Source organism: Pelodiscus sinensis, chromosome 1 (assembly GCF_052426305.1).
Source record: "Pelodiscus sinensis isolate ZL-2025 chromosome 1, ASM5242630v1, whole genome shotgun sequence".
NCBI classification, from domain to species: domain Eukaryota; kingdom Metazoa; phylum Chordata; order Testudines; family Trionychidae; genus Pelodiscus; species Pelodiscus sinensis.
In genome coordinates this window covers 345488619-345560707 of record NC_143052.1, presented here as the reverse complement: position 1 = coordinate 345560707, position 72089 = coordinate 345488619, and the positions used below count along the sequence as shown (strand labels likewise).

Sequence of the window (72089 nt, the reverse complement as noted above, 5' to 3'; positions counted from 1 at the left end):
TCCACACTCCTGCACTCCTGCGCAAGAGGGCTTACACCTGTTAAAAAAGAGCGTAGCTCTTGCGCAAGATGCCCTTTCTTACCACACCTTACTGTAAATTTCCTTGCACAAGAGCAGGCCAGCAGTGAGTGTGGACGCTCTGCGGATTCTTGCACAAGAACGGCCCTACTTGCGCAAGAAGCCGCGAGTGCAGACATAGCCCCGCTGTGCTAGCTCTGGCAATGTTGCTGTTCCCTTTCTTAGTCTGCTCATGTCTCCTCTCACTCCACTTCCCTTTTCCCCCACTCACCCACCCAGGAGGGCTTCCTTTTAAAGGCTCCATGGCAGCCTCAGGTGAGATCAGCTGGCCCTGATTAATTAACTGCAGCCCTATCTCCTTTGCTCCTGATTGACCAGGGCTCTTTCTGCCTTAGAGCTCTTATAGCCCTCCAGCCTGACCCTGTCATACAGGGGCAGCCTGTGGCTATAGATGGACTCGGCCGCCGCCTAAGGTGCTGTAGCCAGACAGCCCCCCCCCCATCTCATCCATCTTATTTTGCTTCTCTGAGATTCCTGAAGCATACAGGACAGAGAAGGAGCAATAAAATCAGCATAGTCTATGCTGGCTCATCTGATCCTGAGAAGCTGAAAACATAGATATGAGGAAAGAACAATTAAGGCAATAAGATGGCCTCGAGGCTGCGAGAAGTACCCGGCTGGCACCCATGTTGATACGAACATACAGTCCCTGGAAGAGGAATTTCCCACTGAGAAAAGAATGCCCAGTACTTCCAATTTAGTTATCTCTCTTACAAGTGTAAATTAAGTTCACAACTCCCTTGTAAGAACTGGTCTCACAAAAGACAGACCAGCCCCATTTGGCATGACAGATAAGAAAGAGAAATACATGACCCCATGGGTATAAAGATGGGTCCAGCAGCACACTCACTTTTGAGTGTCATTCTACCCTCTACCTGCTGGTCGGGTTAGGTGTTTGACCTCCCGAGGTTCTATGGGGACGCCCACCTCGTATTTTCGTCTTTCCTAGGAATTCAGTGACCGGCCCTGGCCTGACACGCTGGAGTCGAGAGGCACAGAAAGGGGTAAAAATTGTACCTGGATGTGGTCCTCTGTCTTAAGTGTACACATAGAAAGAGTAAGCTGTTACTTGGTACCATTATTTCTATTTTTTCCTATCTTTATCTTCTTTGTAACCATTTTTAAGATCTATATTTTGCTAGCAGTTCAGAAATAGAGCAATAGCCATTGCACCCATATGATTTATAAGCTTCCTCAATAAACCTGTAACTGTTTAAGCTTTAACCTGACTCCTTCAGTTGCTGTAACAGAACCAGGCACAATTTAAAAGAACTTCAGCCGGTCTTAAGGGACAGATATAGGGAGAGCTTGGGCGTTTGGATTTGTGTCACTCCCAGGTGGCAGATCCGTTGGGGCACTTCTCAGCCTCCCCCAGGCTGCCCGCTGCGAAGGAATCACAGATTCTAGCAGCTAAAATCTGAAGTGTAATAAGCTCTCCCTGCAAACTTATTGGGGTGCTCGTCAACCTCCTCCAGGTTGCCCGCTGCAAGGGACTCCGGTCTCAGCAGTTGAAGTCTCGGGTGTATAGCACACACACACACCACTCACTGCCCTGACCGTCGGCTGACAGGCGCCGCTGCCCAGGGCTCCTGATGATGATGTCACGGGGATGCACGGGGCGCATGCCGATGACGTCAGTCCATTGACGGCCCTGCAGGTGGGGACACCAATCGTGCACTCCACCTGGGGCGCTAGCTTCCGTAGCCGGCCTCAGGCTGCTCCTGCTGTCATACCAGCTTATGAGAGAGGGAACTATCATGAGGAAAAGGCCCAGAAGAGGAGTCCCTGCCTTTTAATCATCGTTATTAAAGCCTTGCGGTTGGACCCCTTGGAGAAGGTAGTCAGGACTCCTTTTTCCTTAGTGTTACCTTTCAGAAAAAAACAGGAAATAGATCCTGAAGTTTGCCATCAGTTCAGCAATAGACTCAGAGCATGACATAAAACAAACTACTCCCATTGAAACATGGGGAAAGGAAAAGTCTGCTTCTGAGTTTTAGCAAGGGATGCTGAGAATGGGAGGAGCCAGGTACATTATGCAGGCTTTTCTACCTGCAAGGTAATACAAGCGAAAGCAGCAGAGAGAGTATGGTGATACGCCCTGGGGTAGTGGAATTTTCTGCCTTTTTTTTAGGGGAGTTAATTATATAGACTCCAAAGCTACAAGGGGCCATTGTGGTCATCAAACCTGACAGCCTAGAGAACTTTCTCAAGGGGATTCTTAGAGCAGATTTTTTAGATGGACATACAATCTTGATTTAAAAGTTGTGAGTGGTGGACTATCCACCATGATGCTTGGTAAATTATTCCAATAGTTAGTTACTATCACGGTTACAAATTTATACCTGATTTCTAGTCTAAACTCATGTAGCTTCATCTTCCAGGCACTGGATTGTGTTATACTTTTTCTGCTAGATTGAAGAGCCCTTTATTTGATATTTGATCTCTGTGTAGATACTTATATATTAATCAAGTCACTGCTTAATCTTCTCTTTAGGTAGAACTAGAATGAGAATCTTAAGTCTATGCATGAAGACCTATTTTCTAAGCCTTTAATCATTCTGGTAGTTCTTCTCTGTACTCTCTTCAATTTATCAACATTCTTCTTGAATTGTGGGCAACAGAACTAGTCAGTACAGATTGAACCTCTCTAGTCCAGCACCCTTGAGACCTTACCGGTGCCGAAACAGATAATTTGCCAAACCACAGGAGGTCAGTATGATCTGGTAGCATTGCCAACACATCCATGGCTTACTGGGTTCTTAGAAGACATTTAGAGGTAAATTACAGCTAAATAACAGCACAGAACACTGGGACCTAGGACTGGTGGCTAAACAAACTTTATGGGACTGCGGGAAATGTGGCCTCACCCATGATAAGTGGACATCTGGCTAACAAAAATCATGTCGGACCATGGATGTTGCTGGACCTGAGCGTGCTGGACTAAAGAGATTCATCCCGTATTCCAATAGTGATTGCACCAGTGCCAATCACAGAGGTAAAATAACTTCTCTGCTCCTACCCAAAATTTCCCCACCTATGTCTCGCAGGATCACATTAGCTCCATTGTGACTTGCAAATCTTTTTCAGAGCCCCTGCTCCCCAGGCTAGAGTCTGTATGTTAGGCATTCTTTATTCCTGGAGAGACAGGTTACATTTAGCCATATTAAAAACACATCTTGTTTGCTTGCACCCAATTTATCAAGCAATTCAAATTGCTCTGTATCAGTGACCTGTTGTCTTCATTATTTACCACTCCCCCAATTTTGGGTTCTTCTGAAAACTTTGCGAGTGATGATTTTATGTTTCCTTTCATGTCTCAATGACATAAAATGTTAAGTAGCATATGGCTAAGACCCAATCGATCCTGTGGGACCCCGCTAGAAACACACCAACTTGATGACGATTCCTCGTTTATAATTACATTTGGAGATCTATCGGCCAGTTCTGGAACCCTTTAATGTGTGCCACGTTAATTTTATATCATTCTAGTTTTTTAATAAAAACGTCATTAAGCACCTTTGTGGGACAGGATGCTGTATGGCTTTGTGTTTCTGCTGGAGTAATAGACATTTGTAATTAAAGAATGACTCCACCTCTACCCTCCCATATTCTTGATGGCAGGAAAGGCCCCCCGACTCGCTGTGTGGACAGTTTCAGCTGGGGATTAGCCATAGACTTGGAATCAGTTTTCATTTATTAGCAGTTACTTCATTTGGTAGGTTAGTACTGGTGTAGACATTATTGTTAGCATCTGTAGCACACTAAGCTCTTCTGTATGTAAACGATTTCAGAAGGCAATGCTGACAGAACACCAACATGCTGGATGATAAAAACGCATGCACCAGCTAGCATCAATGCATTATTCAACAAACGAAAGGGTTATTGAGAATCTGGGGAAGCATTAATGGAGAGCAGTTAAAGTGCAGGAACTAGTCCCTCCATGAGGAAAAAGGAAAGGCCCATGAGGGGACAGCGTCTTGTGCAAACACGTCTTCTGAGGAGTGGAACTGGAGGAATGAGGGTTAGGTTTCAGGAGGGAAGTAGTCTGGTGTGGCACCCGGGATTCCGCAGTGTAATATACAGTAAGACTGATCGAACATAAGTCCCTCAGCATATGTGATAAAATTCTGTTCCAGGCAGCTTGACAACCTACATATCTCCACTTGGAGGGTCTTTGATCAGCAAGGGCTGTTGACCAAGAAGGCCCTGTCCTAGCCTGCGGCTGACTGATGCTAGGAACTGAGAGCAAGTGTCCTGGCTGCCTCTACATGGGTTCTGAGAGCAGAGATTGAAAACCGGAGCGTATGTACTATAAGAAACCTACTGATTCTTCTACATTAAGCAGTAACAAAATACTCAGTCCTATGCAAATCAGAGGAAGCCGTAGCTACTACCTCAAGGAGTTTATTGTCTAAAGACCTTGTCCTGCTTTTGCTGATGAGGAACCATGTTGCCAAAAGTCTTGTGATATTTAGTGGTTTTCTTAAAGCCCCAGCTCCAAAAGTCCAATGGTTCCGTGAGGATTTCAGCTTTCCTTGTTTTAGAAGCAGGGTAGGTGACTAGTTCTTAAGGGGATGGAGAAAATTGTGTGAACATGACTCCAGCAGAACCTAGAGGCTCAGAAACCAAAGGAAAAAAACCCTCCAGATGTCTTAAATAGAGAAAGAAAAAAAAGCTCTCCTAATTCTTAAGCCATTCTCATGATTTTTTGAGGCCTGACTCATGACATTTGAACGTGTGGGCTTGGCAGGGGGCTGGATGAATATGATGCCCTATCTCCCTCCTGCTCCCCCCCCCCAGCACTTCAAGCCTCCGCCCTCTTGAGGGATCTGAAGCCGGGTCTCGGGCATAAACATACGGCAGCTGGGCCCGCCAGACAGATAGAGCTGTAGATAGAACAGCGATCCCTCAGCCAAGAGTGGAGCTGCAATTAAGTCATAGACAGAAGCTGTGTGATTAGACTCTGCCAGCCTGCGAGATGCAGAACTGAAAGCCTCCTGCTGCAGCCTGACAGACTCCTTCCCCCCCAATGCGACAGGCCAACTTGGGGAGAAGCCATTTCTTCTCCGTGGGTGGTAGATCCTGGCAGCAGCCCAGGGACTCAAAAGCGCCCATATTGATGTGTTCCCATCGTCTGCCGGTCCCAGCTTGTATTTCCTGATGGAAAATGTAATTCACCAGCGTGAAAAAACAAGGCCGATTGTACTAAGAGGTGCTGCTGCGCTGTCTTGCATGCTTAATGCAGCTGCCGCAGGGCTCTGCCATATGCCTCTCCTAGGGCAGTGGTAGGGGATGGGACAGCAGGCGGTCCCGTCTAGCCTCAGCTTCACTACAGTAAGGCTTTGTCTGTATTGCCTTATGCTTCTCCTTTTCTTGCTGCACCTTTCATGGAAACCAGAGTCCCTTAACAGAAAGCATGGTCTTTTAACCTGATGTTTTGCATACGTGGTTTCTAGGGTTCCTTGGAGCCATGCAAAAGACACCTGGGTTTTGCAGACGGCTATAGTTGGCACAAAGGCCCAAGGTGTGCTGCAGCACGATGATTAATAAACAGAGGAATGTCTCCCTGCTGTTTAAGGCATGGCTCTGTGTTTGTGTCCTCACACTACCTGGCGTCAGCAGGGAGTGAATTGCTCTCGTTAAAGGAGAAGCAGAGGAAGGCAGAGAGACCCCCCTCAGCCTGCCAGAGGAAGAAAGTAGCAAATCGGGGAGAAGACCCAGGAAAGCTGCAACAGGAAGGAGCAGAGAGCCCTGTCTCGGAGTATGTTTACACTAGAGTTTTTCCTGAAAAAACAGCCATTTTTCTGGAAAAACTATACTTACATCCATACTGCTATTGCATTCTTTCCACAGAAAGTCGAAATAACGGATGGATTTTTCCGATGATGGTAAATCTCATTCTATGAGGAAGAAGCCTTTTTCCAAAAAAGCTTTTTCGGAAACAGGCATGTGTGGACGCAGAAGAGAGTGTTTTTTCGAAAGAAGAGGCCTCCAGGAAAAAGCACAGGTGCCTTGGTGGCCACTCCGTCCACAGTAATCACAACTTAAATGCAAGATAGTGTCCAATCAATGTGGATTCTATCTTTCGAAAAAGCAGATCGCTTTTTCGTTGCGCTTTTGCTGTGTGGACGCTCTCTTTCTAAAGAAGATTTTCTGGAGGATCTCCTCCGGAAACGCTTCTTCCAAAAGAAGCCTGCAGTCTAGACGTAGCCTCCGCTAGATAAGTTTTATTTTGGCAACAGCTGCCCTTGTTGGATCTAGAGAATTGAGAGATCATGGGTGACTTCTGGGTTAACAGAAAAGGCCCTCATTAAAGCCCTGATATTTGCCATGTTTAGTGCTGCTATCCTGTGTGCTCCACGCCTCTCTGAGGAGTCTACACGAAAATGAAGGCGGCCTTCAATGCCCATTTCAAAGCAGACAGAACGCTGTATATGAAATGACCTCAGTTTCCCTCTGAAAGATTTCTAGCACTTGCTTGATTGTGAACATTGTACTAGCAGTCCAGGTTACTAGAACAACCAGGCAGTGCAGAGAGCAGGGCAAACTTGAAAAAGACTTCTTCCAAACTCAATAAATGCATATAAAGCTCTCGGGATACATCTGTCAATGCTGCTTGTGTCTGTAACTATCTCCAGAAGAACTTTTGTTGTGTGGGTGGAGTTGCCTATGAAGGGGGCTCATTTCCTGGCCTGCCAATCTCAGATCTTCCTTTGGTGGTGTTCAGAAGCACCAAACCTAGTTCTTCCAGAGAAGTCCCTATGGCGTAGTCACAGATAAGAGCTGGATGTGTCTGGCGAGTTCAGAACCATTCCAAATGGCTGGTGAGTTTTTGCGTAAACTTTGTTCCTGGTCTCAGTTCGGGTAGTGCATTTGCTGCATGTCGATGTCACAGACCCTAGTGAATGTGCCTTCCTGGCCACCCACTAGGACTGCTGTGAAGAGAATCCACGCCTCTGTTCTGGGACCCAAGGGTGTTCCAATCAGAATCCAACCACTGCCTCAGTGTCAGGGTGCCTAGGCAGCTCCTCAGGCCACAGACCTTCCATCCCCTCCCGAGTGTTAGCACCTCTGCACGTGGTGCCGACCTTTCAGCCTCTCCAGAATTTAAATCCCCCCCTCTTCCACCCAATTACAGCTGACTCTCTTGAGGCACACAGAACTGTGAAGCAGTCAACACACAGAGTTTGCACCAGCTAACAGCTTCTTTGATTTAATCATGTAAAGCACAGATCATAGAAACAAGTAAAGCAGCCTAACCACCATGTCCCTTACTAGCTCCCTTGGGAGTCTGTGTTGCAACAGGCAGGCAAGGTCCTCTGTCCCCTTGCAGCACCTCCTTCCCATTGAGGTTGGAAGTTAGAGTAGCTCAGGAACAGGACCCAAAATGGAGTCACCAAATGTCTCAAAGGGTTGCATGGGATTGTTTCTGAGTCATGGCGTATGAGGCCAGAAGGGACCATTTGACACCCTCGCCTATTTCACTCAGTTACCCTGGCAACAAGCCAAATAACTTGTGCCTGACTAAAGCATCTCTTGCAGAAAGACAGACAATCCTGCTCTGACGCCATCATTCCAACACTTAATCCAGCATCCCAATCCTTTCTGTGGCTCTTTTTTCTGCCTCCTCTCCAGTTTTTCAACAGCCTTTTGAAAACGGGGATGCCACGGAGTGCAGTGTCCCCTCAGCAGTCTCACCAATGCGGTTCGCCTCCCTGCTCCTAATCACGTTGCTCACCCACTCTGAGTCCTACACGTTGCTCACCCACTCTGGCTCCATTACACGGCTCCCGTTCTGCAGGTACAGCCAGAATTCCTTCCTCCTCCAATCTGGCTGTATGAAAACGCATTTTGTTTGACGGGCCCCAGCTTACCAAGAGATCCTGACTGCTCCAGCCTCAATACCATTTACCACTCTGCGTATCTTCCTGTCATCTTCAAATTGTATTAGTAGCTCATTTACATTTATTTTCAGACCGTTGATGAAAGAATAGCATCAGGTCTAGCAGGGATCCCGGCATAACTCTTCTGAAAATGCGCCTATTCAGTGAGGATTCCCCACTGAGAACTGTCACAGCGCCACTCCGTGATCCATTTTGTATGTGCACTATTAGTATTATACAGCACTAATTTTTAATTAGAGTATCATAACACCTAACAAAAACTTAAGTATGTTGTATCTATGCAGTTTATCAACAAAGCTTGGGATCTCAATGAACGAAATCAGTTTAATGAGACAAGACCAATTTTCTATAAAACTGGGTTGATTGGCATTAATTATAGTCCTATCCTTTAATTATTTCTGTTGAATCCTGTATCAACTTTTCTATTATTTTGCCTGAAGTTCAGGTCAAGCTCACTGGCCTAGTTACTTACCAGGTTTACCTCCTGGCCTTTTTTAATATGGGCATAAGATCAGCATTCTTCTAGTCTTCTGGAATTTACCCAGAACTCCAAGATACATTAAAATTTAACATCATCAGGCCAGAGGTCTTTTCACCTATATTTTTTCTTAGGACTCTTGAGCCTGCTAATTTTAAAATATTTCTTCCTTGGAGGATATTAGATGAAATCTTCTCAGTTATTAAAGAACTGGAAGGTATTTTGTCACCATCAAATGGCACGAGTACAGCATCTGGCTTCTTTCCAAATACATAACAGAAATATTTAATGAATATTTCTGCCTTTTCTGCATCACTATTAACAATTTTGCTATCTCCATTGAGCAATCATTGTGTTCTGAATACATTTTAAATACTACTTATTGTCCCTAGTCCTTCAGTAAAGAGATTCCCCCCCTCCCCGATGTCTTTAGCTTACGTTATCAGTTTTCTGCATTTTATAACTGCTAATTTATGTTGATTGCTATTCTCCTTTTTTCCATTTTTAGGTAGCTTTATTTCTAATTGCTGCTTTCACATCACAACATGAATCACAATGGGTTTCCAGCCAAAGTTGTTTTATTTCTTGATTGTGGAATCATGGCTTTTTGGCCTTATAATAAAGTCTTAAACTAAAAGTCCAGTTTTCATTGACATTTTTCTGTCTACATTTCCCCTCACAGTGAATTTTGCTCATCGTTTTCCTCAGCTTTGGGAAGACAGTTATCTCTGAGCAACAAAAATATATAGTTTTGCTTGGGACTGTTTTCTGTTTGTCCATGGTGAATGCAATTGGATCATGAGCATTGGTCCCAAGGAAACCTTTTTATCCAGCATAAAGAGGTCCACTACCCTTTATGATGAAAGCAATAAAGGAATACTTTGGGTGCAACTCATTGAGTTAGAAAATTGTCATCTCTAATTTTTAGAAACGCTAATGATGTTTTACTCTGGGCCGCATGAGACCTCCAGCATTTCTCTCTCCAAACTGCAGTCCCCCATGACACAGTTTTTCTTTCCATGCATTTACAGAAAGACATGTTCTCTGGTCTGAGACAGTGGGCTCCAACAGACCCCCCCCCCCCCATCAACCCCTCCCAGCCCCCAGATCTGTTTTTAGCATAGTGATCCAAAGCATTCAAGAGCCTGTGGCTCTGAGTTATTGGCAGCTCTAACGTAGGTATTGTGCATGTATGCTGTCTATCCAGTTCTTGGTATCACTGTACCCTGATCTCAGCAGGCACCCTATACTGTAATACAGATAATGAATGATAATGGGATGAAGGCGTAGGCCGTTCTATGCCACCAGCAAGTTATCAGGCAGATTGGGCCTCCTTCCTTGCACCACCACCTCCAACCCGCTGCCTCGCTATAATATTTTCTTCCTTCCTCTTGATGTCAGATCTGACTTCTCTGGGATGAAACCCACCTGGCCACCGTGCTCTGAGCTCCGCTGTGGGGCCTGCATCCCCTCAGGCTGCGAGGAAGCCTGGAGCAGCCCCAACACCACTTGCAGAGCAAAGCACACTGAATGGCCAGGCAGAGAATAGCAGCAAACTGGAAGCCAAAGGGAAAGCAGCCAGCCAAAGCCAGGACCATAGGAATTACCATGCTCGACCAATTTCCATGGGACTATCCACAGAGGGCTGGAGCTCAATTTGTTCAGACAACTTCCTGTTTCCTCCTCTGGCTTAAATAGGAGCTATTGCCCAGATCTCCCAATGAGAGTAGCGGGGTGGGACTTGTGCCCTACTTGGGTTTCATGGATCCCAGTCCCAGGAGCGGTCTATAGACAGCTGGAGAATTGGAGTGTGCTGCATTCCCACAGACCTTGGTTCAAGATGGTGTCCCAGGCCTCTGTTTGCCAGAAGCTGGGAATGGGCGACAGGGAAGGGATCACATGAGGATTCCCTGCTCTGTTCAAACCCTCTGGGGCATCTGGCATTGCCACTGTCTGCAGACAGGACACTGGGCTAGATGGACCTTTGGTCTGACCCAACATGGCCATTCTTATGTTCCATCTGGCCCAGTGTCCCACCTCCAAAAAGCACCAGTATCAGCTGCTTTTAAGGAAGAGGCAAGAACGCAAACCTGCCCCCAGGGAAAATGACCCTTGGCTTGAGCCATTCCTGCGCCCCAGGCAGCGGGTGCACGACGCATGCACGGCCCTGCCGCCCCCCCCCCCAGCACGCTGTGCCCGTTACAGCTGCCATCAGGCACCCCCCATAGGTTGGCGTCCCAGGCACCTGCCCAGGTAGCCCCCCCCTTAATCCAGCCCTGCCTGCCTTACCAGGACACTGATTTACCACCTTTCCTGCTCAGTATTTATATGGGGTTCTTACCACAATATCTCAGTGCCATGAGGCGCTCCCACCTACTGAGTCATCACTTCCCACCACAGTCTTAAATCCTCCTTAGAGGTCCCCCGTTCTCACATTAACTTGCTGCTGCCTAGCTGGGGAGAGCTGACCACAGTACATTTCCGTGTGCTATCGTTAAAGGCTAGGTCATTGCTGGATACGTCTGCGTGGCTTGTTTAGTTTGGAAAAAAGAAGATTAAGGGGGGACATGATAGCGGTTTTCAAATATCTAAAAGGGTGTCACAAGGAGGAAGGAGAAAATTTGTTCCTCTTGGTTACTGAGGACAGGACAAGGAGTAATGGGCTTAAAGTGCAGCAGGGGAGGTTTAGATTGGACATTAGGAAAAAATTCCTAACTGTCAGGGTGGTCAAATATTGGAATAAATTGCCAAGGGAGGTGGTGGAATCTCCCTCTCTGGAGATATTTAAGAACAGGTTAGATAGACATCTGTCAGGGATGGTGTAGACGGAGCTTGGTCCTGCCTTGAGGGCGGGGGGCTGGACTCGATGACCTCTCGAGGTCCCTTCCAGTCCTATTATTCTATGATTCTATGACTGCTAATTGAATCACATCTACTTCCATTCAGCAGGGAAACCTCTGTCTGGATCTAAAGAGCCCCATTTATCTGAATCATATTGGTCTGATCGCTTTAGCTATATTAACAAACCTTCAGTGCGTAAGTACAATGGGACACGCCAGCACCTGCCAACCCACTGCCTCTCTCCAACTTGGCTCCATAGAAGGCAATGTAATTAATGTCCATTGATGTAGAGAATGTTTTAACATCCTTAACTCTAATGACGTCTAACGACTTCCCAATTAGAAACATCAGAGCCTTTTCTGCCCTGTTGCGTGAGATGATATCAGCCCTCTCTTTCTCTGGACTGAAGTTATTAGTGAATTAGAGGGGAAATGTTAGACCAGGGGGGCTGAAGACAAATGCTGAGGCAATGCTTTGCACCAGAAATAGGAGAATGGCGGGTACCACTGGTCTGCTCTCACTTCTCAATAACTCTCATTTCTTTTTCTGAGCTAATAAACCTTTAGTTAGTTTGCAAAAAAAAATTAGCTGCCAGTGCCATCTTTGGTGGCCGATCCAGAGTATCCAGTGACCTGAGGTCAACGACTGACACTTTGGGGTTGGGAATCACCTGATGTGATGTGATTTTTGGTTTTAACAGCCTTTTATCACAAAGTTCAGTTTGTCAGGTGGCGAGAAAGGCTGGAGGATTCTAAGGGGACTGTCTGACTCCAGGGTAAGACTTTCCGGTGATCCAGAGGCAGGTATTTGTTAATGGCTGGGTGAAATCTAATTACAGAATATGCCACGAGTTTGGGGTGCCACCCCTATTTTCTGACCATCTGACCTGAAACTGGCACTGATAGTTGCGAGACACTCCAGGGAGCATGACCACTTATCATCTCTGTTAAAAGTGTGGGGGTTACCATGGTGAGGGCCGGACTAAAGGGTGGGCGAGCCGGGCAGCTGCCTTGGGCGCCAACCAATGGGGGGCGTCTGATGGCAGCTGTAAGGGGTGCGTGACGTCCTTTACAGCTGCCATCAGGCGCCGCATACCCGGCTCCTGCAGCGCCAGCCGCCCCCATCCCCACAGCACCAGCCAGCAGTGCCCTTCCCCTCACGGCCACAGGGCCCTGCACGGCCTGCCCTGGGCTGCGCACCAACAGCGGTGGCCAGGCCGGGCTGGGCAGCGCATGCACCGTGCGCCCTGGAGGCAAACCCGTGTACCCTTGGGGGGGCGGGGCCCATGCCCCAGGGGCAGGCCTGCGCATGCGCCATGCTCCTGGGAGTGGCACTGCGCTCCCGGGCCCGGGGAGCCAAAATGGCTCGGGCCGGCCCTGACCATGATCTTCATGGCCTTGGCACATACACAGTTCCGCCCAGAGAAGATTGCTCTGAGTCGGAATACACTTGACTGTGCAGTGACCCTCTATTGATATCAGCACAGATAAGCCTTCAGAGAAGTGCAGATGCCACTGGGCTGTTGAAGCAGTTTGTCATCCTCATGTTTCCATTCCTGTTGCCACGGTGAGCCAAGAACTGGTTTCTGTACGTGCAAAGACACCCAAATCATTGTTTACCACGATGCTATTTTGACATGCTCTTCAAAACTGTCCTCGCAGTGACTTGTCCTTTGTGAGGGCTAGACTGAGGTACAAGCAATTCAGGTCTCTGTGGGTTTTCTTTCCCTTTCACACAGAACCGCTACCAACCTCCTTGCTGCAGAAACTGTGGTTTGTCTTTTCCTCTCTCCCAATTTGGCAAGATCACGGAAGCAGTAAAGTTCCCTTTGTTTTGGCAATGTTAACACACAGATTTTTTTCCCCCTCCCCCATATGACACAGAGTCACTTCCTGTTCCTGCAGGTACCGCAGGAAGTCAGTCACGGAAGACAAGAGTGAATACGTCACAAATGGTCTGCACCAACATGAAGCAGAGCTTGTCACTTGTGCTGGTAATGGGGCCTGTACAGCAAGGACCAAAACCACTTTCATGTTTGTTTTTGTTTCGCAGCCAGAACAATAAAGCTACCACAGCAGATGTGTGTGTGTGTCCATCAGCTCCCTCTGTATCTGTCTGTCTGTCTCTTTCGCTGTTGCCTCCAGAAAAATAACATTTGTCTACATGGCTCTTATAGCTCATGAGTGCGGGTGCTCCCGATGTCTGAACAAGAAGAAAACAAACGAATAATATTCTGACAAAAGGGGTTAAGTTCACCTTGAGGCACTAAGCACCACAATGTTGTTTTTGCTTTGCAGACAATGTCAGCCAGCCAGCTAGTGAGGGAAAAGTAGGCAAATAAAGATGAAACAGAGGATAACAGAACTTGCAATAACTGCCAGAACTGTTCAAATAGAGACGCAGTGAGTGGGAAGCAAGTAGCCATCTTCACTGGACTCTGGTTGCAAGATGGCAGAGAAACAGCCTTCACCGACCCCACTGAAGATCTGTTGCCAGTAGAGGGAGTCCAAGTACAGGCAAAGAAATGTGTAAGCACACAGTCACCAGAGGGGTGATAGAAATGTAGCCGTGTTAGTCTGGGGTAGTTGAAGCACAGCTTTGTCCACATATTCATTCTGCTGATACCATTATTGGACCTAACCAAGTGAGTTATAAGATCAAGAACACATATTCCTGCGCATCCAGAAATATAATCTATGCTATCATGTGCCGAAAGTGTCCGTCTGCTATGTACATTGGACAAACATCTCAGACACTTCGCCAAAGGATTAATGCCCACAAAACAGATATCAGACAAGATCACAAAGAGAAAACAGTTTCTTGCCACTTTAACCAGAAAGGACACTCTCTAAATGACTTAGCCACCTGCATTCTGCTACAAAGACCTTTTACATCTGCACTTGAAAGGGAATCCTCTGAACTGTCATTCATGTTAAAATTCGACACTTGCCAACAAGGACTTACCAAGAATTTGAACTATCTCACCCATTACCAAGACAGTTTCCCCAATTATCACCTGTAATACCATTAACTCACAAACATCCCACTCTCCCTACCTTTAATATCATCAATTCACAGACACTTACCTTCCTTCCTCCCCCTCCGTCCCCCCCTTCTGTTCTGCAATGTGATTTGTCCTTTTCATATTTGTTCATTTTTTTAATTGTATCCTTTGGTATATATGGTTGTGACTACTTTCTTCCACTATTTGATCTGAGGAAGTGGGTCTGGCCCACGAAAGCTCATCATCTAATAAACCATCTTGTTAGTCTTTAAAGTGCTACATTGTCCTGCATTTTGCTTCAGTCACCAGAGGGTGATCAAATGCAGATGGTCCAACAATACAAAATAAAGGAAAAAGAATTTCCCTGAGGAAAAGGAGTCCCAGAGGTGTGAAGTCCAGCAGAAGAGCAGAGAAATGGCACCTTTTCTAGGCAATGCTGATGAGTTTGATAAAAACCACAAACATTTTGCACTGCAAACATTTTGAGCAATTTGTTACCTGCAACGCCAGTCCGTATGGATGACAAGTTTCAACCTTGATGACACTGACAAGTCTGAAGGCATACAGACTGCTGCACAACCTGTGGTCATCAACTGTCCCTGGAGCAGCCATTTAAGTACCATTCGCCTGCCCCATCCATGACAGCAGAATGATGTGCATTTCATCCATGGAGAGTCAGTAGCACAATGTATTGCTGCTTTAAGGAAGTTGTCAGAGTTCTGACCACTCAGGATAACATTAAGTGGTGCCCTGCATGACTAATTAGTCTCTTGGGAATGTAATGACCAGGTCCAGAAGAAGTTACCAACTGTATCAGCACTTATATTCAAGCAGGACCCAGAGAAGAATTCTTCAGTATTAACTGAGAATTTCGCCTCCTGCATTGGTGAGACAGAAGACCATGGAACTGTAAGGAATTTCTGTGCGGACATCATGTACTAATGATGCACGCCAAAAAGGATTACTGTACACAGCAGGCTGTTTGCAGAAAGTACCAGAAGGAAAGACCAACCACATAGTTAAATGATCAGCCATACAGAGTACATTTAAGAAGACACCGATGAAGACCGAACCTCAGAAAGGATCTAAGTCAGGAATTCATACGTGGAAGAAGACAAGAACTTGCATTACACATGTTACTGGAAGCTGGAGTCAGAGATGGCACCTGGGTCACACCCTTGATTGAAGGAGTTCCTACAAGAATGGATCTTGGTACTGGAGCTGTTGTTCCATGAATTTCTGCATCTGCCTATCACCAGACTTTCCAACTAATTTCCCTGGAAGAAACCGCCAAACTTTTGAAGACTTATACTGGAAAAAAGTTATTCCTAAAAGGGATGTTCCAGGTGAAAGTTCAGCTAGATGGACAATCAGTTGTTATCCTTTTATGTGATTTGAAGTAAAGTACCCACCCTTATTTGGCAGATCTTGGCTTGAGAAGCTCACGGTGAACTGGACCAAGATCAAGGTGATCATAAAAGCACCATTGTGATGAATGGGAGGAGTACTGCCTATAAAGGGTTAAACTCAGAGACTCAGAGAAAAAATCCAGGAAGTATTGGCAGGGAGCTAGAAGAACCAATGGGAAGAAAATGTTAGGATTTGAACCAAAAGGGAATCTGCCTGCTTTCTTTCTTTTTGGGGAGGAGTTTTCAAACCAGGAGCTGGGGGAACAAGCTGAATTGCACCAGGCAGGAATACCATGCCTAGAAAAGAATAGTGTGCCTAGAATTAGACTGGACCTTGGAAGTACAGATATATGAGTAGATAGGGCATATTTTTAGCTAGATGTGATCAGGTTATTTTCTTTGTTTTGTTGCTTGGTTACACTCTGTCCCGAGTCCATGTGCCCCCCTCCCCCCCCCGCTTACACTGTTACTAAAGCTGAATCCCAAGGAAGCAATTATCTGTGCTTTAATCTGTTTTTCTCGGTTGCTCTCTAACACTTAGCAACCAAGTATATCTTTTTGTTTTGTTATTAAAACCACTTTTTTAAAGTCTGTGATCTGATTATTGTGTCCTGAAAGGTCGTAGGAGGTCTGTGCATGCATGCCTTAGATGGAGCGGTCAGCTATCAAGAGATTACAGTTTGTATTCTTTCTTTTTTTCCCAAGCTCTCTTGTGGTAAAAGAGTTTGGGGTACCCCTCTGGAAGAAGTTCCAAAGTGATTTCTCCCTGGGTTCAAGAAGAAAGGATTTTCTTGAGTGGTGGCAGCCTATCTCCCAAGGTCAGGGAATCTGTGATTTTGGGGAGTTTTTAAGTAGAAGCCTATAGAGGCACAGTATTTTTAAGATCTCTTGTGGGCCCCCACCTTCTGCACTCGAGGTACCAGAGTGGAGCACAACCTGGGTAACCTTGAAACCTTCAAGAAATTTGGGACAGACACTTCAAAGTGTTTGAAAAAGATCTTGGGCAGTTGAGCAATGTATCAGTGAAGCTCGCTGTTAAGTCTGACCACCGGCCAAAATATTGCAAGCCCAGAGTTGTGCCCTGTGCTCCGAAGGCTCCGGCTGATTTGGACTGTTTGCTGAGCATTGGAATCTTATCATTGGTTGCACACAGTGAGTGGAGTACACCCAGCATGCCAGTGATTTAGGAGGGTGGCTCAGTCTGAATCTGTGGAGATTTCAAAGTGCTACGGAATCCGGTTTTTGATGCAGATCACTGTCTTCATCCTGCGCGTACTGCAGATTTGATTGTTACTCAATGTTTCAGTAAATTGGATTTGCTGAATATATGCCTACCAATCAGGAATGGCCCTACCATGAGGTGAACTGAGGTGGCCGCCTCAAGTGCCAGACTAGGGCGAGGGGGGGGGGGCACTAGGACCCAGAGAATTGAGACCTTTCAAAGTTTTGGCCCAAGTGAGGGGGCATAGGGGTGTCATTTGAGCTCCCTGCCTCAGGTGCCAAAATGTTGTGAGCCAGCCCTGCTCCTAATGGAGACTGGCACGGCAGTTTGCAAGTATCTTTCAAATCAACACACAAAAGGGGCTTATTTCATTACACTAGTTTGGCCTTTCAGATTTACAGTGTTCCAGAACGTCATGGATGAGCTTCTGAAGGGACTGAATGGAGTTCAGTGCTATTTGGATGGTATTCTTCTGACAGGAAAAGATTGAGAGGATCATCTTTGACATTTGGATACTGCCTCGCCACAACTGGAAGACCAAGGACTGGGAGTAAGTCAAGACAAATGTGGGTTTTTCAACTCATCGGTTGAATATCTTGGATATGTAATTGGTGCCATTGACTTAAAGAAATATCAAAAGAGAGAGAAGGAGTTTCTTGAAACCCCATCAACAGAGAATGTGTCTGTAATGGACAGGAGTCCTCTTGGCAAGCACCTAATGACAAAGGGCTTAAACTCAGGTAGCTAGCAAAGGTGTTGGTCAGGGGGCCGGGAGAACCAATCAAGATAGAGGTATACCAAACTAGAATGCAGCTCCCTCTTCTCCTAACTTAAAGCAAGGTCAGGTTTTGGTCATGCCAGGAAAACAGAGCGTGCCTGGAATGAGATTGTTCTCCATAACAGGGAAAGGGAGGGGGTTGATCAGAGAACAGTGATATTGCAGAGTGACCAATGAGGCACCATGAGAGTGCCCAGCTGGGGTAGGGGCTTTCTGTCTTGTCAGCCATTGGACCAGGTAAGTGGCCCCTCTGCCCCAAGCACTGAAGCAGGGAGGCAGGAATGGATAAAGCCCCCCATGGGGAGTGAGAGAAAAGGCCCCTGCCAGACAGCGAGGGAAAGACAAGCCCCCGCCGGATGTGGGGGGGAGAAAAGGCCTCACTGGACAGAAGGGGAGAGAAAATCCCGCCGCATGGGGGGAGAAAGTGGATGGGAAGGAGAAAAGGCACATGCCAGATGAAGGAGGAAGGGGGAAAAAACCCGCTAGATGCGGGGTGAAGGAGAGAGAAAAAGCCCCACCAGATGGGGGGGGGAGGAGAAGGCCCCTGCCAGATGGAGGTAGAAAGCTCAGAGGAGCCACAGCCCGCCCCCCACAGCACTGCTGGGCCGCTGATGTGCACCTCCCCGCCAGCCTGTACAGCCTCCCTCCACTCCAAACTGGGACCTGGCTCGGCCCCCTGGGGACAAGTTAACAGGCAGGGCACGTCCTCCCCCCCACCACCACCACCACTTTGGGCTGTCCCCAGGGAGAAGTTGGTGGCTGCCACCACCCCCTACCATGAGCTCCCCTCCCCTGAGTTCCTGCTCCCCTGAGCTTCCCCTCCTCTCAATCCTCTGCCCTGATTCCTGCACTCCCACCCCCTGCCTTGAGCCCCTCCTTACCCCCTACTCTGACTCCTGCACCCCCACATCTCTAGTTCAAAGGGAATGAACAGAACAGTCAGTTATCCAACCCCTGTCTTCCATTCCCAGCTTCTGGCAGAGATTGAAGACACCATTCCTACCCATCTTAGCTAATAGTCATTGATGTGCCTATTTATCTAGCTCTTTTTTGAACCCTGTTAAACGCCTGGCCTTCACAACATCCTCTGGCAAGGAGTTCCACAGGTTGACTGTGCACTGCATGAAGAAAAACTTCTCTGAAGGTGCGTCTACACTGCACCCTTACATTAAAATTTGCTATGCAAATTCACTCTATGCAAATTATATAGCTTATTTTGAGGCCATTTCAAAATAGCTTATTTTGAAATTTGGCACTGTCTACACAGCACCAAATTTTGAAATAAAATGCTATTCCAACAAGTCCCTTAATCTTTGTGAACAAGAGTTACAGGGAAGCCAGAATAGCACGCCCATTGTTTTGAAATACAGACAGTCCCCGGGTTACATACAAGATAGGGACTGTAAGTTTGTTCTTAAGTTGAATCTGTATGTAAGTCGGAACTGGCGTCCAGATTCAGCCGCTGCTGAAACAGCGGCTGAATCTGGATGCCAATTCTGACTTACATACAGATTCAACTTAAGAACCCCAAGCGTCCCCAAGTCAGCTGCTGCTGAAACTGATCAGCGGCTGATTCCAGGAAGCCGGGGGCAGAGCAACTCTGCCTCGGGCTTACTTTAGTCAGCCGCTGGTCAGTTTCAGCAGCGGCTGACTTGGGGACACCTGGGGCAGAGCAGCTGGGGTGCTGCCAGGTTGGTCCAGTAGCGCCAAGGAGCAGCGCTGCGGGACCAACCCAGCAGCGCCCCAGCTGCTCTACCCCAGGCATCATGGGCAGAAAAGCCTAGCTGTGCCCCCCCCCCCCCCAGCAGATCAGGGAGACGCGGAGCAAAGCCGCAGAGGATGCCCGCAGCGGGACAGCCGCGGAGCGCCTGGGCTGTCCCGCTGCGGGCGTCCTCCGAGGCTTTGCTCCGCGTCTCCCTAGTCTGACCAGCAGACCAAGGAGACGGGGAGCAGCTTTTCTCGCCCCGGAGAACGCGGGCGGCGGGACCGCGGCTCATCTGGGCGTCCCGCCGCTCCCATCCTCCGGGGCGAGAAAAGCCCCGTTCGTAACTCGGGGACTGCCTGTATATTTCAAAATAACGGGTGCATTTAAAGACACAGAATTGCTATTTTGGGATACTTCCAGTATCCCGAAATAGCACCGCTGTCTAGACATAGCCTGAGTGGCCATAGTCATAGTCTTCAGGTTTTGTTCCCTGCTGCATTCTGTCTTGCTGAGGCACCTTGAGAAATTCACACGAGCCCAGATCCTCAGCAGTATGCAGTTCAAGGGAAATTAGGAGCCAAAATACCTCAGAGGATCTGGCCTTTCCTCTCTGGGACCCCATTTCCCCAGTTGTATTTCAGGGCGCCAGGAACCTGAACTCATTAGAATGAGCGATGTGCTCAGAGGAAGGTGATGCAGTACTTAGGGGGTGAGCCCTTGACTTTCAAGGCATGTGTTCAACACCTGGCACTGCTAGAGGCTTCCTGCATGACCATGGGCAAGTAAGTGGGCCCAGACCCACAAAGATAGTTAGCCTCCTGACTTCCACTGAAACCAAGGTTTTGCGGAGGGCCTGCGCAGCTCTGTTCTCCACCAGCACATGGAGGAACAGAACTTTCCCCGTTCAGCACTCCTGGGAACTGTGCAGTGCTTAGAGATGGAAGCCGCACAGCATGATGGTCTGTATTCCATTCCCTACACCCAATGCTTTAACCTCAGGGCTGCAGCTAAAATGGATCTAAATTCTGTGAAGACATCTCTGACAGGGCAAAGAACAGAAGTGACCACCCGCCTCTCCCTGTGTTTGGGATAGAATCTGTCCCCATACGCTTTCCAGCCACAATCCAATGTCGTCTCCTTCCCTGGGAGCTACCTGACCCGTCAGCTGAAAAGCTGCCCTCTACTGGAGGCAATAATGCTTTGCCATTTCCCCTCCTCCCCTAAAGGCTCCGTCACAGAAGGCTGGCCAGATGGACCAGCTTTGAGCTGGGAGCGTGATGCGTGCGGTGGATTGCAGCCCACCAGAATTTGAGCCGACGTGAGATCATAAAATTAATTCCCCGGGAGACCCGTCACTGCCATCTGATCTGTGTAAAATGTCTGTCACTCTGCTCAGCGCTAGATGCAAGCTGGGGTTCTGGCTGTGACCGAGCAGTGACTAATGCACTGAGCTAACTTGCTTTGAACTGCACAATCCTCCTTTCTGTGGGAAAAATCACAGGCCGGGTAGGGGAGATGGGGGGCGAGAGGAGACACTCAGCTCGTGTGCACGCCCCTTGTCAGCTACCAAAAAGCACTGGGAAACTCAGACCTGCAGCAGGGAAAACATGAGAGTGCTCGCTGGGCCCACAGCATCGTTACCTTCCACCCTCTTTATACAGCTGTACAGTGGCCATAAGGCAGACCTTGAATCCAGCTTTTAGCTGCCCTTAGCTCTTTCAAGGGAGCTTTTATAGGGTCCAAGGCTAGATGGAATCATGACTATTCTAGTTTAACCTGGTAGAGATTCCAGCACATTGGTAGGTATGTCATTCCAAAGGCAAATGACTGTGTTAAAAGTATGCACCTTACTATTTCTAGTCTGTGACCAACTACAGCAGGGGTGGGGAACCTTTTTTGGGCCAGGGGCTGCTGACCCACAGAAAAATCAGTCAGGGTCCACACACAAGTGAGAAGAAAAAAAACCCCTCAAAGACAAAAGTCCCTCACTGATTTTGCTCCTGACTGAGAAGGAGAAAGACACAGTAAAGCCTGGGGGGCCCAGGCTAATAGATTTTGTGTGCCCCAGCCCCACGGGCTCCCCAAAGGGGCCAGACCCAGGCAAGCCGGGGGCTGGCTCCCCACCCTGAGCTACAGCATCAGGGCTTGGGTATGTATGTACCTCCCTGGGTCGAGGTCTAAGCTTTTCAGGGAAGGAACTGTTTCCTGGCCTAGGGAAAGGGTCTGGGAGTGACTTGCAAACAGTGTGTCACTGGCCAGAAGAGCAAATGTGAGGCTCTCTACTGAACAAGATGGAAAATACTGAATGTATTAAACAGTCATTCTAGAGAGGAGTCAAGCTAACCTGGGGAACTCATCGCCTCATGATAACACCAAGAGCAAGAGCCTAGTAGAATTAAAAAAAAATCTGACATTCATCTGAATGAACTGTCTTCGTTATAACAGAAAGGATAAAAGAAATATAAAGCTTTGTAAGTTGTTGGCTTCTCCCTCAATAAACTACTGACTGTTAGGAAGAAGCTTCCCTATTGGCAGGTTATTCCATAATTGCCCACAAATAGTTCTTGCATCTTCCTCTAAAGCTGTATGTAATGGCATGTAGGCTGCTTTCCGTCTCCTTCTGCCCCCATCGCAGGCTGGTGCAAGAAGGCCAAAGCATAGTGAACTACTGTCCTCCTAGTTTGGGTAAGAGATTTTTATAGCAACAGAGGCGTAGCATTGTCACTAACTTCCTGTACTGGTTTAAATAAGTCATTAAATCACAGTGTTCCTCAGTTTCCCCATCCATAAAATGGGAGTAATAATACTGACCTACAGGACATTCTGTCCCCATTAGTATGTTCGTGCTTTATGCAGGTAAATGGAATGATAGTTTGGCTGTTGGACCGACTGTGACAATACAAAAGGCCATGATCCATAAACTGACTTCTTGTTTCATAACTTTTTAAATGTTCCTCACAGTAACTAGGATTAACCTTGGATTTGTCTCCCCTGTCAATAAGTCTAGTCTCTTTGTGCTGTGTAGATGTACTCATAGAGTTTAAGGCCAGACAGGGTTATCTGATGATCTAGTCTGAGCTGTATCTCACTGGACACTAAGCCGCATTAAGTTTGTAAGACTGTGCAAAATAAAACATCTCTTAAAATGCAAAAATCTCATGTTCGTTTCTCATCTCCACTACACTGTTAGGCAGGACATCCAAGAATATAGAGTTTCCAACCCAAGATTAACTCAGCTGTGATGCACGTCCATACACATTGAGAGCATGTCTTCATTACCTGTTGGATCCATGGGCAGTGATCAATCCAGCAGGTGTCGCTTTATTGTGTCTAGTATAGACACGGTAAATCCAGCACCGAGCACTGTCCCGTCGATTCTAATAATCCACCAAAATTAGAAGAATAAGTGGAATCAATGGGAGAGCATCAGCTGTCAACTTATCGCTATGAAGATACCATGGTTGGATTTAGGTACATTGACTTCAGCTACGTTATTCACAGAGCTGACGTTGCATAAATTAGGTTGATGGCCTGCAGTAGTATAGACAAGGCCTGAGAGATCCTCCATAGAAACTGCTATGTATATGCAGTGTGGGCAAAGGGATAATGCATTAGAAAGCAGGGGGTCGCCTTCTGATCTTACTTAAACTTTGTTTTCAAGTAAGATACCACAGTGTAAATCAGGGGTATGTCAAATCAAAACTAGCCACTTAGCCTTTTAGATTTCCCACCTGTGTATGCCCAGTTTCTCTTACCCCTACTAGTATCAGAGGGGTAGCCGTGTTAAGTCTGAATCTGCAAAAGCGGCGAGGAGTCCTGTGGCACCTTATAGACTAACTGAAGTGTTGGAGCATAAGCTTTCATGGGCAAAGACCCGCTTCGTCTACTAGTTCATTCGATTTTTTTTTTCCACAAAGATAAAGGAAGAGAGCTGTAAAGGCCCTGAGAAGATGAGCTTGTTGTTGCAGGTCAGATCATTAGGTATTCTGTATACAAGAGTGGTCTGCACCAGCCACTTCAGAGAAAGTACAAGTAACCCCGTTGTGGTTATGGAGTAAACTGCCTTTCAGGAAAGTTCCTTCCTGACCCCTATAGCAGGAGATTGGTTCATGCCCTGAAGTATGGGGGTTTATATCCTTTCAAATGATGATACTGTGGGTTCACATTTTTGCAAATATGCCCAGTGCAATGGACGGATGCTTAAAACAAATAAAAGAAAGATACTTTGGATCAATTTGTACTTCAAAGTCTGCCCTTTTTTGATTTCCCACCCATTGCCACGTGCACATATTGAGTGAATTCTCTTTGGATCTGATCTAACTCTTCATGAAGTTGATAGAAGGAATCCTATTGGTTTCAGTGGGCTTTGGATCCTGCCCATTGGATAGGCTTTGACCATTTCTGCTGCTACTGAAATTTTCTCCCTCATCCAGAAACTAAAAGTTAAACACCTTTGTTTCAAATGTTGTGTGCTCCCCCTACTGGCCCTGCAGTAGCAGCAGCCACAAGTCTAACAACAGAAGCTGTGCTGGCCAATTCTAGTGGACAAAGAAGAATGTTTTTCTGGCATCAGGGCCATCTAAGTGGAAGTTGATGTTAAAATACACGGCAGCTCAGCCAATTTCCCATCCATTTCCAACTTGGGAAAACAAGCAACAGCTGCCCAGTGAGAGAGGACAGGATGGGTAAAAAGATCAAATGTTATTTCTGCAGCTCAAGGCACTTTTACAACTAATGAAGGAGAAAACAGAAAGGACACAAATGAGCTTTGAAGAGAGAGTGTGTGAGTGTGTCAGTGTGTAAAAGAGCAAGAGAGATACTTATACTGAGGATACTAAACAGTTCATTCTAGGAAACCCAGAGGCAGGGAGAAGTTTGAGTTTTGACGTGGTAAATACCTGTCCTGAGCACCATGGACAAGAAGTGAAGTTTAAGAGGAGGGAAATATGTTTGCAAACCCCCACAAGAAAAAATAACCCAGGGGCCACCTCTCTCAGTCTTTATGCCAATCTAACAAGGAGCTCGAGATCTTAAAGCACTTTACAACTGAGGTCAGTACCATTATTCCATTTCAAAGATGGTAAAATAGAGGCACAGCAAGGGCAAGTGACTGCCCAAAGTCACTGAATCAGTAACATGAGCTCCTGCCTCCTAGTCCAATGCCCTACCCATTGAGCTACACTGCCACAATGCTTCAGTTCTTGTATTTAAGAGACTAATCTTGTAAAGCATGACCCCTCAAGCCTGTGCTTGCAGAGTAAGAAAAATACCCACTCAAAAATCTTAGCTACCCAATTTATCTCCTCATTCAACCTCAACATCCCCTCAGAGTAAGAGTGGTTATACTTCATTATCCGTTAAAGTATCTGGATGTATAAGCTTTCATAAAAGTCCGTTTATTGTTAGCAATCCTTACTTTGCCTATGGTAGAACATGTTTTGAAAAATGCCAAAGAACAGCACCAAGTAACACTGACACTTCAATTTGGTATCTTAGCTGCATTCCAACCAGGTGACATAACCAAAGGAAGAATGGCCCATTATCTTTCTTCAAAATACCACAAAAATATTCGTCAGCCTCCAAGGAGAAATTGTAACTCATCAAAAGCGAATCTAGCCTTTTTCAAACCAGGGCACAAGGACAGAAGAATGAAACCTACTCAGGTTACACTAGCTTTCCCCCTTGGCATGAGATGTGTGTCTCAAATTTCAGAAGTAATGGAATTCTACTAACCCTTGAGAAGAAGGGTTTAAAACTGCTGATCTGCCTTCAGACTCGAGTTTCCTGTAAACTGAGCGCTTATGTGGCCACTCACGAGAGATTCCAGTGACGCCCAGCTGTTTGGCAGAGCACCTACAGCTAGTTTTGTGTTTCTACTAGTGGTGCACATGCCTTGGTGCACATTAGAAAATGTATTCCACACATGGATGCAAAAGGTTTGAGGAAACATTGCTTCAGACCAAGTCGTCAGACAGACTTTGCCAGATGATATGGCCTGTTGTGCATGGAAAGGATCCCCAGAAAGAACCTGCTGATGTTACCAAAAGGGGACACGCTTGAGCCTCTCTCTTGATCCTTAGAGAATCTTCAGCAGTGTCACCCACCCTGTTCTGTGGTCAAATCTCATTTCCCCAGAAAGAGAGCATCTAGACCAATAAACAAAAGGCTCATGCTCTCCATAGGTTTTTGCCATTGGCTAAAGAAAGTTGCTCTTGTTTGCTTTTAAAAAAAAAAGCAACTGAGGACAGTTCAGTTTGGGTTTGTAGTGGTCATGGCACAGACAGACAAAACTGGCATTGCACCCCAAAACTAGCCCCATCTGGCTCTTCCTGAAACCCAGTTGCAGGATGTGCCATAATAGAGGGCTTGGCTCATGGCAGTCTCACCTCAGGCTCTGTCAGCCCCTGCATGCCCATCCGAGAGACAGCAGTAGTCTCCAGGTCCTGCTAGTCCATAGGTTAGCTCTAGAGCTTTAGAGAACTTGGTCTGTATGACCCAATAAATAGGCGCAGTTTGGTGGATCAGCTGATGGTACAACGGGCCCTGACAGCCAGTCTCAGATATACTGGAATAGCAACACAAGGCCCACCCAACAGTAACAAGAACCAGCTCTTTTAGGGCGAGGCATCAGAACCCCACAGCAGGGGGATGTGGGATAACTTGGCACCCATGTGAGATTTAATCTTTTTCTCTTGAATCCTAAAGCATAAGATTCAATATTCCTTCCAAATTTTAACTAGGATAATGTCCAATCCCCTTTTAGATTTGCTATATTCTTAACTTCAATTACATCCCTGAAGGAAGGAGTTGGAGGATCTAAGAAATTCACCAGTAGCTGGAATGAAGCAGCCTAATAGTCAGGAGAAGCACCCATTTGGTCTATCTAAAGGGTGAAAAGATGTGGTAAGCAGAACACCCAGCAGGGGCTGGAGGGAAAAGCAATAAGACATGGCAACATCTCCAGCTATGATGTGATGTCACCAAGAAATCCATGGAATCCACAGAATTTAAATTGGCAGAAAAGTGAACTGCTGCATGGGCAGAGGCCATTAATTTCCTCAATACAACTAGATTTATATGACAAAGGATGCAGAATTACTGGTTTGGGTAGAATCAAGGTGGCACACACCGATTCCTCGGCCATGAACAGGGCTATTAGCCAAAACACTATGAAATGAAGGAGTTGCAGAGTGGGGAGTTTGAAAGCTATTACGTGATATAGTTTGGGCAATGGGACAAAATGGAATCCAACAAGTTGATGCCCTAAAGGCCAAGCCATAGCTTCCATAATCATTATGCATGCAAACACCAAGAAGAGCTCCAACTAAACCTGCCATTACACTACCTAGGATCTCTTCACCATGGTGAAAAGATGGGTCTACTAAAATGGTGTACTGACACACAATACTTTGTTGGCAAATACGTGTGATCCACTCATTCTGCTCATGACCTTGTGGAGCGATTATGTTTCCTTATACGGCCCTGCTGTTCTCTGCACTCTCCTGTTCAATATCTAATGTTCTGCTGGCATCGCACTCCAGGAACTAAAATACAGAGAGAACAAAATGATTCCACATGGTTGTCTGGGGGAATGAACATCACTGGGAACATCAACAGGGAGGGTTTAGAAATGACTGATTTGCACGCCAAGTAGTGATGGATTTCGCTGCAGATGTTTATTAGAACAGGGAAGTGCAAGTTGATAAAAATGCTTCCCAGCTCCTCCCACAATCGCTTTCTTTTTGCAACAGCTGTTACAGTCAGCAAAGGACTGGTTGAACCAGCCACATGCAGCATGGAGGAGTGAAAATGCAGACACTCATTCCAAACAGAATCCACTCTGCTTAACGATGTGGGAAGTTGTCAGAGTTAACTTTCCAGATTTCTTACAAAGCGAAGGACGTATATTTTCACTTGTCGAACTATCCGCAGTGTTTCGAGCCATCGCTTAGCATATGTGCATTGTTTTTAAACTACCCTCCACCCTGAGGCCGCAAGATCCAGGGGCCTTGATCGAAACAGGGACCTGGCACACTAGGATTCTTGATTTTTACTCCCAAGCATCAGAATGTGTAATTTAACCCCTCTGAGCCTCAACTTTCTCATCTTTAAAATGGGGACAGCGATACCAAGAACTGTAATGCGATTTCAAAGATCCTCAGAAGAAAAGAGGTATCATGCAAGTGCTGGGTATTATACCTAGCAATGGAGAATGTTAACCTAGGCAACATCCCGGACAAACAATCTGCACACAGGAATACAAAGAAAATCTTACTATCTATGGTAGTTATATGGCTCCCATTATCTTAATATTTGAACCTCTCGCAATATTTTCATGCATTTATCCTCTGCACCTCTGGAGCTAGGAAGTGCTAGTCCAATTTTTATAGATGGGGAACTTGCCCACAGTCTCACAAGAAACTGACCCATGATTCAGCCTTGTGCCAGGCAACTTACCCTAGATCACCCAGGAATCTGAGAACTATTAAAGTAGAGGGCCTCCAACCAATGACAGAACTTATAACAGTCATGCCAGAAGATACCCTTTTAATCTTTATAAAGGGCAAGAGAAACCAGCATGTTTGTCTCATAGCACAGCATTGCATTAAACAATATACCTGGAACTTTAAAGTCCTCAAACTCTCTCTAGACTCCCCAGTTAACAGACTGGGTAATAGTTGCATCCTTTGTTCTATAAAGTCTTGGATTGCTTTTATATCTGGAATTTTTTCCATGCAATTGAATACCATGAACCAGTTTTACACAGATTTGTACAAGCTATTCAGGAAATCAGAAAGTAGCACGACTCTCCAAGAACAATCAGTAACACAAACAAGAGAAGGTAAGTGTTTAAAGGGTTTTATTATTGAAATTTACTCTTAGAATATACTTCCAGCTGTGTCAAGAAAAATAGAAACATTGAAGTGGAATTATTCTGGGACAGATGCAAAGTTCTTCGTAAAACCAAGGCTTTACATCCTTTTGCAGTGGGGGCCCTCTACTGCCATTAAAATTGTCCCGAACATGTGAAACCTTACCCATCTTGCTGCATGAAAAGCCAAGTTTTAACACCTACAGATACAATGTCAACCCCACTTCTGCCCCACTGATATCTGTCTTATAGTCTCCTGCTAAGGAAATCCCAGTCAAAGAATTCAGTGTAGTTTCTCTCTTTTATCCACAGCTCAGTTATGAGGCTAACCTTAAACACTAAACTGTTGATTGAGTTTATTTACTACAATCACCATTACCATCCAGGTACGGCATAAGTATAGTCAGAAATCCAGAGACACCCTCTTGCTCTGAGCAGACATGAGAGTAGCAGCCTAGCATGTTAGCAGCTTATAATGTTTTAGCTTTCACTAAGCTGGAACTACTCTTGATTTCAGGGAAGAAAGGGAAGGGGATTTCTGTTAGGATGAGTGCTAATTCTGATTGTTCAGCACCATGACCTATTAAAAGAAACTGTTTGATAAGTAAGCCTGAATTACAGCTTCTTGAACGTTAAAATGTTCCTCAGTACCTCAGGTTTGAACTATAATCAATTTCCTTCCTTTATCCACTCCCTGTCATCGGCACTCACTCAAGGCTCTCCATCTGTACGAGTAGGCCTAAAATCCTGTTCAAAGTTACTCATGAGTTTAGATGTCCAATGGGAAATGCCTTGAAGGGGCTGGATTCTCCAAAAGCACTAAGCATGGACCCTCTGAAAAATAGTTTCTTTTAAGGTGTCTCATGTTGAGCTTCCCAAAGCTGAGGCATGTCTACACTCCAGTGGATAAAGATGTCCCTACCTCAAAAGAAGGATGTTTTCTGTCCACGTGCAGAATTCACCACCCTGAGCTGAGTTAGTTGGGTCGACTAAAGAATTCTTCCATCAACACAGCTGCATTTACACTGGGATCAGGCCACTTTAACCATGGTGCTCAGGGCTGGGAATCTCTCATACCCCTAAGCGGCGTAGCTAAATCCATCGAAATTTTAACTGTAGATGAAAGTTCAGACAACCAAAACCCCTAGTCACGTTTGGCAATTTGGGCCCCAAAACTATGCACATCTTCACAGGCTATTGGTTCCTTGGGGCCAATATTTTGCTATGGCACATTTCCTTAGACGCAAGGTTTTTTTAAAAAAATCTGTACATGGCACATGTCCATTAGATTTTAAATAAATAAAAGCTAACAAAACAGGAGCTGCAAATGTCTTTATGTCCCTGGCTATGCTGCAGGCAGGTACATCAGGACAACCTGCTCATACACCCACTTCAATTCAATCACCACCCACTTCTCCAGCTGAACATACAGTTCTTTCCCAGTGGCCAGATGGGCTTGACCTTCCCCTAGGTTCACTATATCCAACTGCGTGGCAAGCCTTTCTGATGTTTTTTGAAAAGAGTGATGGAGCATAAGCAGTGTTCTGGTTTCTAATTAGGCACCCAAGCACTTTACAGAGGGTGTATGAAAGGAAGAAACAGTTGAAAGAATTTTATGTGGTACTTTGTCCAACAAAGATTATAAAGGCAGAGAGAAAACTATTTACCTGTCTTGAGTGGGAAATCAAATTGATTTCATCCAGTTACAGCTGTAGGCAGATGTTCAACATTGGGGTGTGAGCCTGTTACACGACAGTTTTTAACCAACCTGAACATTTAAACAGGAAAAAAAGATCAAATGATTCCACTAAAAGGATTAGCTTCTTATTTTCTCCAGCTACTCATGGAACAGGCCTTAGTTCTGGACAGGTCACAGGCCATGCTTAAAAAAAATTAAAATGTCATCATGTAAACAAGTTAACGGAGCTCCATGTGTTCCTCTAGAGTTTGCTCCCAGCCGCTGCTTTCAAAAGCATAGCACAGAAGACAGAATTAAACGGTAATGGATACAGTTACGTTTTCTGATGTAAAACCTGGTCTGGAGAGCTTATTTACACAGGAAGCTAGATGTTTCCCACCAGGATAGCCCGTCGGGTTGTTCTCCTCCAAAGCTGAGGCTTATAGAAAGCTACTGAAAGGAGTGACATTTCCAAGCTGCCCAGGGATCGTGGGGAGAGATTCAGTTCATTTCTTCTGAAAGAAGCCCATGATGGACACTTGTTTGTTTGCTTTGCTGGCTGGGGCTACCCCTTTCTTCAGGCCTTTCCGTTCCTCCTTGGGTTCTTTCTTCCCAGCCAACGTGGAGGGACCGAGTGCAGCTGGCAGCTTGGCTTTGGTGACTTCCCCATCGCTATCTGTACAGGATTCGCTCTCGTAAGCCTTTTCAGTCACTGGCAAGAGAATGTGACAGGAGTGGTTAAGGCTTTGCTCAGAACAGTTGCAACCAAGCAGTATATGCAAGGAATACAGGAGGATGTGTGAGAGGCGCACAACACAAGGTGGCTGTGCCATTTTGGTATGCAAATGGGACAATGTGGGGAACCTGTCTAGGGTCAATGGATGAATTCTGCTTGATGCTACAAAGCTGTTATAAAACTGTTGCATCAGGAAATGCCTCTCCATCAGGGCCGGCCCACATTTTGGCACTAGAGGTGGGGAGCTCAAATGACGCCCCCATGTCCCCTCGCTTGGGACAAAACTTTGAAAGGTCTCTTGTGCCCTCCTTCCTCCAGCACAGCACTCCACCATCTCTGTGCATCTAGAGCATAGAGAATACATAGGCACCAGCAGCAGACACAATTTTCTACACTCTGGGTCTTAGTGGAAAGTCTGGCACCTCAGTTCACCTCATGGTAGGGCTGGCCCTGCTCTTGGTGGATGTGGAAAACGCCAGTTGTGATACGGATGGCATGCAGCAAGTATAGACTCATAGAACATTAGAACTGGAAGGGACCTCAAGAGGTCATCAAGTCCAGTCTCCTGCCCTCACGGCAGGACCAAGCACCATCTAGACCATGGGTTCCCAATCTGGGGGACGTGAAGAAATTCCTGGGGGGACACGAGGCAACCCAACCCCCCCTCCCTTCTAGTTTTGTTGCCCTGGTCAGTTTTTTTTTTTTAACTCAACAACACTGACAGTTAGGAAGTTTTTCCTAATGTCCAACCTAAACCTCCCTTGCTGCAGTTTAAGCCCATTGCTTCTTGTTCTATCCTCAGAGGCCAAGGAGAACAATTTTTCTCCCTCCTCCTTGTAACATTCTTTTAGGTGCTTGAAAACTGCTATCATGTCCCCTCCCACTCTTCTCTTTTCTAAATTAAACATGCCCAATTCTTTCCATCTTCCTTCATAGCTCATGTTCTCTAGACCTTTAATCATTCTTGTTGCTTTCCCTTCTACCCCTCACCTCCAACCAGGGACACTGAAGAGGAGTTACGGTTAACACGTGTACTCTGGATTAAGCAACAGGGCATGGAAAGTGGTTGGCTGAGGCTGGGAGAAGCTACTTCCTCCAACTCATCTGCAGAGAAGGGGAAATCCTCAAGCATGGCAAAGAAACAAAGGTGGCAAAGCAGGGGTTTACAATGCTTTACAACCCCATTCCTAGCTGTAGCAGTCCTTGGAAAAGTGGCCACTAAAGCATGGAGACATTCAAGGGAGGCCATATAGCAGGAAGATATGGATCCGAAGATCTAATATTTTGGCTCTGATCTAGGTGGCTTTAACCCATTTTAAAAACATGAGAATCCCATAATTCAAATGATGCAAATATTTTGTACCAGTCCAGAAGATTTGCAGTTATCAGGCTCACATGGGGCAGGGGGAGAGACGGGATGAAATGGGGATAGCAAGTTCTGGACCACAGACTAGTGCAAATTTTTTCTTACCCTATTCTTCAGTATCATAGCTCATCTGACTTTCCCTGTGCTACTCTGAGCCTTCTCCAAGTGCACCACAGGGGCCTTATTTTCCCCTTCATAAAACTGTAGTAGATATTAATTTGTAAACCAAAGGTCTGCCTATTTCACAAGAGACCATTTAAACCCATGCTCCAGTGGGGAAAAGGCAAGCTTCCCAGTTCTGGCACATTTGGAAAAAGCTGAACAGAAAAAGGAATGCAAAATTTTTTGCTAGAAATAAAAGCTTTAATGTTCATTATGGTGAGCTCAGGATGCAGAGCTTATTAAAACATAGCTGTGGAGCAAGGTTTTATTTTCCTTCCAAAAGTATTAACAGTATTATCTGGAGTCAGGAGTGCAAAACACCCCCCCCCCATGCAAACTCAACAAGTGATTCTGAAGAAATCTATTTCCCTCTGACAAAACTCCAGTACTAGAGCTTGTAGTTACTATTGAAGACAGTTACTTTCCTGCTAGCTTTAGCTTTCTTTACAGAAGATATATAAAACACAGGACCTGAAGTCTCCTGCAATAGGGCCACACTCCCTGGATTCCTATTCAAGTCCACAGGAATCGAGGGCACTCAATGTCTTATAGGATCAGGTCTACATTATGCTTACTATAAATAATGCATCCACCAGTTTTTCAGAATTAAAGCACTTTAGCCTGTTAAGAACAAATAAGTTGCTTTTTGTTGCTTTTTTAAAGTTTTAAATCCCAAACATGCTTCTTGTTGCTCTTACCCAGTTTACCTGGGGCATTCTACATTATACTGAGGGCCAGAATCCAGCTGCCCTGGGTATTCTATCTGCTTTGTGTCACCAGGGAAACTGATCTATAATCTGCAGCATGTTTTTTAAAGGAATATATTTTCAGAAAGGAGAACAAGGGCTAATGCTGGTTATAAATGGTAGGAAAGAAGGAACAAAAGAAAAATCTTCAAAAAGTTTGTGATTGAGAGTGACACAGTCAATGACAATGCCACTCCACCTTCTTCTGCCGGAGACGATTACCACAGTGCAGGAAAGTGGAAGTGGAATCCTCAGCGCGCATGGAAAAAAGAATCAAGTGATGCTGTAGGCTCCTTCCTGATAAGTTTGGTCAGCAAAAGGTGCAAAACACCTTGACAAAGGGAGCCCCTACTTGTGGGTGCAGGGGACAGAGCTAGCTATTCTTACCCATGCAGCCTTCATCATCCAGAAACGTTTTGGATTTCAGCACACGCTTCCGTTTCCGCTTCTTCCCTCCAGTCGGAGCCTGAAGGGATCCAAAGTGAAGTCAGGGTGAGTGTACAGAGCTGCTATGGGCATGATCAATGAGAGCCCAATGTAGTCAGTCAGGTCTGATGCACCATGCTCCCTTCCCCAGCACTCCCTACAGCCCTGCTTCTGTGAACACCATGCATTTCCGCACTTCATCCAGACAAACACATAAATGCAAGTTACCACCCTGACATGTCTTTACCTCAGTGGTTGTCGGCTCTAGTTCAATCTTCAGTGCAGGCTCTGGAGAAGGCGAGGGGGCGTTAGCTTCCGGAGGAGTGGGAGATACTGAGATATCTGCCAAAAGAAAAGGAGCTGGAGTCCGTGATGGCATTTGGGACAGCACCCCCTCTCCCCCTGTTAGCCTGCAGCGTTTCCCAGCTCACTTGTTAAGTACATGTAGCCCTTGCCTGTAAAGCTGCTGCCTCATCAAAGTCAGGGTAAACTGTTCCAAATGGCTGTCTGACGTTAGGCATGATCAATCCACGTTTAGGCTCCAAGTGAATGGCTAAGTTGCCAGAAGTGCTGCAAAGCCATAGTTCTCAATGGCAGAAGTGTGTTTTCAGCACCTCTGAAAACTCAGGTACTATTTTAGGCCCCCAAACTGGCATATGTTAGCATCAGTTACTATGCATTTCAATCACTGACAGACCCTCACAAAGGGAGGCCAAGCAATTTTCTGTTAGAGAAACTTAGGAGACTCAATAATTCCAATTCAATGCAAAACCTTCACTAAGTCACTCAATTTCTTTGTCTCTGCTCACTGGTAAAATGGACATGACACTTACTTCACAAGGGTGTCACGAATCTCAAACTGCTAGTGCTTACAGGCATTCAAATACTTTTATGAAAAGGAACTCTTAAGGGTAAGTTACAATATCTGAAGAGTTCACCAAAGGACAACTCTGTTCCCTCCCTTCCATTATAATTAGGGATGCTAAAATGCATTTCGTTAAGCGTTTCGTTAAGTAACTGTGTAACCGCTGAAAAATTCAGTTGCTATACAGTTGCACACTGGGGCAGGCAGCTCCCGCCTGCTACCTTCTGCTGCTGCCTCTGATAGAGGCGGGGGGGGGGGCAACTCTGTGGGAGCCAGTATGCATGTAGCTGGTCTAAAAGGCTGCCTCCCACACTGCTGCCTCAGATACAGAAGCAGCAGCGCAGGGGAAGATCCTGAGTGTAACCATGCACATTTAACCCATGAGCCTGGGTTCATTGTTTACTGTGTCAGTTACACTTTGACATTTCTAATTATACTCACTAGCTAATTATTTCATCTGTTCACACAATCTTTTCAGCATTTATACTATGCAGTCAGTCGGTGGGTGTGGAGGAATAGTGGCTGCAAGCTTCAAATTGCAAAAGGAACCTAACCTGATGCAGTGCTACCTTCAGGAGCCTGTGAAGCGCAGCACTAGTTCCAGAGCATTTCATAGCTTTGCCAGGCAGAAGCAGAGTGAAGCTGACAAGGTTTGTAACTATGTAAGAGGTCTGGGTTCAATGCCCTCCGGATTTGACAGAGGGAAAGAAATGTGAAGGGGTCTTGTATTCAGCACAGTGCAAGAGGGAGATGTGCCTTGTATCTCTCAAGAGACACCATTCTGACTAGCTTACATGGCTGCTAGAAGAGTGAAAGTTGCCCAAGTGAAAGTTGCCCAGTGAAAGCTACTACCATGCGAGGTTTCAAACCTGGTGAGAGCTAGTAATGGGAGGAAAACCTCCTCCCGCAGTCTATGGAAGTGTTGGCTGGGGGAGAAAGGCAGTGTTCCTGGTGGGCTCCACCTCCTCCCTGTCTCTGCTGGCCACAGAGCAGCACACATACTGTAGCTGTAACATGAATTCTGGATCTGTAACTATCCCAACCGATTAGCTCAGTGTTAAGAGTTCTGACTGTGCCAGGCATGTGGCCAACTGATCTTCACAGGTTAATCCAGAGCTCAAGTGAAAGAATGGTTGGCTGCCAATGCTAAATAATAAATTACATCCTTCAAACCAAGACTCGCGCTTCCAGTGAACGAGGCACAGAAACAAGCAGCACAATTCAGTATTTCACCTTGCTGCAGAGTTGGTAAATGTCAGGTGTTGTGCAAACACCAAAACCCAATGTGATGAAATAGGAACTTTCATAATGTTTTGTATGAATACTGTGTGTGCCATGCTTTCTCCATGTGTTGCACAAGTATCTAAGTGGTGGGACAAAGGTGTGAGATCATTGCAGAGACCCTGGAGGGCAGGTCTAACTGCCGGCTTTCTCCCAGAGCCCAAACAATAGCCAGACACTTCTGCACCCTGGAAACTGATGGCCAGGAGGTCCATCCTGATGGTCCATCCTCTGCAAGGAGCCAGCTGAAGGAGTTGGAGAATAGAGAGACAAAGAGACCAGGTGACCAGTTTGCCCAGGAAAGAGACAAAGGATAGAGGTGGTGCAACTTGGAGTGACTCAGGGAGGGCTGCTGGAAGTTGATCAGGCTCTCAGTTTGGATCTCGTAGGGGAGATCCCAGTGGTCTGGATCCCCCTCCACTCCTGCCCTAAGATGGACTTTGCAGAACCTTTGTACTTGCTAACAAAAACTGTGTTCCAGATGACTAATAAACCCTTCTGTTTTACACACTCTCTGAGAATCACTGCTACTGTGAAGTTGGAGTACATGGCCCCTTCTGGGGGCATGTAAAGCTTCCAACATGTCCTGCTCTGGTGGGCTTATTGAGGGGATGTCCCGGCATGAAACACATACTGAGATCAGGTGGGCAATGAGGCTTTCCCTAGTGAGAGAGATGCCTGCCCTGTGTGGTGCTGCATTAGAGGAGGCTCCTGTCTTGACATTCATTCAGAGCAATGTTCTCCCATGACACTCAACATCTGATCTTGTCCGAAGGTGCTACCTGCTGAGATAGGAAAGCCCAAAGACAGCTTTGCCTGGGTGAGATGTTGCAGAGAGTTTAAAATTCCCATTTTCAATATTCTGAAAGTAAGGGCCCTCCACGAGGAGTAATGGTAGTTCGAACTAGGAAGCCTAGTTCGAACTACCTAGTTCGTGCCGCGTGTAGCCGCGCGGCACGGGGTTCGAACCAGCCGGGATTTAAAAATGGCGGCGCCCGGCTTATGCAAATGAAGCCCGGGAAATTCAAATCCCGGGCTTCATTTGCAATTGCGGTATGCCTATTTCGAAATAGGAGGGTAGTGTAGACATACCCTATCAGATTACATTCAATTCACATTTTGAAAGTTACCTTAATAACCCAAACATCCACAGACCATTTGTATTAAGTGGGTATTTTAAGTTAGTATTTAAACTTCCCCAAGAAGTTTCAACTAGATAACAAGTTTTAGACAGGCTCTTAAAAATGTTGTATGTTGCTTTAAAAATGTTCAACAGTTCCCCTGGTGGGTGTTACAATTCCTGTATCTGTGGTCTTGTCTACCTAAGAAAGTTGTACTGGTTTAACTAAAGGTGTTATTTTCATTTTGACTGAATTCAGCTACTGCAAAAGCATGTGGACACTTATATCAGTTTCAGGGGAAGCTTATTTTGGTTTAGCTAATTAAAATTAAAAACAGGTTTAAGATAAACCAAAACAAACCACTCAAACGCATGCACCCTCTGTGTGGACATCCTTAATTTGGTTTATATAAACTGGTTTAAAAACGAAAACTATCACAATTTCAGGCCTGGTCTACATTAGAAAAGCTATAATGATGTAATTATGATGGTTCGGGGTGTGATCTTTTTACTGATAATTATACAAATATAAAAGGTGCCTTATAGAGATATAAGTTAATGCAATTAGCTATACAGATAGAACTGCACCCATACGAGAGTAGATTTTCATACTCCCAACTACACCCATAAAGTTAAAGCAGAAACACTTTCTAGCTGAGAGACAAAGTCTAAATTGAAAAACCAATTATAACTACGTCGCTCAAGTGAAAATCTTCTAAACCAAACAGGACTCGAACGAAGGAGGAGCTTGGACTCATTGAAGCACTGGAATGGATTATATTCTTTTTCTTATATTACATATGCACTGAACATTCTGCATTACTGCTGATGACAAACTACTCTTGTGTGAGTATATGCTAATCTTCTGACTTCGAAACCGTCTAGGCTTGGCTGTAATCATTTTAAATGAAATAGGGCAAAACGGAAAGGCAGATAGCAGTACGCCAAGACTCTTTACAACACCCCAGAGTTACACATTCAGAGACTGGATACTGAGCCAGATGAACCAAAGCGCTGATCCTGTGTGGCAGTTCCTATGTTCCTAATTTATTTAGGAGTATGGTGGTGACATTCTTAGAGTAAAGAGACAATGAACAGAAAACTGAAAACAAAAGTAGAACAACAGAGGGCATTTGCTAGAGACACTGAGAAAGGAAGAGAATACACCTTTACCTGGATCAAATTTTGAGGTAAACAACAGAATAACATACATCAAGGACGTTAATACCCAAAACAGAATAATCCAGAGCAAGTATATAATGGGAGAGACCAGGAGAGCTACAAGGCTGAGGTGACATCTGTGGTACACAAACATGTCTATGATGCACTTGCAATGCAATATACTAGCAAAAGAGGCGAATGGAACTTTGGGTTACATATGCACAGATACAGAATAGTCTCTCACTTGGCTCTATTGGAAACTTGAAGTAATGCATTCATCTCCAGTCACAATAATACTGACAAACTGGAAGAAAATCACAGAAGAGCAAAGAAAATGGTCAGATGGCTAGCCAGGCTGATTTTAATCTTCCCTCATAAGAGCTACATAAAGCACATTGGGGACTAATGGAAAAAGCCACATAACGTGAAGAAGCAAATACCAAGGCGGGTGAGCATGGGTTTGGTTTGAACTAAAAACAGTGGTACAAGGAGTTGTATATAAGACTAATGAGACTAAATTAGGAAAGAGAAAATTAAGATATACCCTCAGGGACTTGTTCCTGATGTTACGTCTACACTAGCTCGTTAGTTCAAGCTAGGTAGGCAAATGAGGGCAACTGGAGTTGCAAATGAAGCCCAGGATTTAAATACATTTAAATATCCACGGTTTCATTTGCATGTTCCCGGGCGCCGCCATTTTTAAATCCCCCTTAGTCCAAACTAACTGCCCGTGGCTAGACGCGGCAGCTAAATGTTATTTCGAACTAACTCCTTAGTTAGTTCGGACTAAGGACTCGAGGAGTAAAAGTTAATTCGAACTAAGGAGTTAGTTCGAATTAATTTTTAACTGCCACATCTAGCCCCGGGCAGTTAGTTCGGACTAAGGGGGATTTAAAAATGGCGGCGCCTGGGAATATGCAAATGAAGTCCGGGATATTTAAATCCCAGGCTTAATTTGCAACTCCGGTTGCCCTCATTTGCCTACCTAGTTCGAACTAACGAGCTAGTGTAGACATACCCTGAGAGATTTATCAGCCTGTGGAACAGCTTCACGAGGGAAGTGGAGGAAGTCTAATCATGTCAAACGTCTAAAACTAGACTGAACAAAATGCAAACAAATTCTGAATTGGCAGGGAGATTGACAAGAGGATCTAAGGAGTCTTCCCATCTCTAATTTATGACACAACCCCCATTCATTCTCAAATATTGCACAGTATTATTTCTCATAAGGCAAGAGCATCAATTCTCATCCTGTATTCCAACCCTTTGGCAATACAACCTAGTATCAGTTGTACCTTTTCTTACTGTCAGACACTGAATGAGGGTTTCATTCATTTTTCAACAAACTCCAAATTCTTTTCCTAATCAGCTTGTTGGATGACTGTTTCATTTCACATACATTCCCTAGCTTGGCTCCCAATTATATATAGTAAATAACATCCATCACCTCAAAATACCCAAGACCTTTGGAATCTGGCTGTCAGTTCCTCATTACAGGCCCCATTCTTGCAAAGTTCTGCCCACTCAGCTTCCATCAAAGTCAATAAGAACAAGGGCACTCAGCACCTTGCTGACTTAGGCTGTATTTTTTTCCTCTATTATCTGTATTCTTGAAAAATCTCATGTTAATAGTAATGCAAACAACATCTATAAACATTCTGCATAATCAAGATCCTAAAAACTAACTCCTGGAGCTCCCTACTTGCAATTTACTAATTGAACTGGTTAGGACTCTGAGGAGGGCACTATACCTCTCAGAGTATCATAAAACTCTCTGGCACAAGTTAGTGCAACTGACAACCAGTGCTCCCTCTAATTTTTCATGTGCAACAATTGCCTCCATATTGGTGCATATAACGAAATTCATTCTGCTCATGGATGATCTGTACGTGGGGTTGAGGGATTCAGAGTGTGAGAAGAAGCTCAAGGTTGGAGGGATGAAGGCTCTGGCTGGGAGTGCAGGCTGTGGGGTGGGGCTGGGGATGAGGTATGAGGGAGCTCCAGGTGGGGTTCGAGAGGTTCTGAGTACAGGAGTGGGCTTGGAGCAGAAGGCTGGGATTGGGGAGAGGGGTGGGATCTGGGCAGGAGTTAGGGTGCAGGAAGGTGCTCAGGGTTGGAGTTTGAGGTCTAAGAGGGAGCTAGGGTGGTGGATGGGCCTCAGGACTGAAGCAGGGAGTTGGAGGGCAGAACACTTAATTGAGGCAACTCCCATTTTGAGGGGACATAGACAGTGTGCTGCCCTGTGCTCACCAACAGGCACTGTCTCTCACAGCTCCCACTGGCCTCAAGTCCCAGCCAATGGGAGCTGAATAGACAGCCCAGCCCCTCACGGTGACATGGCTCCAGCCAAGAGGTGGGAGAGGGAAAAGGAAGGAACAGCAGCATGCAGAGCTGCCAGAAAGGGCTGGCCCAGAACAGAGACTTTACAGCCCCAAAGGCCACCTTCTTAATCAGGCCCTGCTGCTGGGTCCAGAGGAGGGTGCCTCTGCCTTGTCTGCACCAGCTCCCTGCCAGGGTCAGGGGAGAGACATGATTCTCCAGAGCTAACAGGGAGCTGCTGTGATCAAGGGAAAGGGGCCTCTTCCCCAGCCACTGCAGTCCTGTGCCAGTAGCTCAGAACCCCTGCCTGAGGCTTATTAGGCAGCTCTGTGGCTTATAGGGAACCTTGCTGGCAGCACACTCAAGAGGACAGAGCCAAGCCTGAGCTAAGTCACAATAAGACCAAATTACTCGGGGCCTCCAGAAGGTTCTCTGAGGTGGCTTGTGGCAAAAATAACGGGGGAAGCTCAGACTGCAGCCATTTGCATGGATACTGGGCCAGCAAATACATCTGAGGTCATCCAAATTACTTCCTCAACTGTTGGCTTTAACAGTCTTGGGTGGTATTATCCCTTAGTAATATGATGAAAACAAGAACACCTGTCCCAGGTTTCCTTCATTAGTTTCTTGCAATCACATCTTCTTACCTTCATCTTCACTGCTGTCAGACTGAGGCCGTTTGATTCGCCTCCTCTTTTTCTTCAGATTTTCATCCTCCTTCTCCTCATTATCTGTCATATCCACCCTCTTCACTCTACTGGCACAAAGGAACAAACTGAACATGCTTCAGACCTCTAGTGTGCTTATAAAAAATGACACTGATGTAGGCAACTACAATCTTCATAATTATATAAATTACATGAAAACAAGTACCTCACAGACATTTACAAAATGCACACATCCATACGTGGATACACACACACACACACACACACACACACACACACACACACACACACACGGACTTTTTTTAAGACCCGCCTTCTCACCCCTCCCCAGCTCTTCCTATAGCAAAGATTTCTCTGGCACCCCACACTTCAGTGTGCAGAGGTTTTGCCTAGAGACTTACCTTGCTTGACCAAGGTAGCCTGGCAGGAGGGCATTACTGATCTCGTCACCACTGCTCAGCCATCTAAGAACTAGTGTCCTAACAGACCCACTCAGAAGTTATTTTGATAGACTCCTTGCCACGGACTATGAGGTAGTGTCTCAGATTTCTGGAGCCATTTTTTAAAAGACTTTTTTTAATGTAATCGCATTTTTGCTACTGAAAAAGTAAAACAGCTTCTTTCTTCTTTTCGAGCTGGCACGACATGCCAGACTAAAGCCCTGGAGGCTGAAGGCCTCTGCATATTCATAGAACAGGTAAGCCCAAGTAGCCTTCTCTACACTGCACTGCCAACGTGCAGTTCCCAGGCCCTTGGCTTCTCAAACGAGACTATCTACAAGGAGGCCAATTAGCAACAGCTGTGATGGTGAGTTGGGTGATGTGTATACCCATTCAGCAGGAAATGGAATGAGACCACCAATTAATTACACGCAGGCCACCAAACAGCTATGAGACTGTAATGATTTTTGGTCTCTGTCAGCTTGGGTTGGATTAAAAACAGAGGACTGCACATAATTTTACTTGGAACATCACCCAACATAATTCAGTGTCTTAAAAAGCAGCAGTACATCAGCTACCTCAACCACCTAGCAGAACTTCACATGTTGAAAGCTGTCTGCACACATAAATTCAGGAATATAAATCTACCCTGCAAAGCAGGTGCTCTTGCCAGGTCCCTTTATTTCTCCCCAAGATTACTAAGTTCGTTCCGTGTGGGCCACAATTCCATAAAGAGGTTGTCTTGTAGAATACCTCCCCATCCACTGGTGATTACCTGGACTACAGCTATACCGTTTGCAACTGCATAATGCCTCTATTGTAGCGACCACTATTGCTTACGTGGAAAAGAAATACTAGGAAAGAATTTTAATATATTTTTAGCTGATTTTAAGGCAATTTATGTTGCTGGAAACAAGGATTTGAGCCAGCACCATGTGATCAGGCAGCTCTCTGCATGCCATCAGCAAGCAGTCCAATGGATCAGAGTTTGAAAACCACTGCTCTACCTTCTTTTGTCCTTTTGCTGGATTTTCACAGGCTCCATTTTTTTCCCAGGTTTCTCCAGTGTGGCAATGGGGGGTGATTTGGGTTCCACTGTAGAAACGGAGGGCTTGGCAACTGTTTTTTCTTCCTTTGGCTGTTCAGACTCAGAGCTGACTTTAAGCTTATCTGCGAATAAGACAAATAAGAGTGCATACTGCTTATTTCACACGGTCTGGAAATGACAAAGGAATTAGTATACAGTGTCTGCAAGAAAAAGGACAGGTCGTAGTATCAGTCAGCTACAGATGGAAGGCGCACTACAGACCATGTTCAGAAGCACGAAGGGATCCTTTGCAACCTTACAACTGCAAGCCATTCCAGAAAAGGGGCACTGCTACACTTCTATATGAAGGCACAGGCACAATCTCCTCTACTGCTCTAGATGAATCTCTCCAAGTGACAAATTTCCAACTTGTCTGGGTTCAGCATCAGCAACTTCACTCCTATCCAAGTTCAAATAGGAGTTCTGTATGAGAAGCACAGAAACAGCAAAATCCAGGTTTGAAGAAGTGCAACCGGAGCTGTGTTTAGCCTCATGGTTGTGGTCCTGTAGCCCATGACTACTACTTGTATTACCACAGCATCAAGGAGCCACGGTTATAACCTAGGACCCATCTTGTAGAATACCTCCCCATCCACTGGTGATTACCTGGACTACGGCCGTACCGTTTGCAATTGCAGAATGCCTATTGTAGCAACAGCTATTGCTTACATGGAAAAGAAATAGGAAAGAATTTTAATATATTTTTAGCTGTTTTTAATGCAATTCATGTTGCTAGAAACAAGGATTGGAGCCAGCACCACGTGACCAGGCAATTCTCTACATGCCATCAGCAAGCAGTCCAATGGATCAGAGACTGTACAGTCACAGACTAAAGAGATGGTCCCTGCCCCAAAGAGTTTACAATCTTAGTACAATACAAGAGACAGCAGATGGACATAGAGAAGGAAGTACAAAGAACCAGTGAGACAACATTGTTCAGAATAATTGGCAGCGGTCTTATTCACCAGCAGCCTAATCACAATGCCTTGATTTCACTCAGCTGCCATACATGCACACTGAACAGGAGAGGTGACAACCCACATCTGAGATACCTCAGAGAGGAAGAGGAAGTATTCAACAACTGAGTCAACAAAACCTCACGACCGATGGGATCAGAGAGTGCCAACAGCTCTGATAAAATTGCCATCAGCATCTTTCTAGCACCCACCCTTCGGCTCATGCTGAATCAAGCTGTCAATGGGCTAAAGGGCCATCAAAAATGGGCCAGATGCTTTATCTAGCAGTTTCAGTGATCCTAGCTAGGTAACACATCGCACCTATGACACAAAATGATCAACCGCAAGTTGAGCAACAACAAAGAGTCAGAAGACCCAATCATTGTTTGTTATTGCCTGAGTCCTGAGATAAAGTTTCTGAGGCTAGGAAAGAGATTAGTGCCCAAGAGCCAAGCTCCTCTCAGCCCCTTTGTTCCTGGCAATGCTGCTCCATCCTTAGCCACTGGACAGAGGTCATTGTGAAGGGGTATAGTTGCAGGAGCTCAGTACCACAGTAGTGCACAGCATACCACACATGGCAACAGATTAGAGGAAGAAAGTGTAATTTATTCCAAATTACTTACCTTTCCATTTTACGTCAGCTTTCCCACTTTTTAGAACATATTCCTTTGATCTTGGACTCTTTGTAGATATTAAGAATTTAATTGGATTAATGGTAATAGCTGCTTGTATAATTTTTAAATGTTTGATGAAAATCTCCACACCTCACAGTGTCATACTTTAACAAAATAAGGACTCACAAGTGGTTCTCTAGCACTAGGATCAGACACTATTCTAATATCATTTGTTAAATGCTGAATGCCAGATGCTGCACTCTGAAAAATCCAACAGATTTCTTTCACTGGAATACTACCAATATCATCCCGGACTTTGTTCTGGAAACACCTCCTTCACTCCTCCTACTAGAGATGCAAAATCCCATTTAACCAGTTAACTGCTTAAATGGGATCCCGCAGGCTGGAGTGGCCCCTGGCCGCGGCGTGGCGCGGTGGGCCTAGCCAGAGCAGTTCCCTGCTTGTGTCAGGCATGGGGCTGCTCCAGTCCAGCTGGGCCATTAGTTAACCAGTAAGTATCACCCGGTAATGGTGATGCTTACTGGTTAACCAGTGGCATCCTTACCTCCTTTTGTTGTTACTGGTGCACATTTGAATAGTCTTACACATTTGTTTTCCAAACTTTTTCCTTTCAGAATCTTAACATCCCATCACGTAGAAAAATCTCCCTCATTCATCCATTCCAATTGTCCATTCTTTATTATCCCACAAACAATATACACTTCAAGGCCAGCTACCTCCTCCTCCTTTGCTTTTTCTCCTAAATCACTCCCATTAACACACTCCCTGTGTATCAGTTTTCAGGAACTATTTCACAAATAGTCAGTTCTCCTGCCTCAAAATGCTCATTTTTAAATTAAAAAAAAATGTATGTAATAAAAATTCTTCCTGGGTTAAAAATCTGTATGATATTAGCCCAATTGATTTCCACCACATAATTTTCTAGTGTGAAATATTCCACTTACAACTCTCCTTTAATTTCTGCCTTAGAATTACTAACTGCTCTAAGACAGCAGACTCAAGAATTAGACCTCTTGATTCAGAGTGCAGACAAAAGTATAGTAAATTACAGGCTCGATGGGGGGGAAATAATACAATTAGGGCCCTGTCTTGCTTTTTCTTAGACCCTCCACTACTCCAATACAGCAAAGAATACACACTTGTTATCAGCCATATTTTAACTGCATCAATATTTTGCTAAAACAATGAGTTCCTAATGTCACAAAGTAGTTCCTTACTGCAATCAGCTCATCCATTACCACAATGATTTCAGGAGACAAATGCATATTATATAATGCTTACTCATGGCAGCTTTTCCAAAAAAGTTGCTCATTGCATTCCCTTTAGTTGGCGGTTTGCTGCTTACTGTAGTTGCCTAGAATTAAAGAGACAAGAAGTTGTAAGACAGTTTTGCACATACAATAAAGATTCTAGTAAAAACAAGAATTAACACAAAACCTCCTCCAAACCTGGCACAAGCATCCTTCCAAATTAGTAGTACTGTAGTTGCTAGATACATAAAACTCACTAACAACAACATGCTGATTGGGGTTTGCTTTTTTTTCCTTTTCAATATGTTTATGGGAAAACAAAGACTGGAATTTCTCCATTGCAGGGACTTCATATTTCAGGGAACTGTTAAAGACACATGGAACCATTCACTCTTAGGTCATCAGTTCAAGGTCAGCCCAGATCAAAAAGTCATTCTCATCTGATGGTTGTTCAGCATTATATACTGAACAAGTATATTCACACCAAGTGATTAGGAAGATTAAAGTGTTCCCCAACAGGTTTCTGTATGTTTCCTTTACGTATATCTGATTTGTGTCCATTGATTCTTTCCCACAGAGACTGTCCAGTTTGTCCCATATATATATAGCAGTGGGGCATTGATGGCATAGATCAAATTACTGGATGTGCAGTCAAATGGACTCAGTTGTGATGAAGGATGGTTGGGACACTATCAACCTAACAGTCAATGAAGGTGCAAACAGCTCTTTGTGTAGATTCCTATGTCAGGAAGGATACTATCAACTGACTTTGATTCTTAGCTGCTTCGTTTTAACTACCCAATCTTCAGATACTTACTGATCCCCTCTACCTTCCTGATTTTCTATACACTCTCCTCCACCTCTCCCCCCTATTTATTTTGGGTCTGCACATCCTAAACTCAAAACTCCAGTCATCTGAAGAAGTGGGCTGTGCCCACAACAGCTCATGATACCATCTACATGTTTTGTTAGTCTATAAAGTGCTACCAGACCATTTGTTGTTTTTTTAGTGAATACAGTTTGTGAAAAATGTAGAAGTTAATGTTAGGTAGGTAGGAGTATTGATCAGATCAGATCCTGGGGCAAATACAATTTCTGGGGGAAGGGGGTAAAAAGAGTTGACTATGGTAGAGTCACTGGGAAGGAGACCTTGATGAACTGGATGCAATTATCTGACCAAAATGTGCTATGCTTTAGCTTTGGATTGTTTTTCCTCTGCTGTGTTAGCAACACAGAGACTGAAATCCAGGACCTCTATGGTGGCTTTCTCGGAAATGCTTCCAGTTCCACGCGCAGGTCCAGGTAGGCAGGCAGAGATTCAGAGTCCCAATGCGTGGAGAAGACGATGGTGTAGGGAAAAGGGGTTTAGATTTATTAGGAACTGGGGACACTTTTGGGAGAGGGGGAGCCTATACAGGAAGGATGGGCTCCACCTAAACCAGGGTGGAACTAGACTGCTGGCACTAAACATTAAAAAGGCCATTGAGCAGATTTTAAACTAAGAGATGGGGGAAAGCCGATTGGTTCGGAAAAGCACATAAATCGGATGGAGACTTCTCTTATAGGAGAAGCCATTGACAGAGATTCTCTAAGCTGTAGTCAAAGAGAGGAGGGGAGAGGACAAACCATGGTCCAGAACAGACAAACAACCGCATATAAAGGAATCCAATGCATCAGGGAAGGGCAGACAAATAAACAGTGGCAAATTTTTAAAGTGCTTCTGCACAAATGCTCGGAGTCTGACTAATAAGATGGGTGAATTAGAGTACCTCGTATTAAAGAAGGAGATTGATATAATAGGCATCACTGAAACCTGGTGGAATGAGAAAAATCTGTGGGACACAATCATACCGGGATATAAAATATATCGGAAGGATAGAGCAGGCCGAGTGGCACCGTATGTGAAAGATAATGTAGAATCAAATTAAATAAAAATATTAAATGAATCAACATGTTAAATAGAATCACTATGGATAGTAATTCTATGCTCCAATAATAAGAACTGAGCAGTAGGGATATATTATCGACCACCTAACCAGGACAGTGACACTGACATTGAAATGCTGAGGGAGATTAGAGAGGCTACCAAAATAAAGAACTCTATAATAATGGGGGATTTTAATTATCCCCATATTGACTGGGTGCATGTCACCTCAGAAAGAGAAGCAGAGATAAAATTTCTCAATGGCTTAAATGACTGCTTCTTGGAGCAGCTGGTACAGGAATCCACAAGGGGAGAAGCAATTCTTGATTTAGTCCTGAGTGGAGCGCAGGATCAGGTCCAGGAGATAATTATTACAGGACCGCTTGAGAATAGTGACCATAATATAACAACATTTAACATTCCTGGGGTGGGAAGAACACCTCACCAGTCCAGCACTCTGGCATTAATTTCAAAAAGGGGAATTACACAAAAATGAGGAGGTGAGTTAAACAGAAATTAAAAGGCACAGTGACTAGAGCCAAATCCCTGCAAGCTGCATTGAAACTTCTTAAAGACACCATAATAGAGGCCCAACTTAAATGTATACCCCAAATTAAAAAACATAGTAAGAGACCTAAAAAAGAATCATTGTGGCTTAACCACCATGTAAAAGAAGCAGTGAGGGACAAAAAGGCATCTTTCAAGAAGTGGAAGTCCAACCCTAGTGAGATAAATGGAAAGGAACATAAACACTGTCAAATAAAGTGTAAAAATGTAATAAGAAAAGCAAAAAGATTTTGAGGAACAGCTAGCCAAAAACTCAAAAAGAAATAGCAAAATGTTTTTTAAGTATATTAGAAGCAGGAAACCTGCTAAAAAAAACCAGTGGGTCCCCTAGACCATCGAGATACAAAAGGAGCAATCAAGGACGATACAGCCATTGTGGAGAAACTAAATGATTTCTTTGCTTCAGTCTTCACAGCTGAGGACGTTAGGGAGATTCCCAAATCTGCACGGTCCTTTGTGGGTGATGAATCTGAGGAGCTGTCCTGGATTGAAGTGTCATTAGAGGAGGTTTTGGAACAAATAGAAAAACTTAATGTTAACAAATCACCAGGACTGGATAGCATTCATCCAAGGGTTCTAAAAGAACTCAAATGGGAAACTGCTGAACTATTACCTGTGGTTTGTAATCTATCCCTTAAATCAGCTTCCATACCTAATGACTGGGAGGTAGCTAACATGACACCAATATTTAAAAAGGGCTCTAGAGGTGATTCTGGCAATTACAGACCGGTAAGTCTAACTTCAGTACCGCGCAAATTAGTCGAAACAATAGTAAAGAATAAAATTGTCAGGCACATAGAAGAACATAATTTGTTGGGCAAAAGTCATCATGGTTTCTGTAAAGGGAAATCATGTCTTACTAATCTATTAGAGTTCTTTGAAAGGGTTAACAAACATGCAGATAAGGGGGATCCAGTAGATATAGCAGGGGTGTCCAAACTTTTTTCAAAGAGGGCCAGATTTGAAGAAGTGAACATGCGTGAGGGCCGACCCCGCACTCTCAGCCCCAAGGCGGAGGGCCCGCAGGGTCGGAGGTGGGCGGAGAGCGCAGGGCACGCCGGCCTCACGGCGGCCCGGGGGCAGGGCGAACCCGCAGCCGAGCGGGGGAGCAGGGGTGTGGACGTTCCCTACAGGGCAGGCTCTAGGACCGCAGAGGCTATGGGCGGCGGCGGCGCGGCCGGAAGCGGCGCGCTGGACGCGCCAGTTCAAAAGAGCGCCGGGGAGCCAGGAGAGGGGAAGGAAGCGGGGGCCGTATTAAATCGGAACACGGGCCGCAATTGGCCCACGGGCCGGACTTTGGACATGCCTGAGATATAGTATACTTGGATTTTCAGAAAGCCTTTGACAAGGTCCCTCACCAAAGGCTCTTGTGTAAATTACATGGCCATGGGATAAGAGGGAAGGTCCTTTCTTGGATTGAGAACTGGTTAAAAGACAGGAAACAAAGGGTAGGAATAAATGGTAAATTTTCAGAATGGAGAGGGTTAACTAGTGGTGTCCCCCAAGGGTTAGTCCTAGAACCAATACGGTTCAACTTATTCATAAATGATCTGGAAAAAAGGATAAGCAGTGAGGTGGTAAAGTTTGCGGATGATACAAAACTGTTTAGGATAGTCAAGACAGAAGCAGACTGTGAGGGACTCCCAAAAGAGCTCACCAAACTGAGTGATTGGGCAACAGAATGGCAAATGAAATTTAATGTGGATAAGTGTAAAGTAATGCACGTTGGAAAAAATAACCCCAACTATACGTACAGTCTGATGGGGGCTAATTTGGCTATGACAAATCAGGAAAGAGATCTTGGAGTTATTGTGGATAGTTCTCTGAAAACTTCCACACAGTGTGAGCGGCAGTCAAAAAGGCAAAGAGGATGTTAGGAATTATTAAGAAAGGGATAGAAAATAAGACCCAGAATATCTTACTGCCCCTGTATAAAACTATGGTACGCCCATATCTTGAATACTGTGTACAGATGTGGTCTCCTCACCTCAAAAAAGATATTTTGGCCTTAGAAAGGGGTCAGAAAAGGGCAACTAAAATTATTAGGGGTTTGGAACGGGTCCCATATGAAGAGAGGTTAAAGCGACTGTGACTTTTCAGTTTAGAAAAGAGGAGACTAAGGGGGGATATGATAGAGGTCTATAAAATCATGAGTGGTATGGAGAGGGTGAATAAAGAAAAGTTTTTTATTAGTTTCCATAATAGAAGAACTAGAGGACACCAAATGAAGTTAATGGGTAGAAGGTTTAAAACTAATAAAAGAAAGTTCTTCACACAGCGCGTAGTCAACCTGTGGAACTTCTTGCCAGAGGATGCTGTGAAGGCTAGGACTGACAATAACAGAGTTTAAAGAGAAGCTAGATAATTTCATGGAGGTTAGGCCCATAAAAGGCTATTAGCCAGGGGATAGAAATGATGTCCCTGGTCTCTGTTTGTCAGAGGCTGGAGAAAAATGGCAGGAGACAAATTGCTTGATCATTATCTTCAGTCCACCCACTCTGGGGTTCAAGTTGTGACACCCACGACTTGCAGTGATTCCCCAGGAACCAATCACATTGCAAGTCAGGGTCCGCCTGTATAAATATACCACTTAGCTCAGCAACATTGTTATACCAATACAGGTTGGACCTCCCTGGTCTGGCATCCTTGGGGCCGGATCAGTCCCTAATGAAGGATTTTGCTGGACCCGGGAAGATCAACGCCAGCTCGCCAATCTCACTGGGCTCTTGTACCCGGCAGAGCTGTCACCCCCTCTACCACAGGCCCAGCAGAGATTCCAGTCCCAGCTGAGCTGCTGGTCCTGCTACTGCTGGCCCAGGAGGACTCCCAGCCTCCAACTCTCCTGGGATCCCAGCAGGGCTTCCACCTCCTGATTCCTGCCGCCAGGGCTCTCTGGTCCAGGAACATCCATGGTCTGACAGCACCACGAATGTTGCCAGACAGAGTGTCCCAGTTAAGAAAGGTTCAACCTGTACAAATTTGTAGTTTAGACATGGCTTTCATCAAAAAATTCTACACAAAGTCACCATCTTTAACACAGTGGCTGAGTGCATGTTATTTTCTACTGTGGTTGTGTTATTTGATTATGAAAACTTGAATGGTTATCATATCCACCAGTTTTCTTTAGTTTGTTAGCAAAATCATAATCCAATACTGTTTTTAACTTCTAACATCCTATACTACTAGTGGCTGTTACTAAGAATAGTTAATAAAATGCTATACAATTAAATTGAACCATCAAGTCCTTACCTATAGTTAAGCAATCAAAATTCAAAGAAACTATCTTTCTTTGAAAGATGGAAATTATCAAAAAATTATCTTTCTTACATGGACACAATGGAACTATGCAGATTTACACCAACCTCTGAGTCTGGAGGAAAGAAAAAAAAAACCACAACAGGCTTGGAAAACAGGACTTCTGAGGAAAGGATAAGTGTATGAGGTATAATCTAGCTACAGAAACAACCACTGACAACCAATCATTAGCTATTTTAAATGGGGAGACGTATTAAGTATTCTCAGGTGACAATGAGGCTAGAATCTGAAGCAATGGGAAGAAGCTGTGGCTGACATTTCTTTAAATTGAAAAGGAAAAAAAATGATTAACAAGGCTATTATCAAAACAAATTGCAAAAAGATGTGAGGTAACTTACACCTGTTGTCTCTTTGGACTCTGGTTTACTTTCTTTATTTGTATCTTGGGATTTGGAAGCTGATTTTGTAGCAAACATTCCCATGATCCCTTTGGGCGGAGGGGAGGGATGCTTAGCAGTTGATGAGGCATGACCATTGATTGTAGGCCCATTGACAGCATGTGTGTCATTTGGTGTCTGGGAATCAGCCTGTACAGAAGTATGAACTTGAGAAACTTCAGCTGACGTCCTGGGGACTGCAGCAGTGCACTGAATGGCACTAAACCTGGTTGATGGAGTGAAAAATTTAATTAGCACTTTAACGTCTTATTTTCCACCTCAATTTCCTTCCTAGTAGTGTCTTACTTTCCTGATTTTATATTATACTGTTATGGGGAAAAGAAGCAATTTAATTCAGGCATGGACTACAAAGGAAAGCTAACACAGAGTTAGAATGGGAGAGACGTCACACTGAAACAATCATCTGAATATGTCAGCAGGGGGCCGAAGCATGAAAATACAAAACAACTGATCAAATTTCATTGAGGAAAAAAAACTTGTCATTGCAGAGTGGGAAAAAAGGAGGGAAACTAGCCCTATTTTATTCCTAAATTGGTTACATTTATATTACTAGTAAATTGGTGCTTAAGCTTTCCACATACATGCAATAATTTGTAAATATAAAAACTAACATACACTAACCAACAATACCCTCACTTACGTAGTTTAAGATTGTGACAGGACATGCCCCGTCCACACAAAACCTTACACACATGAAAATAAAACTACACTACAGCAGGGATCAATACTCTGAGATCAATCCATCAATTCAATTTAGCGGGTGTAGTGAAGACCCACCAAATCAATCACAAAGTACCCTGAAGTTGAGTCCTGTAATCTATCCCAAAAGAAGAGTAAGATAAGTCCCCTGCTTGCAGTAATTTGACCTAAGGTGTGTCACGTAGCTGGAGTTGTATACCTTTCAACTTTCTGCTGTAGTGTAGACATAAGCTAAGAAGGGAAAAGACATGTGCTTTCCTTTCCATCTTCATTTTGCCTCCAATAGTAACAGTAACACACTCCATCACCCCATAAAGCTTTCACTGCCCTCTTCAGACACACATAAGTAACACATACCCCAACTTCATCAATTTCACACCAAAATGGAAAAATTTAACAGTGAACTTTCATTCATTCACATTTATTGTATCAATGGATCAGTATATCTGAATGTCAAATATTCCATATGTCTGGGAAATTAATCTTCCTAACACTGGAGAGGTGACTTAAGGTTTTGCATCTGTACTACACCTTAATGAGAAGTAGTGTGATTACTTCACATAAAACCCGTTACCTGCTGATTTCAATGGCCTTTGGATCAGGACCAAAATTCACACAAATTTTTTTAATGTTGAAGTCCACCTGCAAGATTTTCTGCTTTTTGTGTTTGCACATTAAAACCCAATAGCTGACTACTATATTAATTCAATTTTCAAAAAGAGGAAGCAGTCTAAATTTACTCTAATTAGGCCACAAATTAACAAGCTACAATGATAATATGGAGAAGAATCTCTTATTCCCCTGTCATATCCAACCAGTTCAGCTGCATTTTTTAAATTCAGTTGGAAAACTCAGCACCAAGATGTCTCAAATTCAAAAACACAGGTTTTAGAGAATTATTTTAAAGTTCTATGGACTAAACCCTAGGAATTTTTAAATCAGAAACATGGATTTACATCAAAATAGATTTCACTGCAGAGGGTGCCCAAAGACACATTAAAATCAAATTGTGGTAAATACGGACAAAATTTGCACATTTTAATTAGATCACAATTACATAATTTCTACCATTTGCTATGGAGCTTACTAGCATCCACTTAGGAAAAACACCTCTCCCCAACTCACAGCTACAGGGCTGGGGTAGCAAACATTCTCTCGTAGGCATTTGCAAGGCAGTACATATCTATTTTAGGATTTGTACTGTTGCCCATCACCTTGGTAGCTGAGTGCCTTGCACATAAAATAGACTAGTCATACCAAGTCCCTAACAGATTTCATGGAGCTATGGAAATTAAATTCACTCTAATTTGCCCAAATGTACAAAGAAAAAAGTGCACAACAGGTGTTTGTATTTATGCATCTCTGTTTTACAATGGAGATAGTAATTCTACAGGAGGCTCAAAGGTGGAGTCACTATCTTACAGTTGTTTGGGGGCCTATTTAGTTACTTGGGGGGCCTCAATCTAGTCCCTTGTGGACAAATGTCGACTTGACAGAAATCACCTCCGCAGTTGGTATTACTTGGCCCCTTGCTATCAGTCTGACAGAGGAAAAAGAATTAAGCAGCCCTGGACACAGAATTCCCCTCAATTCAGGGATGATCCCTTTCCCAGTTAGGTATGGGGATAGCTTGCCCTGCCTCTGCCCGCCTCTGTCTGTTCTGTACATAAAATAGATAATTTCCAGGGCACCTTTCAGGGGAGGCAGCATGCTCCAGCAGACAGAGCACAGAACTGGGAGTTGAGACCAGGGTTCTAGCTGTGACTTTGCCATTGGTTTTATGAAACACTGAGTTCTACTGAGGAAGAATGCTACATAAATGCAATTCCAACAACTGTAAAGGGATCCTAGACGAACATTCATACAATAGCAATGCTTAACTCACTTGCTGCAGTTCTGCAGGTTTGACTTGATGATATCATAGTCCGTGTTGTAGAGGGGCCCACTATCCTTCAGCATGGCTTTCTGAATGCTGTAGACATGCACACTAGCAATTGTGGATAGCTTAGACTTCATTGCTAAAAATCAACAAGACAGCCCTTTGTTAGCACTGCCAGCCTCAATTAAAGATGGAGGAAAGGCTGGGCAGGATTCCATTAGATACCAGGGTTTTAACTTTGAGATATTAAGAACTCAGAATGCTAACACCAATTTTGTAACCCAGTGACACCCACTGACTGAGAATTCAAGCTACCACAAGCACATCAAACCTATTCTCTGCTCTGCATTGGATTCTCAGAATACTGAGCAAATTTCAAAGTCTCGATCCTAATCTTCCAGGTGTTTCATGGCCTAGAGCCAGGATACCTCAGAGATTGCCTAAAGCTTTGGGTTGAAGGCTGTGATTGATAACACTCTTCCTGCACAATGGAATTTTCTCTTGAAAAGGTAAAATTTACCTGCACAGGAGAGAGAGCTGCCATGCGGATAAGTCCTAAACTGTGGAATGAACTACCACAAGAATTATGGACCATCACAATCTCAATATTTTCCACTCCAAATGCAAGGCATATTTTTGATCTGCCTTCTCTAATATGGATCTATTATAGGAGTGAGTGTATATGTTTCTGTGGCCTATGATGTGAAGAACATCAGAATACATAATCACAATGGTCCCTTCTGTCTTTTTAAGTCTATGAGTTTATATTACATTTAGTTAGTTATAGTTAAATATAAACTCATAGCAACATGTGCCTAAGAGACAACTACAGAAAAAAAACATTAAAACAATACATGCCACAATTCTCTCCCTGGAGAGATGATAAGAACAAAAAAAAACAACCACATGGCAATGTTAATCACATTGCTTAATGTACTACAAGAAAGTGTTCAGATATTATTATAAGGAGCACGGTACAAGAATGGAATAGTTATGAAAAATCCATGTTAGACTCATTACATTTTGGTTTTCAATAGCAAAATGACAAGAGCCTGACTATTGAAGCTGGAACGTTAGTACTGAGGCATTTGCAGACTCAACTGAACAACATAAATATTGGTATATTATCTGATGCCAAAGTCATCAGATGGAAATTATTAATGATCTGTAGCCTGAGATCCATCAGCTCTGACAACCAGGGTTAGGCTCGGACGGTTGGATGAAAGACCAACCACGAATAGCCTCAGCTGCTTCAAGAAACATTGTTAGCAGTTTAGTAAGTAGCACTTCCCGTTCAGTATTGAATCAACCATCTCCATATGGGACTATGGGACAACATAATGCAGAGATGTCCTACAGATGAGACTAAGATGTTCATGGATAATGAAGATCCCCACTTTAATTCCCAGAACGTAAGGCTGTTGGCCCCAGTGTTCTGATTCTGCCTTAGCTTCCCTTGTAGTTTCACAGTTCAATTCAGTATTCTTCCCTTGCCATCCTAAAATGTTACAAGGTGTTGCTGCTCACAGGTCCAGCAGTACTGATGCATTCCAGCTGAGAGTAGCAGCCTCAGGAACGGGTGAAGTGATCCCTATAAATAAAAGAAGTGCTATCTAAAAATCAGTTACTAAGCTAAAAGTTTGTGAAGTTTTGCTGATGGGTGCTCGGGTTTTAAACGTTCTGGGAAAAATCTAATGAAGGAGTATACACCTGAATGCAACAATTTGATTAAAATACCTGCAGATTGCATGTATAGATGGTTTTAAGCTTTGTTAACATTGTTCCTTCAGAGAAAAAAAGTTACAAAAGCATAATTTCCAAAAATCACCTACCTTCCAGTTTATCCTCTCTCACTACTGCAACCTTGTGGCACTGTAAAGAAATGATAATTTATCACAGAGACAACCCAAGATCTTGAAATTTAAATAAAACAAAGAAATGGTGTATGGATATTTAAAGCAGCTTTATAGTAGCACAAAACTTGATTATGGCTCTCTCAGAATAGTCTTTTGGGGCCTTGTGCACCTACTTTTGTGGAGCAATATCCCCCGAATCAGTACAACATTGGAGAAATACCCAATCTGCAACCTCTGGCAGCAGCAGATGAGGCAATAATGGAACATTTGCCTAAATACATTAGAATAAGGACAAGTGTGCAGCATGGTAGGTGTGCACAAGCGAATGTAGCTGCACAAATGTGATGCACTGACCCAGCTTAGCTGTAATCATTTATGATGACTAACAGGTTACAGTTAACATGGTTAGTGCAGACAAAGTCTCACACAATGAGAAATCGACCATTCATCCCTTAGCTACAGACACACATCCAGGGAACCGTGCTCCATAATATGCCTGTAATTCCTGATTTGAGATCGACTGAGGACAAATCTGTGTAAGAGCCAGGTAACATTGTTGTGTACAGCTGGATTACCATGTTTAAAAGATTGCAATCCATGCAAAGAATATCAGAATTCATGGATCTGACAACATTCAATAATTGTGTGTTCATTCAATATTCACAAACAGGCAGATGAAATGGGAGCAAATAGAGGGAAAAGTCTAAGAACCGAGAATAGGAAAAGCAGCAATCAGAGCCATCCCCTAAGAGATAGTGAGCAGTGTGATAACTGTAAAGGGAACATGTAGTGAATAAATTAAGGTACTATAAAAAGATACCCATGAGGAGTTTTAATTTCCATCTCTCCACTCAGTTCTTGCAGTGTTAAATATATAGTCCTGCAGCAGCCCCTACTGAGAGGAGTCAGTACTGCAAGATCATCAGGAACTCTCAAAATTATGAAACAAGGTTCAATCAAAAATGAATGACACAAGCTCTCCACAAACTCTCCTCCACATTAAATGACCTTGTGTCAGATAAAGCCTCATCTATTCCGAAATCAGTCACCTCTTAAGACCAAGCCTTTTATTTCAGTTCTGCAGGTCCTGTCTGGGCTTCTCTCAAAACTTCTTATTTTCCCCAACACACAGTAATTACCAAATGCTGCTCCTAAGTTTAAAAAAAAAAAAAGACAGACGTATGTAGCACTTTAAAGACTAACAAGATGGTTTATTAGGTGATGAGCTTTCGTGGGCCAGACCCCCTTCCTCAGATCAATATGTGGTATCAATATGGTATCACATATTGATCTGAGGAAGTGGGTCTGGCCCACGAAAGCTCATCACCTAATAAACCATCTTGATAGTCTTTAAAGTGCTACATACTTCTGTCTTTTGTTTCAGCTAGACCAGACTAACATGACTGCATCTCTATCACTGCTCCTAAGTAAGGATGTTAAGAAGTGGGTAATTGACTAATCATTTGTAACAATTTGTATTGACGATACGATTAGTCGATAAGGGCCTCACTGCAGCTTTGCAGTTTAAATGTAGGAGGAGCCAGGTGCACAGGCAGAGCCACAGCGGGGGTAGATCCAGGTCCCAGACCACCAAGCCTCTGCATTTTAAATGTAGTAAGAGCCACCCATCTCTTACTACATTTAAAATGCAGAGCCACAGTGGGGGTAGATGCAGGACACAGCTGAGCAGTCCCAGCTTGCACCAGGTCCCAGACTGCTGTGCCTCTGCCTCCCCTGCACTCCTTCCCCACAGCATGGAGATGGTAGTGAAGGGAACCAGCTTTTAAGCTGGTTCCCCCTAACACCGACTTCACCCCCCACCTCCTGCTTCACCCCCCACCTCCACCTTCCTGCCTCTGATTCAGAAGCAGCAAGGGGGAGAAAAGCAAGTAGTCGAGTAGTGACTCAACAACCCGATAAAACTACTCGACTAGTCACTTTAGGATTAGGGATGTAAAAGTGACTAGACGCGTCCTCCGCTGCGAGAAAAGCTGCTCCACGTCTCCCTGGTCTGCTGGAGGAGGGGGGGAGGGGCCCAGCTACTGCATTTTCTTCATTTGGACTAGCTTATTAGAAATTTAAAAAGAAGCAAAGCATGTTTTACTCTTACAATTTATGGACAAAATCATGGGGTAAAGATGAGATCTAACAATTCTAAAAACATGAAAGACATGGGATCAGATCTGCACATATTTAGGCATCTAAAATAGGATTTCCAAAATCTTCTATGCAATTTAGGGATCTAACCCCCTTTAGTTTGAATGGGGGTTAGGCACTTACCCTGCTGAGGTGCCTAGTGGTATTCACTATCTACATAAGGTGCTTAAGTACTTTTGCAAATCTGGCCCCTGGTGGCCAGACACAACTCTGCAATTCACTAGCTACAGTTAATAATTCCTTTTTAAAATACATATTAACTAGTTTTAAATGCAAAGCAGGTCTTGATAAGCTTACTATTTCTTTCTAATGTATACAGCTCATTTAAGATAAAGTTATCTAGCCAGTTAAAAAACAAATTTAAAACACTGACTTAGTAAATTTTAACTGAATTCTAATTTCCATCCTAATGCAGCATGACAGAAATAATGTTTTTTGTAATCATGTGCATTTTTCACCATTTTCTAATGTGAATCTGAATAAATGAATGTTGAGCTATATAACTGGTTAAAGGAAGGTGTACAGAGTGCGATATCCCAATTAGCAAATATCAAAAATACCAAGGTTAGCGTTAAGCCTACGTTTAATTGCAAGTCAACCTTTTTTTATCATTACCAACCAGCCAATGAAAATTATTCCTTTTTTAGGGAAACAGGTAAAGTACAAATGCAAAATAAGATTAAATTCATTATAAATCAACCCACTCTCATATCTACAGTGGTTCTCTCTGCTCCATCACTTAGGTCTTCTCTTACTTTCAAAAGCGACGAGGAGTCCACAGGTGCCACAGGACTCCTCGTCGCTTTTGCAGATTCAGACTAACACGGCTACCCCTCTGATACTCTTACTTTCAAGACCCTCATAATCCTACCTTCCTTCCTTTTTAACTCTTGTATCATTCCATATTGTTCCCCACCCCTTTCTGTTGTGCCACAGATGCCAGCTGTTGGTATATAAGCCTGTCACTTAGCCTGGGATAGAATTTTGGGTATGATTGTTTATACTTGTATATCTTTACTAATACGTGTGAACAAAGACACTTTATGTTGCTTCTGCCTAACCAGATGGTGTTTATGGCACAAAGAAGAGAAAAGGAAGAGAGTTAAAATGTTGAGGGAGTATAGTGTAGGGATGTAAAATTCCATTTAATTAGTTAACCAGTTAAACTTTAGGCTTAATTGGTTAATAGATTAAAGGGGGAATGAGACACATCTGGGCTGGAGTGTCCCCCACTGCTGTGGACAAGAGCTGCTCTGGCCAACTGGTCAGAGCAGCCCCTGCCTGAGGTGGGGAGAGAAGAGCACAGACAGGGGCTCCTCCAGACAACCGGAGCAGCCTCTGCCTGCAGTGGGCCCCTATGGGGCTGGAGCAGGCCCTTAGCCATAGAGAGCTGCTCCAGCCCCTACCAGTTAACTGGAATTAGTAAGCCTCACCCATTACGGGAAAGGCTTACGGGTTAACCATTCACATCCCTAGTATGGCGGGTGTTTAATGTAAGTGCATACACCTGAAAAATGCTTTGACACTGATTTCAAAGCAAGGTCAAGCAACCGGCAAGAGGGGCAAAGGGACAAGAGACACTAAAAAGCCAGAGAAAAGGTGACCTTGGTGAAATATACTAATTATATATATATATATATATATATATATATACATACACACACACACACACACACACACACACACACACACACACACATACTTTCATTCCTTATCCCTCCCATAGGGTTCAAAAGAGGTGGTACCAAAGCCCCCAAAGTCACAATGCTCCAAAATGGAAGATAACCATAAATTGTAAGGAGTGGGACCCTACAGATAGAATTATGCCTGCTAAGAAAGAGAAGGGGGAACAAGGAAGCTCTGCTGCATACAGCGCTATGGATATGCTTGCTTGATTAAACCCAATAAACACTGCATTGCCTGCACTTTGGACAATGGTTTTCTGTTTGTGTGTGACAAGAATCAGGGAAAAGCCCAAACACCAGCCCCTGACACATCATTTGCCCACTGCTTCTCTGAAAACAGTCTGCATGCTGCTCTCTTCCATATCACACCTTAACTTGCCCTTCCTGTGATGGACCACAAGTCTAGTACCTTCTCCACATTCAAATCCTTCCTGAAGGGCCAATTCTATGACAGCATCCGTATGTTATATTATCAAAGTATTATCAAAACATGGCCAATAAAACTCCTTCTGCAGTCTGTCATTTTGTCTAGCAGATTGCAATCTCTTTGGACAGAGACTTCACCTTCTTTTATGGTCGTACAGGACCGAGGGCACCACCAGAAACAAATAATAGTAAAAGCAGTAATAGAGTGTTTGTGCCAAAGATTACAGAAGGCAGGACACAGTGAAACGACGAGTTCACATGCATACACAATTGAGGGAGTCGAGTACTTACAGTGTGTCCATTCTGAATGAGATTTCCTGCCACTAAATAGGTGACATGCAGCTGAGCTCCTGAATTTTCCTTTCGCTTCCTTTCTACATAGTCATACAGCATCCTATACAACAAAGAAACCAATGTTAACCACCTAGAATGGAAAGACCCCTTCACCTACCCCTTCATCTACCACTTCACAGCAATTTGTGTGACAATAATAGTAAAATGTTCTCAATTCACTAAATATGTTTATTTTTTCTAAAGAGCTCTGTGTAGCTCAAAAATTTGTCTCACCAACAGAAGAAGTTGGTCTAATACAATAAAAAACATTACCTCACCCCCTTTGACTCTCTAAGGGTATGTCTGCACTACAAAGTTATTTCTAAATATCTTATTTCGAAATAGTTAATTTGAAATAAGTTATTTCGGAATAACACGTCTACACGCAAAATGCATTTTGAAATAGCGTATTGCTATTTGGAAATAGCGCGTCCACATTGAGTGGACTATGAATCGCATTTAAGGATGGCCGGAATCAGGTCCGGCAGGGCATTAGGTCCGGAGTTACTTTGCGTGACTGCTGCCTGAGGCTATCCGAGGCCTGTGCTTAAAAGAATCTCTCCCCCCCCCCCCCCCCCGACAGCCGGTTCTCAAGTTTCCCTGCTTGCTTGCCTACCTCAATGAGGGACAACAAAGCATTTTGTCTCTGCATACTCTGGTTGCCCTCACTCGGGACACCACAGCACTCTGCAACATGGAGCCAGAGCTGCCCCTGGGCACTCTGGTGCTTCTCATGGATGCATTGCTGCGAGCCTGGCTGCACTTTCTGCAGGCTGCCATCTGGGAGGTCCATCAAGGGGCTATCAATATCCAGGAGGCCCTGCGGGAGAGCTTCCACCCTGAGGCGCACTAAGAGCCTCCCTGGTCTGCCACACTGGGGGCTTGTGCCTCATTTCTCCCTCACGTCCTTCCACTTACCCCTCCCTAACCACCCTTCCTGATGTCAAATAAAATACACATATTTTCATGTACACAAACTCTCTTTATTCAACAAAACTGGGGGGGGGGGGATGAAACTCTGGTGAGACTGGGGAAAGGAAGCAGGAGAGGGGAGAAGAGAGGGTGGGAGAGGGAAGGGGGAAACCTGGGAGGAGGGAGCTGGAAGGGGGAAGCAAGGAGAAGAACGGGAAGGGGAAGCTCAGGGCTGGGGGTCTCACCGGACCAACTTGATTTTCATGCGAACCTGCTCCTGGGTTTGCATGTGATCTTTGGTGGCCAGGCTGGCAGATCTCCGCACTAGAGGGAGGAACGTGGCCGTCTATGGCAGGATATCATGGACGTTGGGGGCATCCCCCCCAAACCTGAATAAGGTCCATGATCACCACCCTGGACCAGAAAGGCACCCGCTTTTTCCGGATCCTGGCAGGCTCCTGGGAGCTGACAAACTGCTCCTGGGGAGCGGTGGAGGGCTGGCGGCCAGTGGCTTGCTGGCTCATGTTTTGGGGCCACTGGGTCAGGGGCAGTGACTGTTGGCTCTGGGCTGGCAGGCTTGGAGCTGGCACAGGCACCGTGGCCAGAGTCAACCCCTCTAAGGGCTCCAGGGAGGGAGAGGAGTGTTCTTGGCTGAGGCTGGAGTGGCCACCAGGACACTCTGGGAAGGCTGGAGGCCCCCTATTTCAAAATAAGTGTCTACGCAGCACTTATTTCGAAATAGCTATTTCAAATTTGGCATTATTCCTCGTGGAATGAGGTTTACCAAATTCGAAATAAGTGCTCCGCTATTTCGAAATAGCAGTTTGGCTGTGTAAACATACCCTAATATCCTTGGACTGACATGGCTACCATGCTCCATTGTTCTAATCTGACGTTTATACCATGCTTACAATTAGAATATAAGGGCTACATTCACAAAAATACACACATTGAACTACCAGTTCCTATTTTGTTTGTCCTCATCTCACATCTCAAAAATGGGTTTAGACAAATTTGCGTATGTGCACCACGTGTATACCGCAATTCATTGTATTAATGGGATACTTGTATGGATTCCATCACTTTGGTATCCATACTATAGTACTGAAATATCTCCCAGTTATGTTTTATCTAACTAGTGCCTCTTCACCTGAATCTTCCTTCCTCATCCCAAGGAGAACTTTTTCATTCACTCTAAAATGTAGCCCAGCTCTCAGAACCCAGACCAGCTAAATACACTAACAGGGTCCTCCATCCACCCTCAAGACCCTTTTCATCCCAAATTAGGAGAGGGTCTCTCTGTCATTTCTTGGCCCTCTCCCTCCAGTTGGAAGCAGAAACCTGGACCCTCACTGGCTCCTTGCAGCCTAGCTTTAGAAGTTGATGTACAATTCATTTCCCAACAAACTTCCTACAGAAATCATTTGGCTTCTGTAAGAACTGAACCAATTATTGAAATGGGCAATTATGTATTTCAAGGAATGGAAATTACTTTCATCTTTTCACAGTCCTAAAAATGAAATGCAAAGAGCTATGTTACTACAATATTAAGGATGCAAACTTACATTATAAAAATTTACAACCAAAAGGTTCTGATAGCAAAGTTAACATATTAATGTTGCAAATATATAGCTTTGATTATTATGGAGGCTGTTAAGAGTAAACATATAGTAAAGTGTGCATTTAACCCCTTGGCCAGTCATTGCAAATATTTATTTGTAATATGGGTCAGTTATAATTGTTGTCAGTAGCTTTCTTTATTCCTATCTATAATACAGAGGATCAACTATCCTGAGATTAGTTATGTCTCTTGCATCTGCACGTGTAAAGTGTTTTGAGATCTTTCCAGCAAAAGAGGCTCTTTCTAAAGCAAGACTTGCTTAAGTGAAGCACGAATAAAGTGTGCTGAATACACAGGACTTTATATCTTTCTATAAAAGATTGGATTTAATTTTGTAATCAAAACCACCAACTAATTAGGCATCATACTCTGAAAACCTCTACCATGTATATTGGCCAAACCGGACAGATTTTGCAATAGATAAATAGATACAAATCAAACACCAAGAATGCTATCTATCTATCTAAAATGTTTTATGTAGGGGAACATTTTAACCTCTCTGTACATTCAATCATGGATTTAAAAGTATCCATTCTTCAACAAAGGAATTATACCACCCGATTACAGAGGGAGACTGCTGAATTGGAATTCATTTACAAAGTCAACACTATCAACTCGGGCTTGAATAAAGATATTAACTGGATAACAAAGGCAATTTCCCCACTTTTGATATTTGCATTTACACATCAAAAGCTATGAATGGGACACATCCAGCCTGACTCAACTGGAGCCATTATTACTGGTCCTACAATTGACAGGTAACTGCTTTTTCTGTTATATATGCTCTGGATTCTGTAATTTCCACTCCAACTCATCTGATAAAATTGCTTTTACCCACGAAAGCTCATGATATATTTGTTGGTCTCTATGGTGCCACAGGACTGTTTGTTGTTTTTACAAATACTCACTGTTTAGCCTGGTTGACATGAACTCCCAGAGTAAAGCTCAGCCATTTGTACGTCACCTGCAACAGAAAGAAATAATTGCTCGGGTCAGAGATTCTCGATCTGAGTTCATGACACAAAAAAGCCCATCCAGCTTTTGAGGAGACTAAGAAATGGAGAAGAAGCAATTTGCCTAAGTGTATTGTACCATGCTGAACTCACTATTAATACTTAATAACTATTTGGTACGTTACCTCTACCTAAGAGAGGCATATTTGTGAATGCTGGTTTGAAAGTGTACAAATAGCTCTGATAAATCCAATGACTTTCAGAAATCAACATATGACATTATCGAGTTGAAGTTTCCAAAGGAGAGACTAAAACAAGCTCCAACATATAACTGTGAAAAGTGGCTGCTGTTCACGCAACATTATCATTAAGGACATGTCAAGGGTGTGGTGGAGTCACCATAACTGGCACTTTAAATCAAGACTGGATGTTGAAAACAAAAAATATAAGCTTTAGTTCTAACAGGAATAATTGGAGGGGGGGGCATTCTAGGGCCTGAGTTATACATGAGATCAGATTGGATCACAATTGTCTTCTCTCGCCTTGGGCTCTGTGTCAAAGATTGCCATGGCAATCTTTGGAGACAATCCAATGGAGGGCAACCAAAATAATTAGGGGGCTGGAGCATATGACCTATGAGGAGAGGCTGAGGGATTTGGGCTTATTTAGTCTGCAGAGGAGAAAAGTGAGGAGGGATTTGACAGCAGCCTTCAACTCCCTGAAGGGATGAGGGGGGAGTTCCAAAGAGGATGGAGAGAGGCTGTTCCCAGTAGTGAATGGGATGGCAGAACAAGGAGCAATGGTCTCAAGTTATAGTGGGAGAGGTCTAGGTTGTATATTAGGGAAAACTGTTTCATTAGGAGGATGGTGAAGCACTGGAATGGGTTACCAAGGGAGGTGGTGGAATCTCCATCCCTAGAGGTTTTTAAGTCCTGGCTTGACAAAGCCCTGGCTGGGATGATTTAGTTGGGGTTTGTCCTGCTTTAGGCAGGGAGCTGGACTCAATGTCCTCCTCAGGACTCCTCCAGCCCTGGGATTCTATGGCTCTCTTTGCGTCTCACAGGGCACGTGGCAAACTCCAATTATGTTACAGGTGCTGCAGCATAGTCTGGCAACTTCTTGGGTTCTGTTCCTATCCCTGCCACTGAACTGTTAGGTGTGGATTTCCCCTCCCACCCTGACTAGTCAGACTAATGTACACAGGGCAAAGCCTGTCACTTAGTGTTGATGTACATCTCTTTTTATATAGGTTTAATGTAATTTAACAGTTTAGAAGCTTAAGTTTACCTAAATAAGCCATATGTTATGTAATCCCCTTCATATGGGTATAACTGCACCAGTTTCAATACATACATTTCTAATTCGTATGTGCAGACAAACCCTTACTGTGTTTCTCTATAGTGCCTACAATAACAGGGCTTAAGTATTTCCGTAATACAATCGGTCCATCCATGGCTATTACTAGGAGCTGTGCGCTCATGCAGCCACGCAGGAGAAATTCTGCTCTTCCTCATTGCCTGCCCCAGCCCAGCACCGCACCCAACAACTCCTTGCCCATCACCACCGCAGCCCCAGCCCCCCGTCACCACCCCCCAACTCCCCAGCCCCCCATGCTGCCCGTCACCTCCCCCCAATTCCCCAGGCCCCCATGCTGCCCGTCACCTCCCCCCAATTCCCCAGGCCCCCATGCTGCCCGCCCCCCCATGCAGCCCGTCACCATCCCCAACTCCCCAGCCCCCCGTTACTACCCCCCAACTGCCCAGCCCCCCATGCAGCCCATCACCACCCCCCAGCTCCTCTGCCCCCCATGCAGCCCGTCACCACCCCCCAGCCCTCTGCCCCCCGTCACCACCCCCCAACTCCCCTGCCCCCCATGCTGCCCGTCACCACCCCCAGCTCCTCTGCCCCCCATGCAGCCCGTCACCACCCCCCAACTCCCCAGCCCCCCGTCACCACCCCCAACTCCCCTGCCCCCCATGCTGCCCGTCACCACCCCCAACTCCCCAGCCCCCCGTCACCACCCCCCAGCCCTCTGCCCCCCTCTCCCCCCCCCCATGCTGCCCGTCACCACCCCCCAGCTCCTCTGCCCCCCATGCTCCCCAGCCCCCCGTCACCACCCCCCATGCTGCCCGTCACCACCCCCAACTCCCCAGCCCCCCGTCACCACCCCCCAACTCCCCATCCCTTCCCGCCCACCCTCATCCCCTCCCGTTCCTCCTGCCCCAGCTTCCGGAATCCCGGCCCCGCTCCCCTCCCAGCCCGCCGCTCACGATGCGGTTCTGGTCGGTGACGAACTCGTCGATGTTCTCCAGGTACAGCTCGTCCTCCATGGTGCCGGTGCCGGGGCCGCGGCCGAGCCGCTTCCCGCGCGGATCAGCGCCAGAGACCGCAGGGCCCCGCCGCCTCCATAGCAACCCCCGGGGGCGTGCTACGGCAGCCGCGAGGGGACAGAACACGCCGCGCGCTCCGTCCCCGCCCCCTGTGCAGTAACTGGCCCCGCCCCCGGCCCTGCTGCTGGGCCAGAGTCGCGTTTTGCGCGCAGCTTGGAACCCGCCCGAGTCGAACCTCCCTGAGCCCGTCCCAGTGACCAGCCCTGACCTCCCCCCCACAGTGCTCCCAGCCAGAGCCCCCCCCGCCCTGAGCCCCCTAGTGCTCCCAAAACAGAGCCCCCCGTCCTAAGCCTCCCTCCCTGCCCTGAGTTCCCCTAGTGCTCTGAGCACCCCAATCACCCTCTCTCTGAGCCTCCCCCCAGTGCTCCCAGACAGAACCCCACCCCGGGAGTCCTCAGTCCTCCTCACCCAGTGACTGTCTCTGAGCCCCCCATCACTCCCAGCACATAGCCCCCACAGAGAAGCGAGCCCCTCTTGCCCAAGCCCACAGTGACCCCAGTAGGATTACCACATTTGAACTTTCAAAAAAGAGGACACCCCGAAGCAAGAGTGTATCAGTATCTACCAACCCACATTGTATTAATGTGTTATAGTTTCAGGGGTGTCCTCTTTTTGGAAAATTCAAATATGGTAACCCTAGACCCCAGCCCTGTGCCTCCCTGGCCTAAGACCCCAATGACTCCAAGCCTACATCCCCCTGGCCTGAGGCCCCAATGACTGCTGCTCTAAACCCCCAGTGAGTCCAGGACAGAGTCCCCCAGCTCCAGGGTTCCCTTCTCTGAGCCACTCCTCCAACTCAATCTCCTTTGGCCACCTCTTCCAAATGTTTGTTACCATTCGCTATCATAACTGGATATCTACATAAATGTCTGCTTCCTTCTTAAATCTTATTAAATTGGTCTCAATCCTTTCTTGTGGCAATGGGTTCCACGGTCTAATTAGATTTGTGACAAAGTATTTCCTTTAAGCAGTTTTGAATTTCCCACATTTTAAATGTCACTGTGTTTGGATGTTATGAGACAGAACAGAAGTTCCCCATCTCCCTTCTCCAAACCATGTATTACTTTATATATTTGTAGCATGACCCCTTTACTTGTCGCCTTCTAAAGTACCCATCCCAATGTTTTCTGCTTCTCTGTAGCAGAATGTTTCCAGGCCTTTAGTCATGCTCATCACCTGTCCCTGAACCCCCTCTAACTCTGTAGCATCCTTTCTGAGAGGGGGTCACCAATACAGCTCATGGTGTCCAGATAAAGCTGCACTATTGCTTTAAATAAAGGCATTCTCAGTTATTCACCATATGCATCATAACATGGGTTGCTTTGTTGACCTCAGCCCCACACTCAGCCAAGGTCCTCATTGAGCTGCCTACAATGATTCCCAGATCTCTCTGATAATGTAGAACTCTGTAAAATATATAATTTATTTTTTCCCCTCCAAAATAAATTACGCTGATTTAATTTGCATTGTGTTGCCTATTCACCTTGCTTTTTTAGGCTTCTCTCAGATTCCTTGCTGTCCTGTCCGGCTAGGGTTGCCAGGTGTCTGGTTTTGAACCAGACAGTCCAGTATTTTAGCTTTCTGTTCGGGAAACAAATTGAGAAAATATAAATGAGACAATATAAATGTCCAGTATTTTCTAAATAAGATGTAATGTAGATTGTCATGTAATGTCAAGTGTGTCCAGTATTTTTGTTGAAACCATCTGGCAACCCTATGTCAGGTCCCTATGCAGAAATTTCTGTGGGGGCCGGAAGGTGCTTTTTTTGTAAATGTGAACCACAAGCTGTGGTGGCTGACACGATGGCTCAGCCCCACCCTCAGCCTTGTTCCTGGCAGGAGGGTAATCAGCTTCAGCCTTCCCATGGCTGACAGGAATTGGGACCATGGGGGAGGTGGGCTTGTGATGAATAGGAGGAGTGCTGGCCAGCACCCGGTGACTAAAGGGTTAAACTCAGTTTAATCTTAATTCATTATCAGTCCTCAGGGAGAGACCTTGAGAAGGAGCCTTGGTCCTGCAAAGCCTGGGGAATCTCTGAGGTTGCCCTTGCTTTGCACCCTGCCCTGATTGGCTGATGGCAGGGTCTCTCTGTGAATTCACCAACCACCCACCTCTTTCCCTCTATCAGCAGAGGTCCTGCCACCAGCCTTTGTGACCCTCACTTCTACACCCACCCCTCCCCTGCAAGGCTGATGTCCTGACCCTGACCAGCCTCCGGGGATGTTTGATCATCCCACTTAATGACAGCTGAGGCTGGGAACCAAACTGGCTGGACAGTAAACCCCAGAGGCTGCTCTCTAGGCCACACTGAGTTTGACATTAGTTACTAGATGTTAAGGCCAGACAGGACCATTAGAGCATTGAATCTGTCCCCTGCATATCCCAGCCCTCCTGCATATCACAGTAGCTAAGTTTTGACTGAAGCACACACCAAAAAGGCATCCCTCTCTGTAAAATGGGAACAGTAAATGAGTGCCAGAGTGGGGAACAGCCTTGATAGACCCCAGATTGGGTCTCTTTTTATAGGTAGGGAACAGAGGCATCCAGAGCTGGAGGGACTTGCTCATGGTCACAAAGCCAGGAAAATGGCAAGTTTTCTGATTGCCAGTCCTGGACCTTCATTCCCCTTATTCTTGCCTCTCAGCTCTAACTTTAGTATCAACCCAAAAAGAGATTTTCTCCTTTTCTGTGCCCCTTAGGGCCACATCCCTTCGTTGTGGAGGGTTGCACCATAAATGATGGGACTGGGGCACAGGATGGGGTCAGCGGCTATGTTGGGGGTGGGGCTCTGGTGGACACAGAAAGGGTGGGGCTTCCCCAAGCCAGGTTGTCACCCGTCGCCTATCTAGCCACAGATTGTGGTCTGCAATGTAGCCAGGCGTGGGTGGATGAAATTCTTTGGCCTAAACGTGCAGGAGGTCAAACCAGATAATCATGATGGTGCCTTCTCCCCTGAAAGTCTGAGTCTATGAAAACCTGCTTTTTGGCTGCTCTTGGACTCCTGACCCCAGCTCTGAATGCTGGTCTCTAACGGCCACTGTGCTAACTACTGGGCATGACTTCACAAGATGTGAGTCTAAGAGGGCTCTGTTTGGGGTGGTAGTGTTGTTATGCCAACAGAAAAACTTCTGTTCATGTGGGCTGCATCTAAGCTAGGGGGCACAGCTATGTCAACATAGGCTCTGGAGTGCAGAAGCACCCTTGACTTTCATTTAAAAAGTGTTTCAGGTCTTCAGGTTTGCAGAGAAAAGTCTGAAAACATGACCTGAGTGTGACCCAAAAGGCTCAGAAAGCAAAGGCACAAAAAAGACCCCAAATCAATCAATCTACTTATCTATCCCCATACACCTCGGCTGTGTCTAGACTGCATCCCTTTTCCGTAAAAGGGATGCAAATTAGATACATCGCAATTGCAAATGAAGCGGGGATTTAAATCCCCCCCGCTTCATTTGCATGAACATGGCTGCCGCTTTTTTCTGGCTCGGAGCTTTGCCGGAAAAAAGCGCCAGTCTAGACGGGGATCTTTCGGAAAATAAAGCCTTTTCTTAAAGATCCCTTATTCCTCTTATAATAAGGAATAAGGGATCTTTTGGAAAAGGCTTTATTTTCCGAAAGATCCCCGTCTAGACTGGCGCTTTTTTCCGGCAAAGCTCCGAGCCAGAAAAAAGCGGCAGCCATGTTCATGCAAATGAAGCGGGGGGGATTTAAATCCCCGCTTCATTTGCAATTGCAATGTGTCTAATTTGCATCCCTTTTACAGAAAAGGGATGCAGTCTAGACACAGCCCTCATGTATCTATCTATCCCCATACATCCTATCTAATTGTATCTAATTTATCAATCAATCTCAGGCCCATATGTGTCGGGGGGAAGGAGGGCAATGGGTATGAATATCCTCCCCCTCCCCCACATGGTCTTAATTCTGGCTAGCCAGGAGAAGGCTGGGGCTGATCCCTCCTCCCAAGGGCAAAACTGGGGGTGAGACTGGGCCATCTTGGCAGCCACCACAGCTCATGGTCCAAATTGCTGTCCACATTTACAAAGTAGTATCTCTCCAGCCCCCACAGCAATTCCTGTGTATGGGCCTGGATTCTGACACATACTTTGGTCCATTACAGCCTAGTATATACACAGCATCATGTCGCCAGTATGTCCATAACAAAGACAGTCTTGGATTGAACAGTTTTTAACACATGATTAACTCTAAATTGCATTTTAATTAAAGGCGTTACGTCTCCAGCAAACTCTGAGCTCAGTGAACTGCTCTTACATAAAAACGTCAGTGTTATATGGTACCAGCTTCCAGTTAAACCACCTTTAATCATCCTAAACAATACAATGCAATTCAATTAATCAAAGCAGAGAACGGAGGGGTTATTTCAGATATGTTTAACCTGTACGCACTAGAAACACTCTAGTCTAGAGACATTCTCAAGCAAGGTTTTTACTGCTCTGTAAGGCGTACAACTGATTACATTGTCAAAAAAAAATAGCTCCCTCTCCCCACCCCATTTTAGTAGCCAATAATAACCAGTTCTGGTCCAACTAGAAATAATTAATCAGCAGTTGTCAAGAATCACACATTTGATTTCTTTTTGCCTTCCAGTTAGTCCAATAAAACAGTGTCAGTCATTTAGTCTGTGCACAAGTGTATTCTTTACTGTGGAGAACAATTCTGTATCAGCCAGAGAGATGGACAAGACAAGCTAACAGACGTATCTTCTCTAAGAAAATGCAGTGCTGATGAAGGACCTATAAATTTACCATGTTGGAGCCCACTTCTTACTCCACTGGAGCAAGTTTTGACTTCGCTGGGAGTTACTTGTATGCAGTGGTAGGGAAATGAGTTCCTGGTGCCTGAAGAATTCTGTTAATCCATGGAATTCATCTATTCTATTCAGGTTTTTATATAGTGCCTAGCACACTGTGGTATCTGCTGCTATATGGGCAGCAGCAGTGTGGGTTTGCTCTTCAAATATTCCTTACCCCTGAGCTGGAGCAGACACTTCTAAGAAGGGGATTCAGAAAGGCCACTTCCAGGAGCAAGTTCAGGCTCCATGTCTATCCAAACCTTGTCTGCAATGTAGTTGTAGCTGTCTCAGTGCCAGGATATTAGGGGGACAAGATGAGCGAGGTAACAAGTGTCACTTGTTGATGAGGAAGACAAGTTTTCTGAATTTGATCCAATAAAATCTATTAACTTGCCCACCTTGTCTGATATTGCAGAGAAGGGGGGAAGTTTGGGCACCATTTGAGATCTGGGATACTTTCCCAAAATAAGCTGTAAAGATAGTTATACTGACCGGGAATTGGCTTTGAACTGGTAAAAGACTGGATCCCATTATCATGCCATATAGTCAGCCAGTCACTGTGAGTCTGTGACATTGCACTCACATTACAACCATTTCTATGCTGTGCACTGTCAGACAAGGTGACATTTTCTTGCATTATGTCCTGAAATCAGATATTTGTGAATTTTTTTAGTTTATCCCTTGCAGAGACTTTTTTCTGTCTAATATAGTTATTTTCCAGAGCACCCATCACCACAACAGATGAGTTCTCAGCCCACCCTGACAAAAATCTGTTAGAAATCTAAAGTACAATCATAAACATTTTTTTCCAGAAATCATTCTCTGTTGCAGGGTCTTCAATGATCCATTGAAATACCAAACATTGCAGTGGATTAACCACCAAAAGAAACAGGGCCTGTCACCCTGATCGGGGCTTTCTTGTGCAAAATCGCGTCTAGACTGGCCACAGATGCTTTTGCGCAAAAGTATTTCCGCA

At 44.9% G+C, this 72089-nt stretch overlaps 1 protein-coding gene and 1 long non-coding RNA gene across 4 annotated transcripts in view; both read right to left on the bottom strand.

Annotated features, from left to right (window-relative positions):
* Positions 1-28262: 28262 nt before the first annotated feature.
* Positions 28263-66360, bottom strand: POLD3 (DNA polymerase delta 3, accessory subunit). Of its 3 annotated transcripts, none has more exons than XM_075919599.2 (12): positions 66183-66360; positions 63868-63923; positions 60385-60487; positions 55802-55841; positions 53976-54108; positions 51332-51596; positions 45219-45291; positions 42267-42429; positions 40799-40908; positions 33653-33747; positions 33367-33445; positions 28263-30681 (listed from the first exon to the last, which is right to left on the bottom strand). In XM_075919599.2, exons 1-12 carry the CDS (start codon positions 66240-66242, stop codon positions 30476-30478), a joined length of 1383 nt encoding a protein of 460 aa, XP_075775714.2. In that variant the 5' UTR covers positions 66243-66360; the 3' UTR covers positions 28263-30475. The 3 variants fall into 3 exon arrangements, with proteins under 3 accessions (XP_075775714.2, XP_075775715.2, XP_025042728.3); XM_075919600.2 differs by having other exon boundaries at positions 40799-40905; XM_025186943.3 differs by lacking the exons at positions 63868-63923; positions 66183-66360 and adding an exon at positions 55497-55560 and having other exon boundaries at positions 60385-60482.
* A 4139-nt stretch (positions 66361-70499) lies between these two features.
* Positions 70500-72089, bottom strand: part of LOC102457799 (uncharacterized) — a 10215-nt gene continuing 8625 nt past the window's right edge. The window contains exon 3 of the long non-coding RNA XR_332369.5: positions 70500-72089. This exon is cut by the window's right edge and continues 437 nt beyond it. This is a non-coding gene — a long non-coding RNA (uncharacterized LOC102457799).

Coding starts and splice junctions, on each gene's coding strand:
- POLD3 (XM_075919599.2), bottom strand. CDS start 66,242: ATGGAGGACGAGCTGTACCTGGAGAACATCGACGAGTTCGTCACCGAC. Junction 63,924..66,182: donor TCACCGACCAGAACCGCATC/GTGAGCGGCGGG, acceptor TTTCTGTTGCAG/GTGACGTACAAATGGCTGAG. Junction 30,682..33,366: donor GGATGATGAAGGCTGCATGG/GTAAGAATAGCT, acceptor TTCTCTTGCCAG/TGACTGAAAAGGCTTACGAG.